This window comes from Vicugna pacos, chromosome 33 (genome assembly GCF_048564905.1).
Source record: "Vicugna pacos chromosome 33, VicPac4, whole genome shotgun sequence".
NCBI lineage: Eukaryota > Metazoa > Chordata > Mammalia > Artiodactyla > Camelidae > Vicugna > Vicugna pacos.
In genome coordinates, this window is record NC_133019.1 from 16,447,511 (window position 1) to 16,519,295 (window position 71,785).

Here is a 71,785-nt window from a genome sequence, read left to right on the forward strand (position 1 = left end):
CTTTACGGAAGAGGACACTCAGGCAGAGAGAGAGAAATAATTTGCCCAAAGTCACTCAGTGAGTAAGTAGTGAAGCTGGGTTTTGAAGAGTGGTCTCTACCACTTCAGGGCCTGCACTTTTAACCAGGACACCCTAGAGGCTCCCTGGGCAGCTCCTGCATCACCTGGGCTCCCCCAGAACAACTGGGTCATACGACAAGGAGAAGGAATGGGGGGTGTCTCGCTGTCACAACAAGCAGGCTGCATGCTCCAGAAGTATTCCTGCAGGCCCCGCTCCCCTGCTGCCGTGTCCAAGACCAACTGCTAGGAGTCCTGACCCAAAAAGCTAGAGCCAAGTTTCATATTTATCCTTCATGGCCCAACCTGGCCCCCCATCTCAGATTCAATGCAGAAGGTATGACAAATATTGGAGCCTCAGCAAAGATGCTAACTGAAGCTGGAAAATTCTTAGACTAAACGAAATCTGAGGAGCTGAATTCAGACAAGCAGTACAGAGGCGTCTGAGCAAGAGCATGGGATTTGGGGGCAGGACACCTGTTAAATTCTAGTTCTATTAAGCAGAAAGATAATCTTAAACAAATCGTTTTACCTTCTGTTTCAGTTGGTATCTCCTGGATAAAAGGTTGGCTTCTGGTGGTATCTCATCCCTCTTCCAAGTCTCAATTTTGATTTTTCTGTCACACCCAGACCTAGTTCTAAGGATCTAGTCAGAGATGGTCAATCCCTTATGCCATGTTTGATTGACTGACAGAAGCTGCTGGGAACACTGTTGAGAAGGATTCTGAAGCAAAAATCCAGGCTCAAAAGTAACTCATATTCAACTAGTGACATGAACTATCTTCCTTGGGCACAGGAGGCAGGAACTGCAGCAGTGCCGGCTCCCGGGACTGTCATTCTTGTCACTTCTTACGTGAATCCTGTGGGAGGCAAGCACGATGGGTAGCAGAGGAAGAGAAGAGGGTTAAAGGAAAAGCTTGTCCTGATCCTCACATTTATAATCCACCTCCTGATTCCCACTAGTGGGAAAGTGATACACCAAAAGGGAAAAAAACAAAGGCATCCAGGCAACAGCAAGGGAGCCACAGGCTGCAGCGCATGCGCAGCCAGGAGAGATGAATACCAGTTTATTCCTCCCACGCTCACTTGCCCAACCTTGTTCTTCCACTTGTGTTTTCTGGTTTGTAGCTTCATGTTTTGTAAATTCAATGCATTCCCATTCTGTGATAGAAATAGCAATGATCTACCCATTTAAGGGAAGTGATAATTACATTCTGAGAAAGTAGGAAAGAAAATTGTTTTCCAAATCCCATTACCTCAAAGATCTTCACACACCAGAAAGTGCTCCAAACCCGATCAACAGTCCAACTATAACACCAACCATTCAGAGCAAGGAAAAAATGCAGAACAGGCAGAAAATTTAGACAGTATCTTGTTTTCTACCAAACCCCCACATTATTTTTTAAAGTAAATATTGAAAATATTACTCTAAAAATTATTATTATTTCATAGGAGAGGTATTTTTGGCAAATATCGTAAAGCATAAACTCTGAAGCCAGGCTGTGTGAGTTCAATTTCTTTAGATTTTACCCCTTATGAGTTGTGGGACCTGGTACAAGTTACTTAACTTCTGTGTGCCTTGCTTTCTTCATCTGTGAAATAGGGAGAAAAACAGTAGCTACCATTGGTTGTTGTGGAGATTAAACCAGTTAATGTAAAGCACCCAGAGTAGCACCTGGCACAAAGGAAGGGCTGTATCATTATTTAATGCCTAAAACAGGCATCACAAATGGTACACTGATGTACAAGAAAGCCAAGTATTACAACAATAAAACAGTGATCTAAACAATGCGTAAAGGGGTTAAATTATTCTGCATAATAAAGAGCTGAGTCGAGGGAAAGGGTGAGGAAGAAAAAACAAAAGCAAAGTGTGGGCTGAGTATTGTAGAAGTTGAGATGGAAGCTTTCAAGCCTCTGTGGATTAGAAGGAGAGGCTAGCGGATTTCCTAGGCGCTGCTCTCAGTTATAAACTGGTCCTCTTAAGGTCCCTCAAGAGATACAAGTGAAAATCGGAATTATTTTACTTCTGATTGCTGGACGGTATTTCTTCGAATGTGGCACAGCAGTGAAACCAGGACATGTGGACTGGCTGTGTACATGCGGATCTGTTTTTTGAAATCTTGGAGGAATATATCCCTGACTTGTTTGATGTTCTTTGTTCTAGTAAGTTATAAAACTGCTGAAACAGGTTCTCCGTAGCAGTTCCTCAGAGTTAACTGAGAGGTTGTCTTCTGGACTACAGTCCTCACCACAGTCTGACTCAAATAAAACTCTCCTCTATGTCTATTATAAATTATAAATTGATTACTTTCACTGACACTCTTAAAGTATAAAAGTCAAATTGATATTCAAGGCTCTCTAGGCTGTCCCCATCATGTATTTCCAAGCTAACTTCCCACTACTCTCTCACACTGCATCACCATTCTATTAAGACCAATTTACTCACTATATCCCAAATACACTTTGTACATTCCCACCCTAGAAACCTTACTTACAAAATGTTACCCTTTCAGTATTTTTTCTCTCTTTTCTCCTGAATTCTAAGCCACCATCCTTCCTACCCCATCACTTAAGTACCATTCAGGACTCACCTCCTCCACTAAGCTTTTCCAAACCTCACCACCCCATAATAATTTTTTTCCTTTTCTAAATTAGTATTAATCATTTGGTATTTAAAAGTCATCAGGATATAAAATCTGAGAACAAGCAGAAGCAACTTCAGAAAACCTCTGTCCGAGCATTCATTTTACGGGTAAAGAAACTAAGGTTCTGAGATCAAAGTGACACAATTGAGCAGCAAAGGCCCGAGGACTAGAACTCAAGCCTCAAAACCTTCAGTCATTCAATTCTAAAAATATTTACCAAGTGTCCATTATGTATAAGACACTATAAAAATCTCAGCAGTTTCTACGAATATGCCATCCATTAATTTAATCAATGAAAACTTATTGAGTACTATTCACCAGATACTCTTAGAATAATTTTGACCACAAGATACTGGGGTAGTGAAAAACCAAAACGGTAGAGCAGTAAGCACAATATACCTTGATAAGGTCTCTGAGGGCAGGTTCTGTGGAGACTTAGAACAAATGAGCTATATATCCTGTCTTTGGTCCTTCAGTCACTCATTCATTCCCTAAATGGACAGACAGGTAGGTAGACAGAATTCTCACTTTCCTAAAGAGAGCAAGCAGGAAAAACATGTTCTCTTGAAGCAACTCATGAACACCTGCATGACATTTGTGGGATTTTAAGACATAAAGTAACTTAACAAGTTACAGCTATCCTACCTTTCAGGTAATCAATACAAAACATACATGAATAAGTAACATTAAAGTTGTGTTGATAACTAAAACACATTCACATTTAATCAAGTGGGCATTGTATCATTGTCAAAATTTACCATAAAATTCCTGCAGTTAGTAACTCTCCAAAATATAAGTGTACTTGCTCCTTTGAAAACTGCGTTACTATGGTAATCACGGCACACGTCCTTTTACTATTTTCAGGCAGCAACAGTCTAAGAATCCACTGTGTACTAGCTGCCATGTGGAGAGAAAAATAAAGCCCTATATTTAAGAAGTTTAGAACACAAATCAGAACACGAGAGAACACAGTTCTTTGTGCAAAGAAAGCAAATACAAAAACTACCATATGGCATCACTCATATGTGGAATCTAAAAAAAAAAAGGGAAAAAAAGGACACTATGAACTCACCTACAAAACAGAAATAGACTCACAGACATAGGAAACAGTCTTACGGTTACCGGGGAAAGAGGGTGGGAAGCAATAAATTTGGGAGTTTGAGATTTGCAAATGTTAGCTACAATATATAAAAACAGATTTAAGAAAAAAACATTTTTGTGGATTGGGGCATGAGGAAAAGATATCAGAGATGAATGCCAAACATATAGTTAACTTAGGCAGCTAAGTTTAATAATCAGAACAAAAGGGGATTAATTAGGAAAAACTTTATACAAGAGACACATTACAGAGTTACATAGTCTTTATGTGTTGATTATTTTAACACTGTTTAATACCTGTGATTATTCTTCAGTCTTCTGAGTTTAAATTGTTCAGGTAGCCATAAGGTCTGGAAACAAAGTTTACTGATATTCCACGACACGTTCAACGTGCTATTCCTCATGAGTGGTTCACAGTCCAATTAGCTGTGCAAATTTGTAATGAACAATGTGCACTAAAGCAGCATCTCCATCAATCCTTGTACCTCCATCTACAATGCGATGTCTGTCTAATTTTCACTGAATCTACTTGCACCTTTTGCATATCCTGGAAGAAGTGATCAAGGGAGCTCAATATACTAAGAAATATATATTGTCTATGTTTCCAGACTTCGTGGTCATTTGCACTTTATTTTGTACAAGATTCACCTACTGTTTAAGTCTTATTATATTTTTGCTATTTATATTATACTGAGAAAAAAATGAACACTAAAAAGAAGATAATGGACAAACAAAAGTAGATTTCTTTTGCTTTCAAATAATTCTACACCAAAACATTTTGCTGAAGTGATTTTAATCTATAGATTAAAAAACTCTTTAAATGATACTCAGAATACATCACAAATTTGGTTTTAAAATGGATTTGAATTTAAAACAGATCTTACTCACAATGATTTCAATAAATCAAGTCCCCCAGAATCCAATGTGGAGGCAAAACAATTATCCAAGGGGATGAGGGGGATAAAGATCTTCAAATGTGGAAAGAAATTAAATTTTTCTGTAGTAGTAACCTCTAGGAGCTATTCTCCTTTATAGACTACAATATTATTGTCCGTTTCATATACTTTGACTTTGTAAAGAACTCCCACAGGAAGAAATTTCTGGAGGTTTTCCCAGATATATACAGCTACATTTTCTGTCGTGCTGTAGAAGAGAAGGAAAGAAGGTCAAAAGGCAAATAAACAAAACTTCATGTTTAATATTTACAGAGAAAAGAAACTCGAGTTTTAAAAGATATCATCAGACGCGAACTCAAGAAATTACACAATAATCAGATCAAACGTTAAAACCAATTCTTCTTTCTTTCTATTTATATATGGTAGAAACAGTCACTCACCTTACAACATCTGCAAAGTATGGCACATCCAGATCCAGATTCTTATGGTCAAGGGGCTTCATAATTGCCTCCTACAAAGGAGGAATATCACTGATTCATTTCGTGACTCATATTCCAAAGGGTTCTGCCTTTGTCTCTAAACTTTACCTTATCATTTAGCCACTAAATACTTGGAAGCGCTCTGTGTCTTACAAAGCAATCTCAGAAAGTTTAAAGCTGTGAAACAAAACAAAAAGCAAAACAAAAGTAAGGCCTAGCTCTCATAATGACTAGAGAGCCTCATTACTAAATGCAAAGTGGTAAGAAACCAAAAAAATAGAGAATTCACTGGAGCTTTCTCATAACAAGCCGTGGTGATTCAGAATTCAGTCTAACACTTCTTGAACTCTGTTCAAAATGTTACCAGAAAAACTTCTTCCTAACAGTCTCAGCACAATGCCACAATGTCATTAGGACAAACATCCAGTGAGTGCTACATCTTATAAAGCACTCACTGCTTTATTATAAAGATTAAGACTGAAATTATGTAAGTAGTTCCAAATTTCTGTAAGGAGTAATCTAAGAATGATCTTGGGCTCTTTCAAGAAAAAATATAAACATGCAAAGAGTACTGTGTCCTAATACTTACATACACTAAACAATGTTTTCCTTTGTCAAAGACAAGAACTGTAATTGCCTTGTTCTGCGTATGCATTTACTTTCAGCTATTGCAAAAAAATCTAAGCAATCTGAAGAGTACAATAAACTAGTGAGTTTACAAAAAAGAAAGACTCACAGACATAGAGAACAAACTGCTAACCAGTGGGGAGGGACGGGGAGAGGGCAATACAGGGGTAGGGGGCTAAACAATACAAACAATTATGTATAAAATAAGCTACAAAGATATACTGTATGACACGGGGAATACAGCCAATCTTTTATAATAACTATAAATGGAGTACAAACTTTAAAAACTGTGACTTACTATATCATATACCTGTAACCTATATAATATTGTACATCAACTAAACCTACATTAAAAAAAATCTAAGCATTTGTGAAACAATCTAATTTTCCATGTGGTATGGTTTCAAGAAGCGTACATTAATAATAGCAATCATTTTTGAGCAAAATTAGAAACATACAAAAAGAGTAAGTCCTAAACCCAAACAACTTTTAAAATAGATCAAATGAAAATATACATCAAATATTTTAAAACAGAAAAAGAGTACGTCCTAAACCAAACAACTCTCAAAATAAATCAAATGATATCCATATGGGTACCCGGAAAATAAATCTTGGTTTTATCTTCAATTCCAGTTCAAATCCCAAGTTTTCCATTGCAGTCTCTTCTGCAGGGCTCTCATTCGACTCTGCATGCCATGAGCCTCTTTTACTGAGCGGAGTGTGTAGTGCCCTTCAGGTGTGCAAAGGGGGGAAAGTGCAGAGAGCTCCTCCTGCAGTATTTCACTGTATGCCTTCTTAGGACATCTCTTATTTCTCACACTGTTCTTGTATTATACAACACTCTGTGTATACACAGTTTGTGTCCCTAGTAAATACAAGAACTCTGTCTTCATAGCTTTCCTAACGTACTCTGAGCACAGCACTGTTTGTTCATTCACTCATTCTGTTATTCATTTATTCAACAAACACTTACTGAGCACTTACTGGTCTTTACCTCCTAGAAAAGGTCACGTGCGCACTACGTGGCTAAGAGCTATGTCTCATTCATCGCTGTATTCCTAATAGTTCAAAGACGGGTGCAAAGTAGGCAAACTTGTTGAATATTCGGATGATAAGTAACATGAAAGAAGCGATGATTATTAATAACAGCATCTTTGTGAAACAAATGTCAAATTTTAGAACAAAAGGAAGGAGCAAAGCTGAAGCGAAATAAACAGGCGAAATAATGGCACCATGAAAACTAAATCATATGGAAGGAAACCTAACCCCAGCTTTGTCAAGGACTAACCACATGACCTAGGGCAAGTCGGCTGGCTAACTGTTCAGCATCTCTCAGTCTTAATCTACGGAATGTAGAAGCTGGCTTAGATAGCCTCTGAGCTCTCTTTCAACACAAGAATTCTGAATGGCCCAATCAGTCAGTCCTTTACTGAGCACTTTCTTCTGTGTTATCCCTACGATGAACTGCCCCAGTGAGTTTATATTAAAGCTAGAGTGAGTAAAACAGGGTAGTATTAAAGTCTGCGATCAAAGGCGTCAGGAAAACTCACAGAAGGAATAGAGAGCTTCGAGGAGAAAGCTGTGTCTTGAAAGAAGGGCAGAATTTGTTAAATGGAGGAAACCAGGATATGCCAACAAAGAAGACAAGATGAGAATTCTTCCTTTATTCCCATCATTGAAATACAACCGTGAGTCATTTCCACTAAGTCATCCAAACACCTTTAGGAGAACACTGAGCGTTCTTCCAACTACCACCACACTCCCACACCCAATTCCACTTGCGGGGGCACAGGACCTCTGGTCAGGGAAGCAAAAAGGGGGCAATTAAATATTACATTTAGAAGACAGCACATAATAAGCATTCAACATGCCATTACCTCCATATGCTCTTTGAGGTCAGTCAAATTCATAACCATTCCTGTAACAGGATCAATCTAAAGAATAAACAAAGGTGAGCATTACTATAATATGCTCTTCATACTTAAACCTCTGGTAAATTATTGAAGGCTGCACAATGTGCAGAAATCGTGCCCACATTTGCCTTCATTCCCCGAGACACTCCATCTCAGCATGGAAACACCAAGGACTCTCGGCATCCTTGCCACTGTCCTGCTTTTCTGCCTGTCCACATACAGCACATTAAAGATGACACTTTGGGAGAGAAAAGGCTGAAATGGCAGCAGCTCACCATACACAATGACCAACAATGAAGCCAAACTGATTAGAACAGAATTTTTCAACACAGAATCCATCACGTTGGCTGAAAGAGGGCCCAGCAATCTGCACAAACCACATGGACATTCTCAGCACGTACCTCTCCATGGACTGTCACCACAACTATGGGGAAGAAAACAAAATACCAAAAAACCAACATGACTTTCAACAGATAACATCCAAACACAAGTTAGCAACATAAATTAAGTATTAGATCTCTGCCCCACAAAGCTGTATTTTCCCCCAGAACATCTGTTCTTTTAGCTAAGAATTTTTTTATCAACTAAAGCAAGACTCGACCAAGGCAGAGGAACTTAAGAGGAGCTTAGCCAAGGCCAAAAAGGGTATAAGTTCTGCTTAATGATGCTGATGCACTTGGTCACTGCCTGTAACAGTAAAATATGCACAGGAAGAAATCCAGCTACACAGTGAGCTGGTCCAATGCTGGGCAGTGCCTTTTTGAGCAAGCAAAACTACTCCTGGGTCTAAAATTCTTACCCCTTTTACTCATGTGAACGTAAGCACAGTTTAGAGTCATGCTTTGCAGAAGAACAACTACTTGTATGAAGCTTTTGAAAATGCCTGATGATCAGAGTGCCTTACAAATTAATGACTTTTATATATGTGTATTTTTAGCTCCATACAAACACCATTAGGTACTAACATAAGAGAGCAAACTGAGAGAGGTATCATAGGTCAAGTAAGAGGCAGTAACTAAACCAGAACTCTCAGTCTTCTGACATCTTTTCTGGTCTTTTTACTCCAACATCCCATATGCTGTGATGCCCCATGGCTTACATATCTGTTTTCCGAGATATTATCTCTATCTCGAATGATCAAGTCTCTTGCATAATTTAATTACTGTCTTGGAACACCACTGGCAAAGTTTTAGACCCCACTTATTTTCCTGCCATACAGCATATTCTGAGTCAATATTCCCCTTTTGTCAGTCATTATTACTCAAAGATACAATCTAATGTTAACATTAGCCTCAGCAATACCTAATTAGAAGGAAACACGGTGCCAAAAGAATGTCACTATGTACTCCAAAGCTGTGGAAAAAGTTATTTAAACCATTCACTGTTTTGGACTATCTGTAACAGCAGGCAAATGCAAAGCAAAACTTGATACATCCAACCAAGGTAACAGATCTTTTCATTTTGAACTTCCATTTAATTTCTCATTCAAGGCTCAAAGAATTCATGTTCTGTCCCTAATGTTTCTTATTCACTAAGACTATATTTACTGAACACTTTCATCATCACTCAAAGAGCTAAAATTTCACAAGCTTTTCTCTCACCTTTATAATTGTGGCCATGACCATTTGGATTGTTGCATTTCCCAAACAGTTTCAAGTTTTCTTCCTTACTCAGAGATTTGCTGACCCCCCAAAAAAAAAAAGGAAAAGAAAGAAAAATCAACATGACACATGGTCACTTTCTCTGTTCCCTACACTTGCTTGCTCTAGCCTCTGAAAAACTTCACAATTTATTACTCTTTAGCTCAACAAATGGAGAGTCATAAATGAATTTGATTTCATCACTCAACTTTACGTCAGGAAACAGTGTATGTCCCCTAATTAAACTTCTATATCATACAAATTAGCATATTAACTCAACATCCCTGTTCCACAGCAAGACCCCAACAACTGACCCACTCAAGGCCCTTCCATTTTCAACACAACATTCACTGAGTACCTACACACATTCTAGGCACCGGCTGAATGAATCAAAGGCTCATGGTGATAAAAAGATGCCTGTCCTCAAGCGGCCTAAAAAATCTCATTCCTCCTGAAAAATAATTACAGGACCTAGTATGTCTCTTCTTTAAAATCTTGCTTTAATATCCCTCAACTACTGCCTACTGATAACTTCACCAATCCATTGAGAGGTATTCAAACTAGGTGAAACAGTAAAATTACAATACTGAGCTGCTGTTCCAAGCAGAGAACAATTTTCTTAATAGGTTTTTGCACGTATAGCTGCCCAACCAACTGTGCAACTTCAATGAGGCCTTTCCACCCTCACATATTTGAGCTTCCCATTAAATAACCCCTTTCTTTTTGAGACTCTCTTGATTATTTTCCTCACTTTTTCCTGCTCATCCACTTCTTACGTTTAGAGTGTTAAGTTTGGAAAGCGTTTACACAAAATTATCTCACTGTACCCTCCACAAAACTGGCCAGTCTGTACATTTCAGACGGAAGGCTCTGGCAGACCTTGATCCCTGCATCCCTGTTACCTGTTACCTAGTACAGGACCTGACAAACACCTGCCAGTGAATGAATGGATGAATCTTGCTCGGTGGGAATTAACTTCATTTTACAGACGGGGAAACATGTTCAGAGAGTGGAGCTTGCTAATGAGTGGCAAAACTCTCCTCAATACCAGCTCTTTAATGCGATCAAGCAGTCTGAGTACTCCGAGTTCAAATCCCAGCTGTGCTGCCTGCTCTCTGGAAAATGAACACCTGGGCTCATTTTCTCCTGGGTAGAAAGTGGACAAACCTCGCCTTGCTGAGACTGTATCAGTCACGGTGGCTAACGCTCCTGACATGTAACAGTATTTACGTGTACCGAGTGTTTACCATGTGCCTGGCACTGCGTAACCGGGGCGAGCTAAGGCTCCGCGGCCGAGCCCCCTCCTCGGCAGGCACCCCCGCCCCGGCCGCACCCGGGCCCCGCCCCGCGGCTCGAAGGTCCCGCCCCCACCACTGTCACGTGGGCACAACCCACCTGTGGAGCCGATGGCTCGCGCTGAAGGAGACCAGGCGGGACACCCGCGCCCGGCGGCGAGGCCCCGAGCCCGCCGCGCTCATTGCTTCGCAGGCCGCGAGCCCAGTCAGCGCCTCCTCCATCCGCCCGCGGCTCCTCCTCGGCTGCGCAGTGCGGGCAGCGCCGGCCGGAAGCGCTCCCCGCTTCACTCTATGGCCGAGCTCCCTCTGCCGGCCGGAGGCCGTAACAGGCGTCCCTTCTACCGCAGTCTCTTCGGAGAGCAAGATCTCAGAGAGCTGTGCATGCCTCAGAGCGGCCAGGTAAGGTGGGTGGGGTCTTTGTATGTCCGCTAAACCTGAGGCCATGTCACGCGGTTAGGGTGAGCCTGGTTGGGCCTGCTTTGGGTCCGAGAGGAACCTCGTTGAGCCGCCTCTCCCTCTCTCTTCTAGAAAACCCTGGGTTACAATAGAAACCTCCAGTAACTTCCCTGATTACTCCCGGGGCCCAGTCTACTTACAGCTTAAAGGGAGCAGAAATTTGAGGGCACGTGTAGGACCACGTGACTTTCACAGACGCTACCACCTTTGGACTGTCCACAATGAAATTCTCAAGCTGTTTTTAGCCACATGCATGCAAGGGCCCGTTTATCACTTTGTGTTGCCACAGGGTAAACACATGCACCCGTAAACACACACACACACACACACACACACACACACACACACACACACGTTTCCAGTGCACCGTGTCGCCTCCTGCAATATTCTCCTCCCCCCACCCCGGGCTGTAAAAAAAGAACTTCGAATAATTATAAACCAGAAATTTCTGAAATAGAGACTCTAAATCTAGTTCAGTCCTCTCACTTTAAAGAAAACACAGGCCCAGATAAGTGAATTTACCCAAGATCACTTACAATATAAACAATGTTTCCCAGGCATTGACTGCATCAGAGATGAATACTCTAGTGTTTACACAAATACTTCATTTGTTCCTAAAACAGTTTAAACAATCAAAATAAAGGGTAAAAAGTGGAAAGAAATTTCTGAGAAATTGATTTACTTCTTTGCTTCAATAAAATACGTAATTGCATTTGCAGAGTTCTTGTTCTATTTTGTTGAAGCTAATTCTGTATAAAGGTACTCACCAAATTCACTCTCGGTCATCCTGTTATGGATTGAATTGAGTCCCCCCAAAGTTAAATGGTTGAAGTCCCGACTCCCAGTACTTCAGAATATGGCTTTATTTGGAAATTGTGTCTTTGCAGATGTAATTAAGGTCACTAGGGTGCACCCTAATTCCTTTTCCCCTCACTTGTGCACTTTATACACCCTTTCCTTGAGTATCTGGACACTGTCCAGTGATGAGTTGGAGTTAGGGAGAGGAAGAGGCCCTGCCTAGGCTTTGAGTTCATTCAATTTCCAGAACTTTCTACACTGGATTACCAGCCATATTCACCTAGATTATAAAATATCTGTGTACCTCTCAGATGTCAACTGGAGTTTCCTTCACCCACCAGAAAAGATCTGAATCAAACTTTCATGTCTCATCTCAGGGAGGGAGGAGAGGGCGCAAGTGCAATGCCTTTTCGAAGCCTTCTGTGAAGTAACGGGAGATTTATGGTCTGTGGTTGTCTCAGCCTCTGAGCTCCCACATCCACTGTATTCATTCCATTTAGACATCTTCCTGCCATTCCGTATCTATTGCTGTTGTTCTGTGACTCACCAACCCAGCCACAAAACTCAGAGCTTTTACTTTATGGCCACAAGGTAAACCCCAGCATGTGGCATCTGTATGTATGGGACACTTCACTAAAGAGAACAGGGTCTGCGTCATTTATAAAACTCTGAAGGAAAACTGAGAAGTCATTGTGTTGCTCTACAACTGTGCAGTGAGCCTAATGCGTTCACATTGCCCCAAACTACACGTCTGGGGCGCCCCTCCAGCCACACTCAACAGGCACATAGAGATGCACAGTTTAACTGGCCCCGGGTGGGAGTTCAGCAGAAGAAAGGAGTGTAACTGAAGGAAAAGGGGACAAGGGATCTTATCATGTGGCTTAAGTGACAGATCTTGGCTGGTCTGGACTGTTGGTAAAAATGATGGGGATGTAGAGATGTGGAGATTAGAAGGTCTAGATGCCACCTGCTGCCCAACTAGATGAAGAACTATCAACTGCTCCTCAATCTCTGAAGAACTCTAAGGCTGGAGATTTGAAGAAATGCCTGATGTTAAACAACGCCCCTCCAGACAGCACCCTCCCAAGGCTAATCTGGGGTGGAAAGGGATGTGGTAGCGGGTGGTTCAACTGCAGTGGCACCTGCTGTGGAAGCAGAGGAACAGCCAGTTTAGAAGAAGCCTCCAAGCATGACATAGCTGGCTTCCTGTTCTCTGTGATACCTTAGGACCACTGCCAACAGGCAGGCTGTCATGGAATAAACAAAGGGTTTTTCAGACAATGTTCTACCACCTATGGTTGTGTGTATTTCTTCTCCCAAGTATGGGAACCTCTGTCACCACCTATCTGGTGGTGATAATGACCTAGTTCTAGTTTTTCTTTCATGTGTTCTTATTACCTAGAGGAAGATATATCCAGTAAATATATATTTAAAATTCTCTTCAAAGGTTGTATCAACACTTGCTTAATGTTTTCAAGGAAGATCTCTAAGAAAATATAAAGCCATAATGATTTCATGAATCCCGTTTTTAATAGAAATTTTAAAACTAGATGTCTAAGGTTGGGATGGTAAGGTGCACCTTTTGCTTTCGCTTTTGTACAGAGCACATTTATTTCAAACCTAGTTCCCAGACCTTGTGGTGGTTCCATCAGATGGTTACGAAGGAGCCATGGAACCCATAAGGCATTTGCACAGGCACCTCCGCTCGGCCCAGTTCTTCAAAGTTCTTGGCATCCAAGACTAAGAGGAAATTACTTTCATTCTAGAGAAGGAAAGACAATAGAAGATAATTTTTTTCCCATCAAAAATCTTTCTCCCCCACGGGGCTGTAAAACTCCTAAGGAAGAGACCATGTCTTATTGATCTTCATATCTATACCCAGCACCTAGCACAGTGCCATGCCTAGTCATTCACTGAACGTCTGCAGAATGATAAACTGGAATGAAAAGGAAATTATGGCTGAAGAAGTTCCTATCTAGAGTGAAGAAACTAAGTTGTTTATATCAATCACCTTCATAGTATCTCTTTGGGTTTAAGGATCCATGCCCCTTTTCAATCTCCTAAGAGACCTAAAAATTCTTTCTTTCAAAATAGAAATGCCTCTATTTTGTGTTAATCTGGATCTATTCAAAAAGAAGCAGTGAAAAGCAGACTGAGATTTGCCCTGGTCTAATTACAGGAGTGGCACATACATGGTATGAGGACTAAGTCCTCCTAAGTCCATGGCAGACATTACTAATTGATAACAGCACTTTTCTCCCCCACACCTTAAAAAGCCTCAGAATCCTACACCCCAGGCAGCCACTATTAATTGATCAGAGCTGGTACTCAAAGTGAACCTATTTGTTCTAGATGAGAAGTTAGATTGATCCACATTATTGACGCACTAGGTCAGGGTCTACCACATTCGATTTTTGGGTCACTCAGTTAAAATCAGCAGCACAGATGGTGAAATGAAATATTAGACCAGAATTCAGGAGATTGAGATTTAAATACTGGCTTTACCACTATGAGGTCTAATGCAAGTCTCTTTCAACTTCCTTAAGCTACAGATTTCACATGTGTAAAATGGTATCTCAGAAATCTATTTTGATGACTAAATAAGATAATTTGTGTGAAAGTAGTTTGTAAATAAATTCCTATGCAAATGTAAATTATTATTATGGTTCTACAAATACAACTTTAAAACAGTATTACAGTATGAATTATGATAAAAGGGTATATAAATAATAAGGAGAGGAAGAAAAGGGAAAAGGTGCCATATTGGAATCAAAATAAACTATCAACAGCATCACTACATATAACCCTCAAAGGCTCTTTTCTTTTTGACTAGTGACAGAAATATGTTTACCTGGTTGGGGGTGATCACCACAGAAAGAATAACCCCACCATCTTCTTCGCTCGTTCCTGGTACTGGAACAAAAACAGGTTCTGAGGGATAAAAGCCAACTTCTCTCCAAACCTGTAAGTCACCAAAAAAAAAAAAAAAGATTTGATAAAAGACTAGTTATGAGCTGGAAATTTTCTACAGCTTTTGTCACTCCCAGCGTGAATCTGACTGTCAGCCTAACAGTCCAGCAGTAGAAGAATCAGGCTTACTGACTTGAATACAGGAGAGGGAGCTCTTGCAGCTGCATCACCAAGCACAACTGGTGTAATTATAATTTCCCATCAACCTTAAATAGATGTGTCCCATGATTTCTCTCAAAGTACCATCAAGCATAGAATTATTCTTCTGGGCTTGTGGTTCATTTAGATTCCCTACAGGGAATAAACCCTAACCTACGTGACTCTGTGGTTCTTAAACTTAATAAAAGTAAGTGGCTGAGCTGCTTAAATATTAAAGAATCTCAATACCTACCTTAAACAAAACAAATTAATTCTACAGGCAGAGCAGGTTTTGTACAAGTTCAGAAAAGAAAGAGATTTTCATTACCTTCAGTGTCTTGTTCACCACATCAACCTTGATCAGAGAATCCCCCACCAAATGCCGAAAGCCACATCCATAGAAGAAATGATACTTTTTGCCACTAAACTGGCCATAGTTGATCTGGGGAAATTCAACACCTCCTTCCTCTTCTAGGTCCTCGGGATACAGATTTTCATAAGAGCACCAAATCTAAAAGAGGTCACAAAAGGATTTGCAGTGATCGCTTAATTCTTACTTTTTTCAGCATAGGTCAGTGAGGAGGCTAACACCCTGTAAGAGTTTGTGATAGGGCTTGAAACTGAGGTTCTATGTCACTTTTTATATTGTTCCTCTTTTCATCATGTGTATGAATGCATAAAAGATTATGGGGGTTTGTGACTAAGCTGTCAGATGGCATAGGAGGTGGAAGTGGAAGTGGACTTTTATTCTACTAAAGCTAAAACACTGATAGCTACACAATGATGTGTAAATGCAAATATCTAAAAGTTGGGGATGGTCAACACCAATCTCAAATACTTAGATATTCCACAACCATTAGAAAGTTGCATATACCTGTTTCAAAACACAAAAGGGTTAGATAAATACAATGCTCGCCCCCAGGCAGAATTCTGCAACTCTTTTGCAGGCCATGCTCCATGACCTTACCCTGCTCAGCTCAATGCTATGAAACTTACTGGGCACCAAACATTGTGGAGAACAGCCAATGAATAAAGTAACACCACTAAAGTTCAAAGTCTTAGTCTAATGTCCATTCATAGCATACCTTTCCATCAGCCTGTTTCACAGCACTGGCTGAAGAATAAGACAACGGACTGAGGTTCTCGCTCTCAGGGGCATTCAGACTGACATGTAAGGGCAAAACAAATCTTCGAGGGAAAGATCTAGCTACTGAATTATAGACCTGTTCACGAGAGAGAAATAAAGAAATAAAGAAAATTGTCATTAATAGGATAACAGCATGTCCCAATAAGTTAGATTCAGTCAACATTATTGGCATTTCTAAGTAACTGCATAAATGATCATTTTCATTTATTCATTTACTCAACAAATATCTGTTGAGTACTGATCATAGGCCAAGCACTGTTTTAGACACTGGGAATACAGCAGTGAACAAAGCAGTCTCTGGCCTCAGTGAACTTATGTTCCAGTGGAGAAAGAATGGTAATAGATAAGAACTAAAATATATGTTACTTAAGTAGTGTCAAAGGAACAAATGATTACATAGCCCAAAGTCTGACAGTGATAAGTGCCATCAAGAACATACTGCAGGGTAAGTGACTAGAAATTAAGACTGTTATCAAAACAAACTAACAAAAAAAAAAACCCAGAAAACAACAAGTGTTAGAATGTGAAGAAACTGGAACCCTTGTGCATTGGTGGTGGAAATGTAAAATTGCACATCTGCTGTTGAAACAGTTTGGCAGTTCCTCAAACAGTTAGATATTGAATTAACATACAACCCAGTAATTCCATTTCTAGGTATATACCAAAAAAGAATCAAAAACAAAGAGTCAAATATATATTTGTACACCAATGTTCATAACAGCATTATTCATAATAGCCAAAAGGTGAAAACAACCCAAATGTCCACCAACAGATTAATAAACAAAATGTAGTGTATATATATGTATATACATACGTATACAAGGAATATTATTCAATCTTTAAAAGGAATGAGACTCTGATACACATTACAACATGGATGACTTATGAAAAGATTATGATAAATATAATAAGCCAGACACAAAAGAACAAATCTTGTATGATTCCACTTACATGAGGTACCTAGAATAGGCAAAATCATAGAAAAAGCAGAATAAAGTCTACCAAGGGCTGGGGAGGCGGGGAATAGGAAGTCGATATTTAATGGGTATAGAGTTTCTGTTAGGGATGATGAAAAAGTTCTGGAAATGAATAGTGATAAAGGTTGCAAAACATTGTTCATGTATTTAATGTCACTGACTTATACACATAAAGATGATTAAAATGGTAAAATATACATAATGTAAATTTCAACAAAATGCCCCAATTAAAAGTCAAGAAGTCAGCATAATAGATTTTTAAAATATATGTTCCTTACATGGTACACATTAAGTAAAAGGATGGGAAAGTTCCAGCATGCAAATATTAAGCAAAAAAGTAAACTTTATGGCAAAAAGCATTACTCAGAGATAAATATTCAAAAAACCAGGAAGAGAAAACAATTCTAAATTTGTATGCACACAGAGCACTAAAATGTATAAATTTAAATTAGCATAACTATAAGAAGAAACAGAAAAATGTGTATTCTAAGCGAAAGACTTTAATATACCTTTCATGTTATATGATAACTAATATAATAGAGATCAATAAGAACAAAGAAGATTTGAATAATATTATTAACAAATGTAACCTAATTGACATATAAAACACTACATCCAAAATTCAAAATTCGTTATTTTAAACGCACATGAAATATTTTTTAAATAATCTTATGCTAGGCCATAAAGCAAATCTCAATAAATCTCATAAATTTTCAAATCATACAGTAAAATTAAGCTAAAGATCAATGGCAGAAAAATAACTAGAAAAATCTCCATTTGTTTGAAAATTTTTTTAAAAATTCAAAGAACAAATCTGAATGAAAGTTAGAAAATACTTTGAAAAGTAATAAAAGTAATAAAAATAAAATATTTCAAAACTTGGGGAATGCTCTGCTAAAAAGAAATGTATCATCCCAAAGGTATATGTTGAGGAGGGAAAGGATAAAAAAATAACAAACTAAGTTTCTATATCCTTAGTCAGAAAAGGAACACATTAAGCACAAAGAAAATAGAAAAAGGAAATAAAAATAATAGCAAAAATTGATGACACTGAAAACAAACACATTAAAGATCAACTAACTCAAAAAGATGATCTTTTGAAAAGACTCATTAAATCGATAAGATCCTGGCAAGACTAAACAAACAAAAAAGACAGTCAGCAAAAACAACCATATGAGAGATAAAAACAGGGGCTATTAATTAACCCTACATACATTTTTTTAAACACAGAATATCATGAATAATGTTAGGTCAACAAATTTGAAATTTTAGATAACATGAATAAATTTCTTAGAAAAACACTAACAAATCTGATACAATAAGAAATAAGAGAATCAGAATAACACTATACTATTAAAGAAACATACTTCGTAATTTAAGATCTACCTATAAAGAAATTTACAGGCCCATATGGCTTTACTGTTAAATTTAAGAAATAAGAAATAATGTCAATCTTACACATTCTCATGCAGAGAATAGAAAAGAAAACAATTTCCTACTCACTGTATGAGATCAGCAAAACCCTAATACCAAAATCTAACAAAAATATTATAAGAAAGAAAAATTACAGCTCAATCTTATTAATGAAATAGATGCCAAAAATCCTAAACAAATATTAATAAAGCAAATTTAGGAATATATTAAAATAAAAATACACTGCAGCCAATTGGAATTTGGTCCAGGAGTGGAAGGCTAGCTTAATATTAAAAAATCAATCAATGGCTGTTATAAATATTTTCTAATCAATCAATGTATTTCCAATAGTGCAGAAAAAAATTGATAAAATCCAGCATCCATCCATCAGAAAAATTATTAGTAAACAAGTAGGTGTACATCAGCCTCACAGCAGCATGAGATGCTCAGTTTGTCTCTCCCTTTCAATCTACACCAATAAAACAATCATAACTCAACAAAGGTTCTCTACCCAACACATTGGGATGCCAGAGAGTTCCACACATCTGTACACCTAGAGGTGGGTGCACTGGAACACACAGAAGAGGCAGAACTGAGGGAAAAGCAGAGACGGTGCCAGTAATCCCGACTCCTCACTCACAGCAGCTAAACCCAAAGCCCCAGAGAACCCATAACAGCAGAGGAGGCAGCCCACATGACTCTAGCCTCCAGACTGCAGCAGTAGCCACAGTCACAGGGAACCGAGCAGCAGCACCAGCAGGGCCGGGACCCTGGTCCCTCCAGCCACAGAGGCGGCCACACTCCAGCCCCCATCCACAGTGGTGGTGCCTGGGAACCCAACAATCCCAGACACTGCAGAGGCTCCTCAACCCTGGCTACCCCCACCACCTCCCTCTCCCAACAGCATCAATACCTGCAACATAAACAACCTCAAATGCGGCAGAGACACCTGTCATCCTGGTGCCCCAGGCAGCAGCATCAGTGACACCAGCAGCAGCAAGGCACCAGTGACCCTGGAGGCACAAGCAATGACAAGGACACCAGACAACAACGCTCACAGAGGCGGTACAGAATGGAAAACTGCTGATTCTCAAATACGACCAGAGGCAGCTCAAGTAAGAGAATCCAAAAACTTGTGCTATAGTGCCACCTACCTATTAACAAAAGGAAGGCCTCCTCCCATAAGTTAATCTGTTGAATTGCTAAAATCAAGTTAAAAAAGAAAAGAAAAGCTTTACCTGAGGAAGAAAGGTGTTTGCTATTTCAAATATGCTAGCTATTGCAACTCATCAAGCACCATAAAAAACCATGATAACACGGTATCACAAAAAGAAAATAACAAATCTCCAAAAATGAAACTTAAAGTCATAGAATATTACAATTTAACGGACAAGGAATTCAAAATAGCTGTTCTGAAGAAACTCAGTAAGCAATAAGAAAACTCAGAAAAGCAGTTCAATAAGCTCAGAAATAAAATTAATGTACAGAAGAAATGCTTTACCAAGGAGATTGAAACTATAAAAAAAAAAGAAGCAACCAGAAATTCTGGAGCTGAAGAATTCAATAAATAAGATACAGACTACATTAGGAAGCACTGGAAATAGAGCAGACCACACAGAAAAGAGAATTAGCAAGCCTGAAGACAGAAATCTATAAATAATACAGATAGAAAAAGAAAGGGAACTAAAATCTTTAAAAAATGGAAGAATTCTGCAAGAACTATCCAACTTCATTAGAAAAGGTAACATAAGGATAATGGGTTTCCCAGAAGGAGAAGAGTAAGAGAAAGGATCAAAGAATTTAAAGAAATAATAGCTGAGAACTTCCCAAACCTGGACAACTGGAGATACAAGTCCATGAAGTAAAGATAACACCTAAGCAAAAAGACCTTCTCCAGGATACACTGTATTAACACTCTTAAAAGTCAATGCCCACCCCCCCAAATTTTTTAAGGTAGCCAGGGAAAAAGGAGAGTAACCTACAACAGAACTAGGCTACCCAGCAGATTTCTCAGCAGAAACCCTACAGTCAAAAGAGAGTAGAATGACATACTAAAGATAGCAAAAGATAAAAACTGTCACCCAAGAATATTCTATCCAGCAAAGATATCCTTCAGATATGAAGGAGAAACAAAGGCATTTCCAAATAAACAAAAGCTGAGAGAGTTCAGCCACACTAAACCTGCCTTACAATAATTGTTGAAAGGAGCTCTTCTATCTGAAACAAAAAGGCAAAAGTACATAAAACTTTAAAGTCATAAACAGACAGAATCATAAAATTGCAACTCTATATCAGAATAGGTTGTTAAACACTTACTTACAGCATAAAGTTTAAGAAGAAAAAAGCAGTAAATTTAACTAGAACTACTTCAATTTGGTAATAAACTCACAACATGAAATGAGATAACTTGAGACAAAACATAAATGGTGAAGAGGAAAAGGACAGAACCCATTTAGGAAAATGAAGATGCCATCAGGAGAAAAAGAACCATTTTTATCCATCAAGTGTTTTATACAAATCTTATGGTAACCACAAACCATAGATCTAGAGCAGAGACATGAAACATAAAAAAAAGAGAGAGAGAGAGAGAAAACTGGGAAAAACATCATAGAAAACCACCGAACTAAAATAGCTGACATAATCACAAGGAAAAAGAAACAATGGAGATACAGAGCAACCAGAAAACAACAGATAAAATGGAAGTACTAAGTCTTCATTCATCAGTAATCACCCTAAAAGTAAATGGATTGAATTCACCAGCCAAAAGACACAGAGTAGCTGGCTGGATTTTTTTTCCCAAAGACCCAACTATATGCTGCCTCTAGGATGTCTCAGCTGTAAAGACAAACATAGGTTCAGAGTAAAGAGATGAAAGATGATTTTCAAAAAACAACAAATGGCGGCCAAAGAAAGTGGGTGTAGTCACACTCATGTCAGACAAAAATAGACTTCAAACCAAAAAAGGTAGTGAAAGACAAAGATAGACATTATATAATGACCAAGGGAGATAACTCACTAAGAAGCTATTAATATATATGCACCTAACATAGGAGCACCAAAATATATAGATCAGTTATTAACAGACCTAAAGAGAGAAGTTGACAGCAACACAATAATAGTAGGGAACTTAATAGTGACATCAAAACAGAAAGTCAGCCCGGAAACAGTGGCCTTAAATGAAACATTAGACCAGATGGATTTAACAAGTCTATATAGAACATTCCATCCAAATGGAGCAGAATACACTTTCTTCTCAAGTTAACATGGAACATTGTCAAGGATAGGCCACATATTAGGACATAAAACAGGTCTTACTACATTTAAGAAGACTGAATTCATATTAAGTATTTTCTCCAAACACAATAGTATGAAGCTAGAAATCAACTACAGGAAGAAAGCTGGAAAAAAAAATCACAAATATATGGTGACTAAACATGCTGCTACAACAATTGGGTCAAGGGAGAAACCAAGAGAGAAATCAAAAAGTACCTGAAGACAAATGAAAATGAAAACATGACATACCAAAGTCTGTCAGATGCAGCAAACACAGTACTAAGAAAATTTACAGCAATAGAGGGCTACCTCAAGAAATGAGAAAATTTTCAAATAAACAATATAAATTACACCTAAAGAAACTAGAAAAACAAGATTACACTGTATAGCACAGGGAAATATACACAAAATGTTATGATAAATCACAGAGAAAAAAAATGTGACAATGAGTGTGTGTATGTCCATGAATGACTGAAAAATTGTGCTGAACACTGGAAATTGACACAACATTGTAAAATGAATATAAATCAATAAAAAATGTTAAAAAAATAAAAAATAAAAACATAATACCTCAATTTAAAAAAAAAAAAGAAGGACAAATGAACTCCAAAGTCAGTAGAAGGAAGAAAGTAATAAAGACCAGAGTAGAAATAAATGAAATTGAGACTAAAAGAACAATAGAAAAGATCACTGAAACTAAGAGCTGGTTCTTTGAAAAGGTAAACAAAACTGACATATCTTTAGCTAGATTAAGAAAAAAAGAAGTTTCAAATAAGATCAGAAATGAAAGAGAAGAAATTACAATGTAATCTACAATTACAGAAATAAAAAGATTATGAGAACACTATAAATGCCAAAAAAAATTGGACAACCTAGAAAATGCATAAATTCTTAGAATCATACAACCTCCCATGACTGAATCATGAATAGAAAATCTGAACAGACCAATCATTAGTAAGGAGATGGAAACAGTAGTCAAAAACTTGCCAAAAAACAAAAACCCAGGACCACACAGCTTCACAAGTGAATTCTACCAACATTCAAGATTTAATACCTATTTTTCTCAAACTCTTCCAAAAAACTGAAGAGGAGGGACTATGTTCTAACTCATGTTTACAAGGCCAACACCACCCTGATACCAAAACCAGGCAAAGACAACACACAAAAAAAGAAAATTACAGGCCAATATCTCTGATGAACACAGATGCAAAAATTCTCGATAAAATATTAGAAACTGAATACAACAATACATTAAAAGGACTATACACAATAGTCAAATGGGATTTATTTCAAGGATGCAAGATTGGTTCAACAACCACAAATCAATCAATGTAATATATCACATTAATAAAATGAAGTATAAATATCATATGATCATCTCAATAAATGCAGAAAAAAATGACAAGATTCAACACCCATTTATGATCAAAAACTCCAAATAAAACAGGTACAGAAGAAATATACCTCAACATTATAAAGGCAATATATGACAAAATTACAGCTAACATCACACTCAATGGTGAAAAACTGAAAGTTATTCCTCTATGATCAGAAACAAGAAAAGGATGCCCACTCTCATCACTCTTATTAACAAAGTATTGGAAGTCCTAGCCACAGCAATTAGGCAAGATAAAGAAATAAAATACATTCAAGTTGGAAAGGAATAAGTAAAACTGTTACTACTTGCAGATGAATCCTAAAGACCCCATAGGAAAACACACATACACACACACACACACACACACACAAACACACAAAATCTGTTAGAAATAATAAATCCAGTAAAGTTGCAAGGTACAATATTAGTATACAAAACTCTGTTGCATGTCTATATACTAACAATGAACTAGCAGTAGGAGAAATTAAGAAAACAATCCCATTTACACTTGCAACTAAAAGAATAAAATTCCTAGAAATAAATTTAAGCAAGGCGGTGAAAGATTATACACTAAAAAGCTGTAAGACATTGCTGAAAGAAACTGAGGAAGACATAAAGAAATGGAAATATATTCTTTGGTTATGGATAGGAAGAATTAACATTGTTTAAATGTCCATACCACCTAAAGCTATATAGAGATTCAATGCAATCCTTATCAAAATTCCAATGATATATTTCACAGAAATAAAACCAAAAAATCCTAAAATTTGTATAGAACCATAAAAGACCCTGAATAGCCAAAACAATCCTGAGAAAAATGAACAAAGCTCCCTATTTCAAATCATATTACCAAGTTATAGTAATCAAAACAGTGTGGCGTTGGCAGAAAAACAGACACACAGATAAATGGAAAAGAACTGAGAGCCCAGAAATAAAGCTATACATATGTGGACAATTAATTTGTGACAAAGGAGCAAAGAACATATAATGGAAAAGGGCCAGTCTCTTTAATAAATGATGCTGGGAAAACTGTAGATATTCAAAATCTAAAAGAATCTATAAATTATTAGAATTTATAAGTGTAATTACAGCATTACTGAATATAAGATCATTAAATAAATGCCACAATTATAACTTCAATGCTTTAAAACACTTCTCCCTCCTAATTTGCCAAAGAGGTAAGAGAAACAGCTAATTCCGAACCCAAACCAGAACTTGACAAGATCAAAAGTATTCTGACAGCCCCTGACAAATAAGAGGTTTTTACCTGATCAAGCCCTTTCCCAGCTTTTCTAAGATTCTGTAGCTGGTAAACTTCTAGGTTTCTTCCATCATCTTGACAGCACAAATCAATTACAACACAGCCTTGGTCCTCAAAGGCATTGATTTGGTGAAAAGTAACAAAAGGTTTACTGTAGTACATCCCTGGAAGAAGCTGCAGGGGGAAACACAAACAATGAAAAAGAGACATTTTCTTTTATTTCCTTTAGGGTACAGATCCACAAAGCTCAAATTAAGAATATTTCTCCCCCTTTAAGTGACAGGCCTAGTAGATGTAAAAAGTAGAATTTGGAATGTAAAAGCCAATATGCTTTGATTTAGTCATCTCATCTTACACTAATCAATGAACTGGGACTATCTGATCAATCAACTGTCACAACCAACTTGAAAGTTCTCATGAAACATTGTTGTGAAGGCTCAGTGTTGTAAAGGATAAATAAATCCTGGACTCTTAACCACACGGTTCAATAGAAAATACTTCTATTACGAGCTTATGATAAATTAAGTGACTAATTCTTTGAAATGTGTACTCATTACTAAAATGGGAATTTTTTGGTAATGGAATTAGGGTCCAGTAAATTTAGGACACTTTTTCTTTAGAGACGTAACAAGTAGACAAATATAATAGTACTATTAATCAGGAGTACATAGAAAGATATTTAACCAATGTACTTTGAACTTTGGTAGGATTATCATATTTACATGTCAAGAAGTCAATGGAAACAACTAATAAAAATATCACTGCAAAAGTTACAGAAGACCTCTGCATGAAGAGCATTGTCTTTAGTAAATAGTATTATATGGGAAAAATACACGCTAAGATGCTAAGAGGGTTTTCTAGATGTCATTTTAATTGAATCAGATAATGTAAAGCATAAAACCATTACTTACAATTTTCTAATATGCAAAATCCACTGTATTAATTAATAAATAACCAGCTCTACCTATGGAAGAAGGTAATATCCTTGATTAAGAGTGTCATGCAACTAATGCCTGGCGAAGGTAGAAAAAATCAATCATGTGGAAATTTGCTTTCATGTACAATTATTTTCATGATAAATACACTCAAAATTCTCCACCTGACCAGTGTGCTTATCCACCACATGAAACCGTGTATTATACTGGGGTTCCCAGCTTATTCCATCTGAAAAGGCCTTTCCCCGGATTTTAGAAGTGATGATTTTCCACAGATTCATCTTTAGAGGCTGTTCAATGAAGATTATGTAGTTCTTTGTCATTCCTAAAAGATTCGGGCAAACAATAAAATGTTATTTAGCAAACTAGAGTTGTCTGAAGTGTGACAGTTATGGTGACCTGTCTGAATGCTTGGACGTATCAGTGCTGACCTAAACAAACACTGGTCAGAAATAATTCCTCATCATTTCCCAGCTTTGCTGTACATATTTTCTGTTCCTATATAAAAAAGGGAACTGCTTAGAATGGCTTGAGTTGAATGCCCTCAACTTGCTCTTTATCTTTTTTTTCTGTCTTTCTCTTCAAATTGTTCTGGTTTAGGAACAAAGTAAAGGCGTATTATATTAAAGTGTCATTTATGATCTGGACCTACACTGACGCTGACACATCATGATCACCCAAAGTCCACAGTTTCCTTTATGGAAACATACATGAATGCATTTCTTTCCTTTGTATTTAAATCTTCTATGATGTACGACATAATACAAAACAAACCAAACAGACTGATCTCTATGACGAGGGGTTATTCATTGTATCATCCTAGAGCAGAAGACTGCAGGGAGAGACTGTTCTCCAAAGAGAACTGAAGTGGAGTTGGTGCTGCGTGGCTAAATCTCAGCCTGTTTCTTCCCTACCCAATGTGCTGTGAAGCAGCCAGTGATTTCTTAAACTGACAACTGTTTCCTAGAGCAGTCAGTATTTTTAACATAAATTCAATTTAAAAATTAATTGGTGTTGTCAATTTTTTAGAAATTGCTTGTACTAAAATAACTGTATCTTTTCAAGTAGTCAGTTGGCTAGGGTAAGAAGTACATGAGTAAACAGAATAAACTTAACTGGTGTTAAAATGCAACCCTAGTCTTTCATCACCATACTCTGATAAACTGTATTAACATAGTACTTGCCAAAACTAGTCCCTCTGCTACAGTGACATTAATGCAGGCCCCATCACAATGTGCCTTATTCTGGGGCTCACCAAAGCTGTGGTAGTAAGAAGGTTTCATCCTCTCTGTAGAAACAATAGAACATATCACGTGGGCTCCATGCATTGTCTCCCCAAGCTCCTCTTTCTCTGGAGGAACCCGAATAACATTATAGCAAGAACCTGGAAAATAGAAAGTCCTGTCTTAACTGTTTTATATACATTTTAAGAATAAAAGATAACCCTTGCACTTACGAATCAGGCAAAAGTAGATAAGAGAGTTATGCAATGTGCATGACACCCATATTTCATAAAGACCTGAATATATAAAATATATTAACTTTATAAACGGCATTAGCTAAAGTTCTGAAACATCATGCACAAAGTAATCAATCAACTCCTTATTGTATTTTAGTGTTCACAAATGGTTCCTCTTTATCTCTCTGAAGATGAACTCATTCCATACTTCATAGGAAAACATACGGTAACAGCCAGGAATACCTCAAATTCTATTTGTTCCTCTCCCCACTCCCCAGTCCCAACAATTGGAATCTCCATTTGTACCTATGTCTAACTCCTTTTCTTCGGTCTTCTGGTCACTTTGGGTCCCATATCATCCTGTCTCATCAACATTCACTCACACAGTCAGTCACCGGACTATCACTACTTCCTCAAGAATCAACTCAGGCACCCACTCCTCAAGTAGCCTTTCCTGACTCTTCCCCACCAAAGGCATTTGGTGACCCTCCTCTATGCTCTGATGATATCTTGTACTGTCACGGCACTTATCTCATTGTACTGTAATTTTCCACTTGTTTATCTACTTCCCAGTAGACTGAACTCTTCATTGTGTCTGATACAAATCTGCATCCTCAGTATCAAACAATGACTTAGCTGTTAGTAGGTTCACTATAAATAGCTATTGATGGATTAACTAACAACATATGTTTGTCAAATTATTCAATGAATGAACAAATATTGAGGTCATATTGAATTATCTTCCTGGTGTTAGAATTGCCAATGTAAGTCCTGAAGAACTTAGGTAACTTACAGAATTTCACAATCACTAAGTTTCTTTTGGAACAAAATAACCATATGGTTCTCTACTCACTTATTTAGCAACTACTTACTGGATGTCAACTATATTCCAGGTGTCTTCTAAGAGTCCTAAGTACCATATTCCAGACACTTGCATACAGCAGTATCCAAAATAGACAAAAGGCTCTTTTATAAAGCTTAAATTCTAAAAAAAAATTATACAATATGTATGTTTTACTTTTCATACAATTCAGCTTACAAGTAAAAACAAAATGCATCAGATGATGAGAAGAACTGTAATGAAAAATTAACCAGGGAATGGGGATTAGGAGTGAGTATATAAGGATGGGGGCTACTGTTTGCAGCTTTAATTATAGTGGTCTGGGAAGACTTCACTAAGAAGGTGACACTTGAGCAAAGACATGAAGAAAGTGAGGACGAGTGCCTTGAGGATACCTGGGAGAAATGCATTTCAGGTGGAAAGAAGAGCAAATGCAAAGACTCTCAGCCAAGAGTAAGTTTGGAGTGTTCAAGTAACAGCAATGAGGCAGGGTGGCCCTGTCATAGAAAGCAAAGAGAAAACTCTAGGAGATGAGGTGGAGTGGGTTAAAAGGACAAACTGGCTTATGTGCTGAGAAAAAACTGAAGTGGGACAAGGGTAGAAGTAAGGAGACTAGTTAAGAAGCTATTGCAATGATTCAAATGAGAAAGAATGGTAGCCCAAACCAGAGTGGTGGCAGTGGAGGTGACAAGAAGGGTCGAATTTTGGATATATTTTGAAGGCATTGCTGGAATTACTTTTGACCAGTTAAACATGGATGTGAGAGATAGGTATAAAAAAGGATTCCAAAGTTATCACCTCGACAGCTGGAAGGATAGCGCTACCATCAACTGAGATGGGGAACAATTTGAGCAGAGAAAGTTTAGGGGGAAAGATCAAGAGTTTGGTTTTAAACAAATTAATTTTGTAATGTCTATTAGACATCCAAGTAAAATGCTAGGTAAGCAATTGGATATAAATATTGGGGAGATCTAGGTTGGGAATATAGGTATGTTTTGAGAATCCATTATAAATGTGAGTTTTGCTCATGCTCATGCCAGACACCCAGAGAACACTCAGCAGAAGACTAAACACCCAGGGGAGTGACTTGCACAATACTGTGAGTCTAACTCTGGGAGACTCTTCAAGACTTTGTGTAAACATCAAATTGAGGCAAAATAATAAGCACAGCCTCTGATAATTGGTGGCAGGGTTTCTCAGAGATCCATGGGCCACTCGCACCAAAATCACCTGGGGACCTTGTTAAAATGCACCAAGATAAGGAGAGAACGGGTAGTTAAAATGTAGGTTCTTGGCCACTTTCCCAGTCTCTGAAGATGAAGCTCAATGATCTGCATTGCTAGGAAGCGTCCCAGGTGATTCTCAGGCACACTAAAGGCTGAGAATCACTGATTTAATGATCAATTTCTTTTAGAAAGATAATTCAGAATGGTTAAACAGTATTTCTCATATAATGAACTAGTTACAAAGTTATATACTTGGTTAACACGGTTCATTTATGAAGAAATGGATTTTTTAACGATCAAAAAAAATGAATGGACAAAAGACTACTGAGTCAGTCTACCCATCTGCCAAAACATTTTACCTAAAAAAGAAAGTTTGCTGTTTCCTGTAACAGCTTTGAAGAATACATCCCTATCTGAGATCAGGTAACAAAGAAGAGGAGAGAGGGCTGAGCGATGATGCTTCCAGGGTACCCTATCTCTTCTTGAGCCAGTTAAAAAAAAAAAAACATGCAGTATTCATTTTCATATACACTCGTATGTGTAAACATGAAGATGTAGAGATGAACAATGCACAAAGTCAGCTACTCACCAAAAGGTACACTAACCATCCAAAAGTTAACCCTATACAAAAACCTCACAGGCTATGGATGATAGACTGACAGCTAACACAGTCAGAAATAACTGATATTTACACTTACAGAATTCTTTTCAAACAGAGAGAGACAATGTGTACTTGGGTATAGGAACATGAATTTGCAGGTCCTGAGAGAGTCTTCTGTACTCAGTGATAAATAATTATTAAGATGGTCTTGGGGGAATGGCATAGCTCAAGCGGTAGAGCGCATGCTCAGTATGCAGGAAGTCCTGGGTTCAATCCTCGGTACCTCCTCTAAAAATAAATAAATAAGTAAATGAACCTAATTCTCCCTGCCAAAAAAAATTAAAAAAAAAAAGATGATCTAACAGAGTGACTAATAGCAAGCTTTTGGGTGTTATTCAGGGTTGATGCCAAGTTGGTATTAGACACTTAGCAGCTTGCCTAGGCAAGTATTCTAAATGTTTTCAAGGTTCACTGCCCTTCTCTGTAAAATGGAGGATAATAATAAAATGTTTCTCAGAGAGTTGTTATAAGGAGTAAATGAGAAAATGTATGGGGAAAAAATGGTTAACACCAGCACTTACTAGGCACTCAATAAATGTTAGCTATCATTATTAGCCATTAGAACTTCCTGGAACAGATTGGTAGGTAGCTGGGGAAGTATGTGGATGACAAGGAAAGAGATGTGATATCAGTGATTGTGAATGCAACCAAACTATAACCTTAACTTCCTTTGTGGTGTATTACTCCCATGATAAAAATAAATTCCTTCCCATGTACTAGACAGTGTAACTTCTCTATATCCTTTGCTGTAGCTTTCCAAATTTCTTATACTTACAATATGGTACTTCCTAAAAATTCACATTTTAGAAATTCATGCTGAAAATTCCTACAATGCTTGTCAATCAAAAAGCACAATGGAACATGCAAATATGAGTTACACTGAAAAGGTCAAATAGAAAATCAGCTGCTAGACATATGTGCAAAAAGACTACAGAACTTAAGGATAATTTATTTTAAGTTCAGTAAGGCTACTCTGGAGATTTCTTTCTGAACCTTTCAAATGAACTTACATATGTTAATATCTTGACTGTAATAGAACTCTGGGAAGACAGTTAATGCCCTTTTATTTTTCAAAAGACGTCCATCCCAAATTTACCATGTGGCCCATAGGAGTTCCCCATGTTGTATGCTGTTCCATCTGGGTCATAATGAGGATGTGCAGTTGCTCCATTCACAGCAATAAATTTGCTCCAGTCTACCTGCAAATTGAAGATTGTCAGAGACTTAAATGTTACATGGGCAGATCTCTATTTAGATGCAAAGACAATAGGAATGTGTCAAATATTAAAATAAGATATAAAAACTACAGTTTTAGCCCTAGTGTCTCATCTCTGAGAAATCAAAGTTATTTTTCCTACTAATGAAAAAGAAATTGAGACCGAACAACAACAATAACAAAACCAAACAAAACCTTACCAACAGCACAAAAAAAAATGGACAAAAATGATTATCCAGTAAGGATTTTTTTTTTTTGCCCAAGATCACAAGATGAGAACAAAGTTCAAAAGAATAAGAATTAAAGTTAAAATTCTCATCCAAAATTTTACTTTATTTGTTTTTTAAAACAATTTTACTGAGTTATAGTCATTTTACAATGTTGCGTCAATTACTTTACTTTTAATTAATGTGTTAAGTGAAGGCAGTGTGGGCTAAGGAAGAAGTCGTCTAGAATTATCTTAAAGGAAAACCAACCCCACAGGCCATTCTAACCAGGACAGAGGGTGCACAATGACCCAAATCAGTGGGTAACTTCGTTTTTCTTTAAGGCTCCAATTTCTTCTTCAGATATCTACTACCCTAAAAGGTATGTTCAATGGAAAGTAATTTTAGGGTCCATTATATTAATTTTAATCCTGTATTTTACCTTTTCTGTTTTTTCCAGGGTTTCAATGTCCACTTTATTCATAAAGTTGGTTTCTGTACTAATGTAGTAATCACCCTTGTACCGCACATAGTTGACGTTGGTGTTGTCAGTCATTGCTGAAACCAAACCCAAGTTATTTAAGCGCCACAATTTAGTGTAGCAGGCCCTAAGCACACAATCAGGGGGAGAAAACAGTTTAAACATCCTCTCATACCAAGAAATATATATTTCAAGATTTATATTTATAAAGATTGTCATATACCAGAATAATTTAAAGAATCATCACTATCACCTGTAAATTATGGGCATGTTAAGGGCTGCTTACCAGGCAGCTCAAATTTTGACATGAAACGTTCAAAAACATTCTTGCATGGATCAGGGAAAGCCAGTGTGCCAAATTCTGAGATCACAATTCGGTCACGAGCACTGTTGGCCTTATATGTATCGCTCTGTAGAAACTTGCTCCTATATGTCACTGTGCCCTTCTCCATCTTGAACTGGTGAAGTAAAGCCATTCCATCAAACCAGTGGTTGTACCTTTAAACGGGAGCAAAAAAAGAAAATATTAGTAAGAAAAACATGGGGTCAAAATGAGAGACTTCAAATGTAGAGATAAGCAAATGGCATGGGTTCCTGGCACAACCTGATTAGGGAAAGAACTTGAAATTAAGGAATGATAGCTTTTGAGGATATCCTGGAGTACAACAATGAAAGAGCAACTTACATTCCCCTGACCCTTACCCCTTGTCGAAAAGCTCACTTCAGAGGGCTAAAGAAAAACCCTAAGCTGGTGACTCCTAAGATAATTCTATCTTTACCCTATAACCAAGAGAACAGCATGAGAGGATATGGAATGCTTGACATTTCCCAAATTAAAATGGGTCCCAAAACTTTTAGAAATACTTATCTTCATATCTTTTACATATTACATTTCTACTTTAAAAATTTTCAAATTTATCAAAACTATTAAAGTAAGCAAACAAGATAACTGTCCTTACTGGATAATCATTTTTGTCCATTTAATTACACTGGAATTGATGTATTTAAATGATGGAATATCAAAACCTTGTAAGGAAACATTTGTAGCTTTGCTTTTAAAAGGGTTTAACATTACATAGTCTTTTCTCTCATATGTTTGACAGATTGAATGTTTAATATCTTTAGCATGACTAAGGTGGGGAGGATATAGGTCAGTGGCAGAGTGCGTGCTTAGCATGCACAAGGTCCAGGGTTCAATCCCCAGTATCTCTGTGAAAAAAAAAAAAGTTATTTAGCATGACTAAGCAAGACTAACATCATTGTCTTAAAAGGCTACGGTCCTGAAAGCAAGGGTTCAAAGATACATTTGTACACCCATGTTATAGCAGCATTATTTACAATAACCAAAATGTAGAAGCAACCCAAGTGTCAATCAGTGGATGAATGGATAAACAAAATTTAACATACAATGGAAAATTATTCAGCCTTAAGAAGGGAAGAAATCCTGACACATGCTATAACATGGATGAACCTTAAGGACACCACACTTAAATTAAACAAGCCAGTCACAAAGACAAATACTGTTATGATAGCACTAACATGAGGTATCAAAATAGTCAAATTCACAGAAACGGGAAGCAGAATGGTGGTTACCAGGGGCTGAGAGGATGGGAAAACGGAAAGCTATTGTTTAATAGGTATAGAGTTTCAGTTTTGCAAGATGAAAAAGTTCTGAAGATTTGTTTCACAGCACTAACCTGGACACTTAAAAAATGGTTGAGATGGTAAATATTGTGGTTTTTTATGACAATTTTTTAAACAAACCACAGGAAATAAGAAAGTTTCTTTTTTTAAGGCCCTTTTTACCCAGTGATTTGAGATGCCATCTTTATCATAAACTAAATTTCCGTAAGTTCTTGGGTCTATTTCCGGGCTTTCTATTCTATATCACTTACCTATTTATCTATTTATGCACTGATATCACAATGTTTTAATTATAAAGGACTTGTATTTTAACATCTGATACAGCTAGTTACCCTCTACACTGAGAATTTTCTTTTTTAGTGTTTTCTTGACTATTCTTGCGTATTTATTTTTCCATATGAACTTTAGATTTCATTTGTCTAGCTTCCTTTTAAGTCTTTGGAATTTTTATTAAGATTGTATTAAATTTAAAAATTAACTTAGAACTGACATCTTTGTGATGCTATATCATCCATCCTGTTCAAGAACAAAGGATCTTTCCATTTAATTGTGTCTTTCAGGCGTGTCTGAAAGTTTGCACATTTCTTGTTAAGTTCATTTCTAAGTATTTAATCTTCTTTGTTGCTATTGTAAATAATGTTTTTTTCTACCGTTATGTCCCCTAACTGGTTATTCTTTGTGTATATGAAGGCTAGTGATTCAGCATGTTAATTTTACATCCTGTTACTACACCTTTTATTCTTTGTGCTATTTTGCCATTAATTTTCTGTGGTTTTCCAGGTTTACTGTGATGTCATCTGCAAAAAGAGACAGTTTTACTTTACTAATCATTGTGCCTCTAATCAATTTCTTTAGTCAAATTGTATTAGTTATATCTGGTTAAGTAGTAGTAGAGATAGTAGCCATCCTTTCCTTGTTCCTGCTTTAGAAAAAATACTAGTAGTGTATCCCAATTTAGTATTACTGGTTTTAGGACTGAGATTAAAATATACTAATTTACATATGTGTGTGTGTATATACACACATATATACTCACATATGTGTGTATATATGTATATACACATATTTTTCTTCTAATATATGTATATGTAAAATATGTATGTATATATACATGTATATGTATATGTGTATATACATACATATATACAAAATCATATTGAGAAAATATCCATGAAGTCCTATTTTCCTGATTACTTTTATGAGGAATGGATGTTGAGTTTCAACAAATGTTTTGTTAGTATTTATAGAGAAGATTATGATTATGACTATGATTATTTTTCCTGAGATCTTTTAATATGGTATATGACATTAATGGATTTCCAAATAATGAAACTACCTTGCATTCTTGGAATTAATCTTATCTGATAATAGTGAATTATATTTTTCATGTAGTGTTGGATTCTGTTTGCTAATGAAATATTTATTAGTATTATATTAGTACTATATATTTTGTACTTTTTCATGGGTATTCATAAATAATATGAATAAATGATAGTTTTCTTTTTGTAACAACTTTATCATGTGTAGCTATCAATATTACACCTGCTTCATAAGAAAAGCAGGAAATTTCCTTTCACTTTTAATCCTCTGAAATAATCTATGCAGCATTGGAACTATAAAATATTTGAAGGTTTGGTAGAATTTCCCTGTGAAGCAATCGGGGCCTAGAGCTTTTTTAAAGAAGTAGTTTCTCAATAAGTTTCTTGTTTTCCTCTACAGAAATTGGTCTGTTTAAATTTTCTACCTCTATCAATTTGGATAATCTGTATTTCCCCAGGAAATTATCCATTTCTTTGAGATTTTCAAATGTATTTACACAGAGGCCCATAAAGTCTCTTGTAATTTTTTGTCTGTTTCAGTAAATCTTCTTTCACATCATCATTTCTTATTTTGTACATTTGTGCTTTCTTTTCCTTCTTGATAATGTTAGCCAGTGGTTTCTCTCTCTATTTTGGTAATTTTTTTCAATAATACTGAAAACAAAATACTTTCAATAATTATTGCTATTCTGGTCTAAAGCCCAATAGAACCATGATACATAGAGCCAAATACAATACTCTGGGTGTAAACTCAGATACTCAGCTTCCTCATTTAAGATATTTCATATTCTTTTCTTTCCTTCTTATTTTTTCTGTTATCACCTCATATTGTTGACTTACACTGAGCTGTCAAGAAAAACCTCTAATTTTTTAACACATTCTGCTGTTAAGCCAATCACTTCCATTTTCATTCTTGGGTAACTAGCTTTCTTGATCCATATTTATCTTTAATAAATTTCAACTTGTTAGATTCCATCTCACAAGATACTTCTAGACACTGTCATTCAATGCATTCATTTATTCAAATCAATCAATATTACTTGAGTCCCTACTATGTGCAAGGCACTGTGCCAAGCTCAGCAATTATAGGCATATAAATACCTATAATACAAAGTGATTACTGCGACAACGGAGAAGTGTTGGGGGAAAATAACACTATCTATGCAAAGAGGGAGCAACAGCACGGAAGGATGTGGACATCATGGAAGGGCCAGAGGGAAGACGACATTTGTCTGGTTCTTTAAGAATATCTGCCAGTCGGAAAAGGGTAGAAGGGCATTCTAGGGAGAGGTAATTTTTAAAAAAGGAAGAGCCTGAAGGTACATGGCATCTTGGAGAAATAGGCAGTTATGAAATGAGTGTGTAGGCAGAGCCGTCAGTGGCAGGAGATGATGATGGAGAAACAGGTCAGCACAAGGCCCAACAGTACTTAGACTTAAGGCTTAAAGTCCTTCAACAGGCAAGTGCAGAGTTTTGAAACAGGAGAGTGAAACTGTGAGATCTGTATTTTAGAAAGGTCACTCTGGACACAGAGTAGAACATGGGACAAAAAGGAAAGCATCCAGATGTAGAGAAACCAAAAAACGGCCAGTCAATAATTCAAGTGAGAGAAGATGAGAGTCTAAATTGAAGCAGCACAGTTAGAAAAGGACAAACTGCAGGAATGAGTCAGAGGTCACTGACAGGAGTGACAAAAAGAGAGAATCCAGAAAGTCACACCTGAATGGATGGTGATGCTTTAACTAAGATGGAGAACACGTGAAGAGCAAGTCCTAGGGCAAAGCAAATAGTTCAGTTTTGAACAAGAGCCTGAGCCAACTGCAAAACATCGGGGTAGAGATGTTCTGCAGCCAGTGGCAAGAATCAGATCTAGAGCACAGGAGATGGGTGCGGGGTCGGAGGGTGGATGCTTGAGAGTATCTGTGTGTGATAGGCATAGCCACAGGTGCAAATGAGACAGTAACACCACCTACTGAGCATTCACAGCATGCCAGGTAGCATGCGAGGCACTTCACCACATCTTTTATATATGTATAATGTGCGTGTGTGTGTACACAGTTGACCCTTCAATAACATGTGTTTGAACTGCAAGGGTCCAATTACACCAGATTTTTTTTCAGTAGCAACTGCTACAGCACCACACGATCCGCAGCTGGTTGAATCCACTGATGCAGAACCACAGGTGGAGGCACGTGGCACAGGGGGCCGACCATAAGTTAGACACAGTTTTTCCACTATGCAGAGGGCTGGCACCCCTAACCCTCCTGTTGTTCAAGGCTGAAATATGTAAATATATTACTTCCCCCCATCACATTGATTAGCGATGGGGAACTACTATTCCCATATTACAGATGTGGAAACCAAGGTTCAGAGCAACAACATGCCCAGGGTCACAGGGCTGGTAAGTGGCAGAACAAGGATTCCAACTCAGTGCTGACTCCAAATCCTGGGACCCACAACATCCCCAAAAGGCAGGTGAACTGTAAGAAGTTATTTGACAGGACAGGGAGTGGGGAGAGAGGGCACTGAAGGGAAAGAAGAGAATGAAAATGCAGAGTGCAGTCCTTGGCAGCCACTGAATGAAGCACTTTATATGCATCATCTCCTTTAATCCTCATACCCATTCATTAAAATGGGTATTATTAGCCTCATTTTTCATACAAGAAATCTTGCTCAAGATCATAGCACTGATAAGTGATGAAATTGGGATCTGAACCAACTCCATCTTACAATGAAGAATGCATCATTCCTACTACACCAAAGAAAGCATACAATGAGAGAAAAGGAAGGAATACTCAGGGCAGAGGCTGGGATATATCAACATTAAAGTGACAGATGAAGTGAGGTGAGCAACAACAACAAAAAGTGATTTCAGAACATGCAATCAGAGGGACAGAGAAGTATCAGGAGAAAGTGTTATGTGGGAATCCAGGAACCAGAGAATGTTAAGACAGGTGGTCAAGAAGGTCAAATGCTGTAGAAAAGTCAGGCTGAGGACTGGAAAGCCCATTTCATCTACCATTTAACAGGCTTTGGTGATCTTTTTGAGAGCTGACACTGTAGCACAGTGGGGTGAAAAGTCAGATGGCAGTGAACTGAGAAGACCCCAGGAAGTAGGAAGACAGAAGCAGTGAGGGGAAGAGAAAGGGTCTTAGCTGGAGAGGAAGGTGGGAAGGAATCAGGGCTCTTTAGGATGAGAGGTCATTTGCAGGCTGAGTTGAGGGGCTGGTGAAGGAGAAACAGACACAAGGGGAGGGGTGTGAATGATGCAGCAAGGTTTCAGAGGCGGGGAAGAGGGCCACCTCCTCCTCTGATCAGGACGAGGAAGGAACAGGTACCTCTGTGGGGAAACACGGAGGTAGGGAAGAGGGCAGTTGAAGGAGCTCAAATACAATCACCCTTCTATTCGTTATACCTGGTTCATCTGTTGGCAGTGAAAGGGACAGGGAGAGTGAAGGAGGTTTCAGGAAAAAATGCCCTGTAGGAAGCTAGAAAAAACAGTGACTGCTAAAGATTTCCTGGCAGCACCAAGGACTCGGCTAGGACTGGAAATCATAACTCTGTAATTGAATCAATCAGCAAGGTTATATGATTTCCTCTAAATGTGCCCAGCAGGCTTGGACCATGAATGGAGGGAACTAGAAATAGGTTAACGGAGGACTGGAAATGGTCGGAGACGCAGCGATCAGCAGGGCCGAGGAAGTGAGGGTGGTGGTGAGAGTGTGTTTGAAGGGACTGACCACCGACTTGGAACTGGGGAGAAGAAATCAAAGAAAACTGATAAAGGAAAGCTGATAAACTGAGGAAATGGAGAAGAGTAAGGAGAATTCGATGCGACTGAAAACAAGTTTAATGGGAATGGAGGAGTGTGGAAAGTGGGGCTTTGAGCGCACAGTCTGAGTTCAAGATCCCAGGGGAAGGGCAGTTCTGTGGAATACGTTCCAGGATGTGGCCTCAGTATGGCCTTACTGAAGCACAGAGGGGACAATCATTGCAGTGGGGACGGCCATGGAACTGGGAGGCTGGACTGTCTTCATCGTGGACCCTGAAGTCATTCCAGGAGAGTGGTTGATGTTCAAATGCTCAGGATAGTTAGTACTCTGCCCAGATTCATCTGATTTTCAAAACTGATAAGCACGCCTCCAATGAAACCATTCATTAAAACCTTTTTAATTGAAGAAAGGCCTTTGTCATGTCACTACCATGTCTGCACGTTCTATTAAGTGGCATCTAACAAGAGATCAGACATGCACAACTGAGTGGGGCTATTCTTGTCCACAGGTTAAGGGTCACACTGACTTCGGGTCTCTGCCCTTTAAATCTAAGTTGGGAGCCAACCACTAAACTAAGCCTCCGTTTGTCTCCTCTTTGACCTAAAAATACCTACCTACCAAGGGGTGGGAAATACCTTGTTCTTGCTATAAATGCCTACTGCTGGCTCTGGAAAGAAGTGACTTGAAAGACCAAGTAGATGCTTATGAGGACCAGCCACCCTACCCGCTCCCCTTTCCCCACGAAGATGTTTATCTTAAAAGAGGCCTATGGTGCAAGCCCAGGCCCTGAGCAGCTCTGCTACTTCGTTTTACAATTTGCTAGAGCTGCTCCTGCAGCAGATGAAATAAACACAGTGCTTTCTGCAAGAGGCTGGTACTCTCTGGGGGTTGGACTAGAAGTTTTCTTTTTCTTTTCCTTCTCCTCCTCCTTTTTGCTTTATAATCTTTTTGCGAATTGTAACTTCTGTGAAATCCAGATGTGTAAAATAGGGAAAAGTAGAGCTTCTCTGTTAGGCCTGGTGGGTGGGGTTCATAAGCCGGTTTGCTCCTTTTCTTTTTCCCTACCTCCAAATCACACCCCCACCCTCCCAGCCCCACAAACACCACCCTGAGCATTTAAAGTAACTCCTTCAGGGCTTTTTGCAGCAGTTGGTTGGGGAAGGAAGGGGTGGTGGAAGCACACTGCATTTTGTTTCCTTCTAGTCTTATCATTTTGTATGTCTAATATTCAGTGAAGACAAGATGCAAGAGGTCCAGCAAATTAAAATATCTGAGTTACTAAGAAATATCTCTTGAACATGCTCCTAATTCTTGATCTGTTTCCAACAACAGTTGGAGAAACACAGCAGGACCACGATCAGATTCCCATCAGGCCCACAGGAATGGTACAGCTAGTAGAAAGTAGAAGAGGTGGTTGCCTGGAGATTGGGGAAGAAGAAAATGGGAGTTACAGTTTAATGGGTACAGAGTTCCAGTTTTGCAAGATGAAAAGCGGATGGATGCTGGTGATGACAGCACATCAATGTGAATATACTTAATGCTACTGAACTGTACACTGAAAATCAGTTGTCAAACTTTAGATGGTAAATTTTATGTTATGTGTATTTTCACCACATTTTTTTTAAAAAAGGCAATGGTTTCTGGAATATCATCCAGCCATTAAAAATAATGGTCATTCAGATTTCATAACACAGATGAAAAGGCTTATGATGGTGTGAAATTTTTAGGGCAAAAAAATTCAGTTGATATCTAAACTATATAAAGAGCTCATATAACTCAATAGCAAAAAAACGAACAACCTGATTTAAAAATGGGCAGAAGACCTGAACTGACATTTTCCAAAAAAAGACATACAGATGGTCAACAGGTACATGAAAAGATGTCCAAAATCACTAATCATTGGGGAAACGCAAATCAAAACCACAATGGCATACCAACCCACACCTGTTAGAATAACTATTATCAAAAAGACAAGAAATAACAAGTGCTGGGGAAGATATGGAGAAATGAGAATTCTTGCACACTGCTGGTGAAAATGTAAATTAGTACAGCTACTATGGAAACCTGTATGGAGGGTCCTCAAAAAAGTTAAAAATAGAACTATCATATGATCCAGCAGCTCCACTCACTTCTAGATATTTACCCAAAGAAACTAAAAACACTAACTCGAAAAGATATATGCACCCCTACGTTTATTGCAGCATTATTTACAAGAGCCAAGCTATGGAAACAAGTGCCCATGGACACATGAATGGATAAAGAAGATGTGTTGTATACACACACACAAACACACACACACACACACACACACAGAGAGAGAGAGAGAGAGAGAGAGAGAGAGAGAGAGAGAGAGAGAGAGAGAGAGGAATACTACTCAGCCATAAAAAAGGAAATAAATCTTGCCATTTGTGACATGGATACAGCTTGAAAGCATTATGCTACGTGAAATAAGTCAGACAGAGAAAGACAAATACTATATGATCTCAGTTATATGTGGAATCTTTGGGAAAAAAACAGAAGTTCAAAGATACAGAGAATAGATTGGTGGTTGCAAGAGACTAGTAGTTGCAAGAGGTGAAGGAGGTGAAAAGGTAAAAACTTCCAGTTATAAAATAAGTAAGGGATATAATGTATAGCATGGAGACTACAGTAAATAATACTATATTGCATATTTGAAAGTTGCTAAGAGAGTAAATCTTAACAATCTTCAACACAAGAAAAAAATTTTGTAACCATGATGATGTATGATAATTAAACAATATACAGAAATACTGAATCATTATGTTGTATGTCTGAAACTAATATAATGTTACATGTCAATTATACCTCACTAAAAATATTTTATATATAACTGTAATTATTTAAAACAAATCTGCAGAAATGGGGGAAGGACTAACAGGAAATACACCAAAGTGCTAACAGAAGATGTGGTACACAATTTTCTCCCCACTCCATTCTACATTTCAAAAAGTTCTACTCAGGTAAAAACTTTCATAATGAAAAAAAAGTTTCTAATATTTTTAAATGTTTAAAGCAAAGTAGATTCCTTCCTGACTATAGTGGTTTCTTCACATCACTTCATGTCCCTAGTAGACACACAGAGAAATGATATACTAAAGAGTTACTGGGATTTTTTTTCATTCTTTACATATATTTATTGAGTGCTATTTAAGGACAGGGCACTGTCCTAGATACTGGGGGTATGGGGTGAATAAGAAAAAGTCCCAGCCCTCACAGAACTGATATCTAGTGAGGGAACACAGCTAATAAATAAAAAACAAATAAAATATGCTAAATACCGATAGCGCTGAGAATTAAAATAGGTAATACGATAAACAATAGCATTTTTAGATTGGGAGATCATGAAAGGCTCAAAGGATATGAAATTTGAGCTGATATCTGACTGACAAGAATCAGACTTGGGAAGAAAGATGAGTGAGCCAATGCCAAGACCTTGAGCAAAAATAAATGTGCCTGGTTTGAGGAACTGAAAGAGCCATTGTGTCTGGGGGGTACTGGGTAAGGGAGTGGTATGAGGTGAAGACATTGCCCCTTCCTTCAGGAACTTGTGATGAAATAGAGCGCGGTAGTCATGGAGATAGTTCCTGACACTTCTCTTTTGGTATAAACCTTCAGACAACTTAAAACTTACAATATTCTGCAAAGCAAAAAAAGTCAGGACTTTTAAAAAAGAATTTAAGTATCCATTTTTTTTCTACAGACTAGTTTCCTCATCTGTAATCAAAGGGATTGCATGGCAACGTTTAGCCTCAGAGAGGAAGCAGACATTAGTGCATATTCCAAAGAACGAGCCCATGCTAAGAAACCGAAATTGTTCTCCAAAATCAAGGCTTACCTATCCTTCCCAAACTCAAATTTCCCAGGTCCAATTCGAAGTAGATAGCCATTGAGCCACTTAGGAAAACGTCCCTGGACTCGAGCAGAGATGATCTGCGGAGTCTCCTCTACCGTGGTTAGAAGTGGTGCAATACATGGAAGATTCTTCTGCTTACTGAAGACCACTTCTTTCTGATGAGAATTTCTGACATACTTTTTCAAAACTGAAGAGGAAATCAAAAGCACAAAAATGTTACCAATCTTCTGTAAACATGCTGGTTCTTTATAGACAATAATCTCATCTACCGATAAGGGAAATGTAAACCTAACACCAAACATGGTCTCCAAACTCCTCTCCTTCCTCATTCTCAGACCATCAACTCTTTGGTTCTCCATTTCTGAACCACCACAATATTTTTTATATTCTTGAGGTACAAGTCTGCCTAAGATTTAATTACCATTACCATCATTTCCCAGAGTTAAACAATGCTGGTCTTTTCACAAGACTGAATCTACATGCTAATAGCAACCTCGTTGCTATAATAAAAAATGCCCACCATTCAATATTGTCATAATTACCTTGTCCTCAGGACTTTAGATACACCAGAATGTGATCCCAAAGATTTCACAGTGCTTTATCAGATTCAGTAGGATCTGCAACTTAATTTTTTCTATTTTAATGGTATACATATTAATGTACACAGTATTTCTAGGAAAAAGGCGTCATAAAGTAAATTATACAGTGATACCTGGTCTGAAATTACCTGAAGTTGAAAAGTCACACACAAAAAAATCATTATTTTATAATAAAGAGATGAAAATTGTGCCTATAATTTCATACTTAGTGTTCATTCATGGGGCATTACTGCCTAACACAGAGGGATGGTCAAATATATAATTAATTAGGTACTATAAAATACAGTCCTTTATTTCATTTCATAAAACTTTAACAGTGATATAGAAGTCTAAACTAGGGAACGGGGGGAGAGTATAGCTCGAGTGGTAGAGTGCATACTTAACATACACAAGGTCCTTGGTTCAATCCTCAGTACCTCCTCTAAAAATAAGTCAATTTGATTACCTCCCCTCTAAAAAAATTAAAAATAAAAAATTTAAACTAGGAAATGAACAAACTAACACTTAGGACACTATTCCTCTAAAAAAGTAAGATTTGTGTTCTTTTAGCAAAATATTTTACAATATTATATCCTATTCCATTTCCTCAAAATCTTTCAAAAATTCAGTTTGGAGCACAGGAGACTTTCTACTTTCTTGTAAGCAACATTTCAGTCAAACTCAGCTATTTCCTAATTCCCCAAAGAAAATCATTTTCACCCTGAATGCCATCCCACTAATCTATCCCTGAAGAAATGTTATCTATTGTTCAAAGTCTATCTCAAATGCTACTTCCTTTAAGGGGCAGTACAGTGTAACACTTACAAGTGTAGGCTCAGGCTCTGACTGGCTCTAGAATACATGGGTTTAAATCTCTGTACAGTTTCCTCCCAAGCAGGGGATAACAATAATTCTTATTGCTCTTAAGGTTATAAATAACAAATGAGTTAGGTTATATAAAATTTTCAGAACATAGTAAATACTCAAAATGTTAGCTATTATTATTTATGGAGCTTTTAATGATCAATCCAACAAAATGTAGTATCTTCTTTCTTTGAGTTATTTATTCATTCAATAAAGTGGTATGCACTGCTGCAGGGTAAAAGGCATTAAAACTGATAAAGAAATTCACTGCCTAGGAAACAGACATACAAGTAGATCATTTATACAGTAGTCAGTGTTTTGGTTGAGCGCTGTTTCTCAAAGTATGGTCTAAGGGCTACTTGTAACAGAAATACCTGGCATTATTGCTAATGTGCAGATTCACGGATCCCACTCCAGACCTAATAAAACAGAACCTCTGAGATAAGGCGAGCAGGTATTCTAAGGCATACTAAAATCTGAGAATCACAAAATCAGAGGTATACAGAGGATGCTTTGAAAACTCAGAAGAGGAAACCATCAGGCACTCATCTTACTACTGCTATCATGATGCATATTTATCCTATTCTCCTAGATTAAAATAAACTCCCTGAGTCAGGCATTTTACTCCCCTTACTTAAGCAGAATTAAACTGAATACTCTGGGCATTTGTCTTAATAGAGATTTATGAATTTAAAACATTTTGTATTTGTGAAAATATTTGCACGTTTGTTTTATAGCCCATAGCATGCTGCTGGCAGTTTGTTACATACTCTTCCTATTTTCCACAGCACTTGACACTGCAGTCAACACCTCCTTAAACCCCCTTCTACTCTTGCCTTCTGAGATACTGCACTTTTCTAACTTTCCTGCCCTCTCTTTGTTTGCTTTATGCCAGCTGACAACCTTGGGCAAGTTACTAATCACTCTGAGCCTTAGGGTTTTCAATGATAAAATAGGGATAGTGAGGATAAAAGGAGGATGAAACTTCCTGTTCCGTCTACCATCATAATTAAATACAACAGTAAATAACTTTCAAATATTAATTCCCTTTATTGGCTCCTCTTCTTATCACCTCATGAATATGTTCCTGAAGTCTGACCTTGGACCTTTACTCTTTAATCTCAGCACTCTCCCTGGTAATCTCATCTAGTTCCTCAATTTTACTGATTACTTCTCAACATACCACCATGACTCTCAACATGTCAAGAGAATTTTTCACTTTCCCCCTTCCAAATTAATTTTCTCACCTGCTAAACAACCTAGCTTCAAAATCGCTCTGTGCCTTGAATTTATCTCCTTCACTGTCCTCCTAATGTTCACTAAGTGGTTAAACCCTGCTGACTATCCTCACACAGGCCAGGAAGAGGATGCTAAGGGGATGATACAGGGTAGCCAGTATAAATTACCAGGGTGCAGAAGTTTGCAGCGGTGCCTAGGGTAAATCCCTTGTAAAGATTTTCCCAGTCCGCCCCTCCTGGGTAGTCCCCTCAGTTTTTCTTCCAGCGTGAACCTGTCCTCATCAGCACTGATGCTTCATCTTCTCTTACCTAGCAGTAACTTCCTTTCTTCTGTCCTAATTTAGGCCCTTACAACCTCTTAGATGGCTAGTATCACAGCCTCTTAGTTGAAACTAGAGAGGGTAGCCTTCATCTATGCTAGAACTTGCTAACTGACGGGCCTGTTGATTCCCTTAGCTTTGGGGATGGCCCGAGGCCCCAAGTCAATCACCTCCAGCCCTAAGTAGCTCATGGGGCTCCAGATTCCATCCAATTTACTCCAGTGTGATGCAAAAATACTATTTTCTATGTGAGCTATAATGTGAAAACAGTTAGGAAGCAATGCTACTAAATAAATCTTCCCATCTGACTGTATCATGCATTCCTCCACAAAACCTTTACAAATGAGTCTTCACTGTCTACCAAGTAAAATCTAAACTACTTGACCAAGCACTGGAGGTACGTACAGTCTCACACCAACCCGCCTGTCCAGGTCTGTCTCACTAATACCTTTCCCTCCAGCCAAACTGGATCACTCCTCATCCTCTTCTCCTCATAACTGCACCCTTTTGCTTACCTAGGATATTTCTTACCTCCTTGAGGTGATGCATCCTTCAAGATGCAGTGCCCATGTCACCTGCTTTATAAACACCACATTCCCATTTCACATAGCAAGAACTGATTCTGTCTGAAATCACACAGCATGTTTTAGTACCCTTTAGGCATTTACTTATTCTGTCTAGTGTGATAAAGAAGAATATACTTTGTAACCTTTACTACCGATACTCCTTCAGTACATGGTCTTGTTTTTGTCCCCACCCCAGTATTTAACACATTGCCCTGCATCCGCAAGCATTACATTATTGAATTAAATAATTTTAAGGGCTTTAGCGCACATTAGCATTTCTAATTGCTCTGTATCAGCCAATTTCAAGAAATAAAATCATGTAACAGTTGCTGTGATAGAAAGCTCCAAAACAATAAACAGAGGTTTTAAGGCAGTCACCCAGAATGCAAATAGAGGCAGCAAACATTTACATTAGAACATGTAGCAGTGATTTTCAATTGAGAAAGTTCTAAATAGTGAATATTCTTCCTATTGCAGATCCAAGAGAATTCTTAAACCCCAAATCCAGTCCCTATATGTTGCATAAAATACACAAATGGAAAGGCTGTTTTCCTGACAAGAAAACAAACCCTGACTCAATTTTCTTTAATTCCCAGCTCTGCAGTGTTGCTGCCTGGATGTGCGCCACAGAGAATGGAAATTTCAGAAGCTCCTAGTATTCTTCAGGAAAGAGGCACGCAGTTCTAAGTTCAGGCTAGTAGGAAAAGGAAAAAGAGGAGGAGGAAGGGGCAAATCCCCTACCTGGGATCCGGTGTACTATCACAGAAAGGATATCACCTGCAATGGCAGAAAGATTGCTGAAAAAACGTAAAAAGTTTTGAAAAAACATTTTTGTTTTTGAGTTTAGTAGCAGCAGATTCCGTGATTCCCAGATCCTCACACTGACTGGCAGTGAAGTGAAACACTCACTTCCTGGGCTGTCCTTGGCTCACTGGCAAAACAGAAGGGAAAGGAGACGGGTGGAGGGGGCAGGGGTGTTAAAAAGGGCGGGGTTTCAAAAATGCCTGCAGTCTCTTAGTCTCACTTCCCGGACTGGTATCCCAGCAACCTATCTATAGTTAAGTTGCTGTTTGAAATACTGACATTGGACCACCAATAGTGGTCTCCCTCCCGAAACTTTGCTCTTTGAAATCTGTCTTCACACTACAATTAAGTCAGCTGATGAATGGGATCAATTTCATTATCCCACTCCTCTCCTCTGAATGAGTCAGATCTCTTTACTCACAGAATAAAGTCCAAATTTAATCTGTCAACAAAGGACTCTTTAATCTGGCTACAACCTACCTTTCAATCTTTGTCTCACTGCCTTTCTAACATTTCGTCTTTCCTTTTCTTTTCTATTCATTTAATTTGCTAAACATTTCTAACAATCTAGTATGAATAAAGCCCTGTGAAGGTATGTCCTTAAAAAATTTATATATAGTTTTATTAATTTAACAAACATTTCTGAGCAACACTACTGGGCTACAAATTGAAACTAGATTCTGTGCTGTTCTCTAAGCCGGTTTAGATGATACACTGTTCCCCTTTGTGAATTGTCAGCTCAGTAAAGTGACTTATCACATGTTTTTTGTTCTTCTGTGCCTTTGAACAAACTTTTCCCTCCTGAAATATCTTTCGACTTTGCTTTCCAAAAACTCATTTCAAAACCTACCTCTCTGACCCCCTTGCCAAAGCCTTCTAGTAACTCCCACTAGAAGGAGTTAATAGCACTGTCACGGAAATACTTTTAACACTTACATGGCTTCCTAGCAAAGATGTATAACTGTATTTCAAGAAAGGAGTGGTTAAAATTGTCAGAAGGGAGAACCAAGTATCTTAAACTATTCTGTATCCCCCACAGTGCCTAGCAGATCATGAAATACAATTTGTAACTAGTGAAAAATAATTCATAAACTTGTGAAATTTTACTGAAATGAGTGAGAAGTATAAATTAAAGGGCAAATATATTCCTGCAATAATATACATCCAGTTGTGCGATAATTATTCTTATTTATGTGAATGGTACCAAAGACATCAAATTTGAGGGGAAAAAACCCTTAATTAGGCTTTCAGAAACTTTTTCCCCAGGAGGTAGCTGTTTTAACCAGTAAGTACATTGTGACTAAAAATCAGTTCCCTAGTCTTACACACATTAAATGAAATGATCAATTCTCTAAACTACACAGAGAAGAACCAGATATTGAACGACAGTGACACTATCGAGACATAACAAATATGAAATCCACTCTGAAATAATTAGCCTTATCTTTCACATTAATAATAAATGCTTAGAAAAAAAATAAGTCGAGAATATTTCTTAATGATGATAAGCTAGCAGAGTCACCTTCATATTTAAACAGTAAAGAACTCTGTAAGGTAACAGAATAACTCAAAATCCAGCTGATAAATCGTATCAACTCAAATATAGTCATCCTGTTGCATTCAGTATTTAAAATCCCATTTCTAATAGTTACTTTACTGACCTTCAGCCTATCCTGAACCATCAACATATCCCTCTACAAACCTAATAATTTTTCCCACTTAATAACAACATTTTTAGTAAATATTTACTTTACTGTTTTCAGTCTTTTCTTGTATGAGTAGTTCTTTTATGTGGTATATATGCCTTAAAATAGTAATTTGATGGAATGAGATTTTAACATTAGGAAGGCAGCATGACAAACATACGGTCCACCTGAAGAATACCAAATTCCCTATGGTATTGTCTATAAATATGTCCAAGTTTGTGACTGCTTGTATCAGCAAAATATACATATAACAGATTAAATTATCTACATGACTGAACAATGAGTGCTGTGATTTTTTTTAAAAATCTGATGAATAGTTATCACATATAACTATAAATCATATTGAAGGTTTTCAGTAAAATCACAGCAGTAGCTTCTGTCAAAGGGAGGACTTTTTTCTGGATAAGCATTAGATCTTCTAGTCCAAATTCAACTTCTGAATTATAACAAGATTGAAATGACTCACCAAGATTGCCTTGTTGTTTAGCCAGTCTCTACTTTTGCATCACTAACCTTTACCCGACCCTGCACAGCTGCTAAGGCTTCAAAGTAAACTTCATTAACTGCACCGTTGATATGGTTGATGTGTAAAAAAATCAACTCATAAAGTTCTGGTTAGTAATTTCTGGTTTTAACTTTACCACTTTTATCACAAGACAATTAATTTTAAACCAAATTTTTATTAGCGATGTATAATAATAATAGTGAAAATAATCAAATGGTAATATTGAATAGCAATGGCACAGTTTAATTACATATTGAGACGCTGGAAAAATTACTTTTGGGCTTTAATTTTTTTTCAATACCAACCATGAAAAACATCTTAAAACTATCTTGAAAGCTATCCATCTGCTTTCTAAATATTCTAAAATAAAAAGTACAATATTATTAAATATTATCGAATTAACTCAGTGAGTCTTCTAGAAAGTTAAGAAAGGTTGGGAGGATTGAAAAAATTGAATTCATACATAATTTAAATAATATAGACGTTTATAAAATATGCCAAATAGTTGACCCTCAAAAGAAAAACTACATATTTCATATTTATGTCCAGCTTAAAGCCTCTTTTAATTCTAGAGAAGAAATTTATTTAAGATACACATTTTTCTTAACAACTAGCAAGCATTCAGAGCACAGATGTCATTCTTTCATTACAACAATGGGTTTAAATTCTCAGCTAATTTTAAGTACACAATTTTATCTGTGTAGTGTGTTTGCAATTACTGTAAGCCTCTGTCTCAGGAGCTCTCTCTTCTGTATTAGGAAGTTTTCAATGGTATTGGCTTCTTTGAAGAGTCCATCTATCTCATCAATGTAAGATGCATCTACCGCTGCTCTCTCACTAGTGGGGAAGAAAGTTTTACAATAAACTAGTTATAACATCTAAACCCACTATCATAGTGATGTTCTTTATTATGCTATATTTGTCAGCTATTTCATTTTAAATGGCTTTGTATATCAGAAAGCTCCATTAATTTACACACATCAGTAAAAATTCAGTCAGTCCCACAAATATTTTTGACTACTGCTCTTGATACAGCAGAATACATATCTTATATATAATTAATTCTAATTTAAACTATGTACATTATTTTAATTGCCACAGAAACCATTATTCAACTATAGTGACTGTCCAGTAGTTTAAAAAATAATCTTACAAATCATCTCAGGCCAATAGAATATTTAAATTCAGCCTTCAAATATATATTGAAAATACTTAAAACATTTCATAAGCATAAATATCTATTTTATCTTTAATATCCCTCTATTATCATAACCTTCACCAAATGATATTTTTATACCCTCCCCTCAATGATATTTTTCTGAAATAAGTTTTTTCATAAAATTTTAAGTGTTATATCATCTAATTAGAGACCAAAATATATCTAGCCTGATATCAGCTCTGGGAGAATCAAACCAAAGGATATTTAGTAGAAAAGTTAGTCTTTGAAAATAACCAACTAATCTATTATAAGAAACTGAGGTAGAATAAAAAATTTCCAAAATTACTGGACAGGTTTTGCAGCCACTGAACTAAAATTCCCATTATGGCGTTTCCAAAAGAAAACTTCTATGTCTAAGTTAAAGACTCAAGAGAATATACTATAAGTACTTGCCTTAAGATCTTTGCATATGCAGACAACATGAGATTAATTTCTTTGCCCATATCTGTTCAAAAAAAATCACTAAGTTATGAACTACAATATATCTTCCATATTATAAAATCAATGTATATAAATATAAGCACTTTATACACCACCATTTAAATCTTTCTCCAGGGCTTCATCTTTATAAAACAGTCCAGAGCTTTCAGAGGAAGAGGAATCTGATTTTCCAAGAGAGGACAGTTGTGGACTATCTGGCATTTGAGGCTAATAGGAGAAAGCAAAGAAAATAAGTAAACAGTTAATAAGATCCTTAAGGTATATCATTCCATCAAAAAAAAAGCAAATAAAATACCTTTCAAAAAAAAGTAAACATGCTAGAAATTATATGCTCTATTGTCCTAACCAGTCATTTGTAATTTTACTATCAAGGAAACTTTTATACCCAACAAGCACTGTTCAACATAATAATTTTATTGTGGGTTTACACTAGACTTTAAAAATGGTATTAATCCCCTGATGAAACATTTCCTGTATCTTGAACCAGCAGATGTTTCCATAGTAAAACAACAAAACTTTAATTTGGGTAACAGCCAGATGCTTGCAAATTTTTCCAAGATAACATAATCTTTAAGGGAACAACTAATGTCCCAAATGTAATCAAATCAATTGGTGGGGTAGTAGTAAAGAAGAGTAGGATATAGTGCTCTTCTTTAAAAATATCTGCAAGTACAATAGCTAGGTATCTTACTTATCTATCAGAATAATTATTTAAAGTCCAATGTATCATAAAGGCATGAACCCACTTCTGTCTCTAGATCACAAATTTATCACAAAGAAATCTCCCAATAGTTTCATGGAGGCCTGTACTTAGTGAAAAAGAAGCTGAAATCAACATAGGTCCTGCTGGGTCAATCCCAGCTCTGGAAATATGAAGACATTAAATTCCACTTATCAACAGAATTATCTTAGATGGAACAAACTTTAGCTGTATATAAAATAAAAGATTAAGGCTCCACAAGCATATAGATTACCTCCAACTCTCTTGGTCTTTTGCAATTTCTATTATCAGGTTTTACAAGGTGACTTGCCATATTCTGGAGGCAAGAGCTGGAACGTTTAGAGCAATGCCAAATTTAGGTACAAACTTCATGCTGCAGCTCCCCTGAATCCTTCCCTTTCTTTCCATTCCTACTACCACTGTTAGTTTAGGCTTTCATTATTTGTCATTTACCTAACCCACTCAAATTCTCCCTTCTATGTTTCATCCTACCAACTGCTGGTTGGGTAATCTCTCAAAACTCTGATTACTGCATCCCCTTAAGTCAAAAAACCCTCCCTTGATAATTCATTGCTTCAGGATAAGTTCAAATTCTTCGGTGTGGAATCCAAAGTCCTACATCACCTGGCGCCAACCTATCATTCCCATGATTTTCTTCTGCTCTCTGTTATATTCCATCAGCCAAAGTAGTCTCTTTTGAACTTCTTCCTTGTTTCAGGATTCATTTAAGATTTTTCTGCCATCACAATATCTTAGTATTAAAATAAATCTTATAGTCATCTAATTCAATCTCATTTTTCACAGATGTGAAAACAAATAGAGGTAGCTGACCAAATTCAAACATAAAAAGCTGGGCCAGACTAGAACAAGACTGCTTCTGAGATTTTTTTCCCCACTGTCCTATCTTACTTTTTTCATATAGCATCAATTTTTACTTTCACTTTTAAATTACTTTCCCCTAAACTGTGAAGATAATTTCCCAGGGAGTCTGGAAAACTAAGTTTAAACTTAAAGAAAAACTGTTAAAACATATAATGGTATGGTCTCTACATCTTAGTAGATGAAGATCGCTCGGTACACTCAAGTTTTCCATTGACTCTGCTTGCTTTTTGAGAAACTCTGCTGACCTGGACAACTGTAACAAATCTGTTTGATTAGCCACATGTAATATTCATATGTATGACAGAAAGACTGCAACAACAAGTAACAGAGATGTCTGTTTAGTAAATTCCTTATAAGGCTCCTACTATCATGTCAGTACCTTTCTAGTACATTAAGTGTAAGCACTATAATATCAACATGTAGAAAACTACTACATGCGCACGGGGGCGCTCACTTTGCCTTGGGAAGTTCGAGAATGTTTCAGAGAAGCCAACATGAGAACTGTTCTCGTCTCCCTTCCCCTTTTTCTCTTCCCTTTTCCTTTAACACCTCTTCTTGCCTCTCTCAAAGCAATAGAACGTGCGTTTAAGTCAAACCAAAACTTTTCTAACTAGGTAACTCTGCCTCTGTAAAAAGATTAATTTCTCTGTCATGACTTAGGGCCTCAGCCAAATCCAGGCCTCGTCAAGACACCAGGCCCCTGCCTGCGACAGACCCGTCACAGCCACTGACCCCGGCTGTGCAATCTGAGGCGCTGGTGCACAGTCATCACCAAGCACTACCCCTGGACCTCGTGCAACTGTTTGCTACTCGCCTTCTTTCTTCTCACCGTCACCTCCGCCCCTCAGGCCGCCCCACCCACCTTGGTCCTCACTTTCCGCCCCGCTCCCCGCCTTTCTCCCCACGAGGGTTTCAGCCTCACTAGAGACCCTACAAGGAAGCGTCCACCCTTTCTCATTGCCTTGCTTCACACCCAGTCACGCTCTCCCGGGCGCTCATCCCAGCATCCCCACCCCAAGCCCGCTCGACTGCTAGGCCTCGGGACCTCGTCAGCGAACGCGCAGGAATGAAGAGGCCGGATGCACTCCAGTGCGCAGGCGCAGGGGCGGTGGCGGCCTTCCCGGCAGGCAATGCGCATGTCACGTGACGTGCCCGCCCCGCCCCCCGAGCCGCGCCTGCGCCGCCTGTCTCGCCACCCCTGAGAGGCGTCTCCTGTTCATCTTCTCCGGTTGGAGTCCTTGTGAGTCAAGGCGTTTCCCTGCCTTCCAGTGCGCTTCTGCAAGAAGCGGGAACCTGAGACCCGTTCCTCAAGAAAAACCAAGCAAGAACTGCCTGCGGAAGGCCGGGGTGTGCCCCAGCCCCTTGGAACCTCAGAAAACAGAATAGCAGCACACCACCACCACTTGCCAAGTGAAAGTTACATCATGTCCCAGATGGTTTGTTTGCAGGAAGGGTTTAAACCTGAGTTCTCCTGGCCGGCTTGCCGAGGCTTCGAGATCCAGAGCCTCCGTTCCTTCACCTATTTTTTTTTTTTTTTGATCCAGACTAGCTTTTGGAATCACACCGTTTTAGAAAATTTCTTCTTTAATGTGTCAGTAACTTCATTCAGTAGTCGACTTCATTGACTGCTTTCAAAAAAATACTTCATAACATGCGAGGCTCACATACTTGAAGTTTAGCCTCACTGGATGCTTTCACATGGCAATTTTGACCTGCAGTTTCAAAGACAGATATTGTACACTCATGCCCAGTTAGTTGTGGGAGAAAATTGAAAGCCCATCACCTCATAAAACAAAGGTCAGTAACATTTCCCATAAATTCCAGATTCACAATCTTACAACTTAGCAAATTATATTTAACACATGTTATTAATGTCTTTTTCCCTTTGGCTTATTTAGATGTTAGCTGTCATAAAGACTTGTAAGTATTGTGTGTATATGTTTATTTATTGTCTGTTTGTGAAAAAGGTGCTCATTTTAACTTGAGTTGCTATTATTGTGAAATGTAAGTCATCCAGTAAAAGTAGACTACATTATGGTGCGGTTATTGGTAGTCTTTAAAGGATCCCAGTCACTTTCTGATGACTGATAGAAATCTGTATTGAAATTTTCCCTATTTGTGATAAAATGAGGAAAAAAATAATGAGTTTTTCCTAAAGCTAATGCATTCGCTTTAAAGGATTGTCTTAATCTGATGCTGTGTCCTTCCTATAGGTTGTGGTGTTAAAGTGTCTTCTCAAGAAATGAAAATACTGGGGAGGGTATAGCTCAGTGGTAGAGTGCATGCTTAGCATGCCCAAGGCCCTGGGTTCAATCCCCAGTACCTCCATTAAATAAATATAAATAATCCTAATTACTCTCTTCCCCCCAAAAAAGAAAACAAAAAATTTAAAATTTTTTTAAATAAAAATATAAAAATTTTTTTAGATTTTTTAAAAAGTCCTTGGTAAAATGTAAAGCTATCTACTCAGTGTTTATCTCTTCTTCATTATTATCATTATTGTTGTTATTCTTCTTAATGGTCCATTAAACCCCAAAGTCTGGGAAGTACTGATCTAATTCCTCTCCCAGCCTTCATATGGTATGATATCTAAACAGGTAGTTACCTAGTTGTTAAAATAGTTTCAGGAAAAATGACTCCACCTAATACATAAATATTTGCATCAGATTAAGAGAACACCATGGACATTTTGTTTTTGTTTTTTTAAATCTTATCTCCATTGTGTAAGCTATATGAGTAAGAATAAGTGAGAGTATGGGAGGAGAGGTATTGTCTGGTGCTTTAAAATATTCAAATACTCAATATCATCATCTCATTTAATCTTCACAAACAATCCTATGAAATGGGACATAGAGACATTTGGGTTGCTCTATGACAAAGGAAAAAATGTCTCCAAAGTAAGAAATGGACAAATTATTCATTTTGTATCTTTGCAGCTGGAGAAAAAAAATTGACGATGGGCCACTTAAAATTAACTTGCTTGGTGCTTTGCTTGTTGAAATCACTGTTTGACTCTACTTCATGCTTTCACGGTAATTGGCCTGATTGGACAACACATAGGATAAAAACTTGTTATTTCAGTTTCAGTTGTGTGTGTATTATCAAACACGTCTTAAATGTGCTATTTCTTTTTCTTCTGATTGTCACTGCATCAGGTACCTTCAACCATCCTACCTTACTTAGACTTCCTTTGTAATCACTGCTGTGAACATGTTTTTATGACCTTATGAAATGAAAACTCTATATTGTTAAAACAACAACAGAAAAACACCTGAACTAGCTGCTGATGTAAACAGTTTATTTCTAAGTCTAGAACCCCTCTGTTCAGTCTCTCGCTGTAATGGCAAAAAAACCAAAACAAAAAGTCACCGTACTAATTCCCTTTCTAAGAAGGTAATACAATTTAGCACATGTTCAAGAGAAAATTGAGAAACTTTGTTTCTGCTAATCATTTTCAAGGCTGTGACAGTCACACTCTGCTCTTTAAAGTTCCATTTTGGGTGCTATGATTACATTATAGGAATTATTCTTGTAGGATTATTCAGCACTGTTAGATAAAAAAAATTTTTTCATATTAAAGTGTAAGTAGAAATTCTAAAAAGAGAGATTAATGTGAGAAAAGATGCTTCTAATTGACAAAGAAGGTGCTTTTCTTTAAAGTGCTTGGATGTCCTTCTGAAAGAGGTACAGGCTTTGGAAAAGCCAGAACTGCAACAAATGAAATGATTTCATTAAAGTTATATATGATTTTTACATGAAAAGAAATGCCCGTATTCTCTGTCACTTTATTTCAAGTTTCACTGCCCTAAGAAAGAGCCCACATTTGAAGGCGGGTCCAAGGCGTGCCAGAACAGTCTCCTCCCTCCACCCTCTTCCTCCTTTCTCCCAAGTGCTTGGCACACACACCCCTCCCCAGACGGCTGTTGGATTCAAGCAGCGAGAAGTTGTGTTTTCCAATTCTTTCTGCATTCCTGGCTGCTTGCTTCTGCTGCTGAAGGGGGAAGGGGCTGCCTCCTTTTACCAGGACAAGAAAGGGACGTCAAACCTTCCAGACCACTTCCTCTCCCAGGAAACTGTTGAGCACAGGTAAGAAATATGATTCCTCTTTATTTGGAAACCTAGATATGGCGATTACAAGTAAATAATCTAAAAAAGCGACTGAGAGGAATTTAAGTCTTCTGACATCACTATGATGGGCGACTAGTCAGTTACAACATAAGGAACACAGCAAAGTCAGAGTAAAATCTTTTTCTTTCTTTTACCCAACCTTGGAGAACATCAGTTCAGGGCAAATATTCTCAAGCTTTTTAGTCTTGTGACCTCTTTCTACTCTTAAAAATTATAGAGTGTCCTGAAGAATTTTTGTTTCTCTAGATTATTTACTGTATTCTGTCATTTACTGTGTTAAAAATTAAAACCGAGAAACATAAAAAACTGACTTATTAATTGATTTTAAAATAATAAAAAGCACATAACATGTCAGTATAAATAGCATTTTAAATTATGGGTAACTATATATTTTTTCCCAAAAACTCTACTTAGAAAAGTGGTGGTGGTTTTCATTTTTCAAATCTCTTTAATGTCTGGCGTAATAGAACAGAGCTGCATTCTCATCTGCTTCTGCATTCAGTCTATGCAATATCAAGCACAGAATATAACCCCTTGTAAGCTCTATTGTACACTCGTGAGAAAATGAGTGAAAGATGAATTACATCTTAGAGGTATTATGAAAATAGCTTTGACCTCATGAACCCCCAAGAATTGCTGCTTTAGAATGATGAGATAAATGTTTCTCTTTAAAGAGCTTCTCAATTCTGAATCAACTGTTTTTAAAAGCAAACAAAAAAATTGCCAGAGGTTGAGAAGCTTTATAGAATCTGCCTCAGCATCCTTAGGCTGAGCCAAATTGGACAATATTATAGCATTTCCCAGGAGAATTTTATTTCACAAGGAAAGGGTTGAATGAATATCTCTGTTTTGATGTATAAATAACAAAAATTAGGACATTCTTAAAGTCGTCTTTTTACCTATATCTAGCTATCATATGTTCTATTAAATCTTCCTTCAAAATATCTTTAAAATCTGGATATTACATCCTTACATGAATATTATGAATTCCTACCTGAATTCTTATAGTTTCAGAGCCTGTCTCTAATCTTTTCCATAATGCCCTTGCAAACTCAGTAACCTGCATTCTTATTGCCTGTGAAATTAAATACAAACTTTTACGTGACTTTCAAAGCACTACGTAATCTAACCCCACCCTACCTTGTGTTCACTGCAGGATAGCAGGATTGTTCCTCTACGGTCAAAAAATATATCCATCCAGTCTACCCCCCCACTACAGCATTGTGTTAAGTATCACATAAATGCTCTTCCATGTTCTTATCCATATATTCAAATTGTAAGCATTCAAGATTAAGTTCAGTTCTCCTTTTCACACAAGGCCATTCCATCAGTTTCACTTTGGCTTTTTGCTTTGAGTCTGTATTTAGCAGTTAATTGTATACATCTTTGATCTTTAACTATTTACCTAAAATTTTACCTGAGCCTTCTTCCACCCTAACCTCCTCCATGCCCACATACTTTCATTCATAAGATGGCAGAATTTAGAAGGAAAAGATGACTATTAGAACTGAAAAGTTAGATTTTGATCTTGTTACTGTCAAGATTTTAGGGAATTAGATAATATGCTTCCTTGTTTCCCCCCACACCTATTCTACAGAATTGGAATTTCATAGCAAGGATAAACATAATCATAATTGCCTTTCAAGTTCAAAACACTTTTACTTTTAAGCTATTAATTAGTATGTCTTTAAACTTCTAATGGCTTAACAAAGTTGACTAGATGATAAATATTTAATCAATGTATGTTGTTTTACAATTATGAAGAAGTGGTTACTGGGGCATTTGCCACATATAAATGATTCTCTCTTTGCAGCCTTAACTAGAATTTAGAATTACAGAATGCTGGAGCTAGGGAAAAAAACCTTAAATATTGACCATTCAACTCCCTCCTTGTCCAAATGAGGAAACTGACCCTCAAAATTAAATGATTTGCCCCAGCACAGATTGGAACACATGTGGTTTAATTTTCATCATGATTTTATACCTTTCACTAGCCTCTGGCTAGTTTCCAAGGCTTGTGTAACTAAAATTTTTTTATTGCAAAGAACCAATTATCACTGCATACTCCTTGGAGGATCTATCTGGGGTAGTTTATAACTCTTTTTTTTTTTTTTTTGAAAAAAGCCAGTAATCTCAGAATCTTAGGTGAAATATTCAAAGCATTTTTATCCAATGGGAACTATAATTTTCATAGATTACAGTTAAGAAACCAAAGGAGCGTGGATGAGAAAGAAAAAGAAGAAAATTGGGGAGAGGAAGAGGACCACAATACTTGTGATCATAGATGTACTGAGATCTAACAAAAAGAGTGGTAAGAAAATAAAGAATTCAAAATAAAGAGTCACATGAAATAAAAGAGAAACTAAAGAAACTACCAGGAAAAAAAAAAGAAAGAAGAGGAAGACTATTAGAGAAATTATTCTATTTTTTTAAATCTGTTTTCAGACTTCCCTCATTTTCATACTGTTTCTCATAGGCTTTCAGATGGAGTGAAAGTTTTAAGACAGAAAAAAATTTGTGCTACTCCCTTTATTCATGGTTGTCATGGCGACAAGATTTATCATAGCAAACATTTACTTACTTAACATTTATTCAGCTCCTATTGTATATAAGGTGTTGAAGATTCAAAAACAAAGGACAACTCATTGTCTTAAAGAAACTCAGATTGAAGCTGGGCAAACCTATTTGTAATCAAAATAATCTTAATTCAGTGTAATAAGAGCTATTTCAGGAGGATAAATGGTGAGCACTGAGGGGAAATGATTAGCTAGGAATGAAGGAGTGAGGGAAGTTTTCCTAGAGGAAATGTTTGAGCTATGACACAAAGGATAAAGGATTAAGAAGGATTTGGCAGGCAAAAAAAAAGGAGAGGACGTTCCAGGAAATATCTGACCACAGTGTGGAGTGAGGGAGAATTCAAAAGCAAGAGGACCAAATAAAGAAATATTAAAATAGAAGATACCAGAAGTGACAGGGGCTAGATTTAAAAGATTGCTGGTAGAGATAGAGAGGAGATACCGAATTCTAGAAACATTTCTGAGTTACAATCTACAGTATTTTTGAGACAGGAAAAGTTAGGCAAGGTTGTTGAGAAGGACTCCCAGTTTTCATTTTGGGATAGGTTATTTGGTCATATGTGTTAAAAAAGAATTCATTAGTGTATCTTACACTTGAATCTGTGGATCTGAAGCCAGAAATGGAAACTTGCAAGTTTTATATCCCCCAGTAATGGCCAACCTCTCTCTTCACCTTGTATCTAAACTTCCTAAAAGAATAGTTTACATTCACTGTCTTTACTTTTTTTTCACTTCATTCTCCCACCTGCCTTCCACTATCTCCACTTTCCCTAAACCATTCTGCTGATAATAATTGCCAAATTCACTGAACAAGTTGAAGCTTGTATCTAAATTATGGGCTTTGCAGCTTCTGATTTCAAGAAGCTCCTCCTCAAAGTTCCTTTGTTTTTTGACTTCTGTGATATTTATCTCTTAGATTTACAACTGAGGTATTTTCCACTCAAGCCTGTCTTTCATTCTCTTCTTTCTTAATGAAGTAACCACTCAACAAATTGCCCAAGCCAGAAACTTTGAGGTCATCCTCAGTTCCTCCTTCTTCCATTTGACCCACAACCAATCAGCTGAAAAATGCTGCTGTTTAATCTCTCTTGACTCCATCCTCTCCCTTTCACCGCCACAGCTATTACCTTGGTTTGTGGCATCATCAAGTCTTAACGGTTAAAATTGGTTCTGAGGTTGTTTTCTGGCCTGTGTCCAACTTCATGCCATCAAATCCACTCTCTACACTGCTGCCAAAGTGAGCTTTTTGAAACATAAATTGTACCGTGTCTTTTTCCTACTGAAAGTAGGTCAGTACTTTTTCAGGAAAAAAAAAAAAGTTCAACCCCTTTAGCCTAGTTAAACAGGGACTTTATAATCTGAATCTCTCCTTTACAAGCTTTTGTCATACTTAACCACCCTGCAAGTTGCATTTTATGTGGGTTGAACTAGGCAGAATCAAACTAATGTATTATAAAAAAAATTGTCTCACTTTATAGGCAAAATGAAAATTTATAAACTCCAAATTAAATAGTTTATCTAGAGTGACAATGTCAAAGCCGGTACGCAAGGTGACTTGTGAACTGTTGACACTATTGCCACATGGATGTGTCTCTTATACCTGGTGGAATTATTTCCTTTTATGTCACTATAGTACAAACTAGGCTATTCTTTAAGTATCTCAGAAACTCTTGAGACATACAGGTTATTGTTGTTCTATTATTTTTTAACATTTACTACTATTATAATTTTAAATTTGTTTTCATTTATTCATTTATTCAGCAAACATTTGTCAGATGTCTGCTATATACCAGGCACCATTCTAGGCACTTGGAGTACTAAACTGAACCTAACAGAGGTTCTTTACCTTATGGAACTTACATTCTTGTAAGGGGAAAATTAATAAAATAATAAAGACTATGCTAACAAACTGTGTTAAATATTTAAGGCCAAATTTTTATGAAATTGTCAAGAAGGTATAATTTATCTTTGAGAATCTCAGCCATTTATTTTCAACATCCTCCCCCCTCCACCCTGCCATGATGCCCTTTTTTCAAGACACTTAGATATTCCAAAAGTTCATTCTTTTTCTCTTTTGCTTTTTTATCTAAACAGTACTTATAGAGAACCATATATATAATTAAAAATATTATGTGTCTATGTGTGTATACATATATATATATACTCATATATTATATATAAACTGAATCTAGATAAAACTGTTAAATGACCACCAAATGGAGGGGCAGTTCAAGATGGCCTGGGAAGATCCTAAACTCACCTCCTCCCACAGACACAACAGATCTACAGCTACATATGGCTCAGTTCCCTCTGAAAAAGACCTGAAAACTAGCTGGAAGCTCCTCCACAACGAAAGATTTAAAAGTCCCTCCCAGATGGGTAGGAGAGGTAGTGACAGGGTCTCACTAAAAGCCCCACCTACAGTGCAGCCACCCATAATCAGGAGGGACATCACCAATACAGAGCTACTCCCTGAGGACTGAGAGGTCAGTGCCCAGCATCATGCACCCCAACCCTCGGAAACTGCACCAAAGAGATGAGCTCCCAAAACATCTAGCTTTGAAGACCAATGGAGTTTACATCCAGGAGGACCATAGGGCTGTAGGCAACAGACTCCACACTCAAAGGGCTTGACTCACTCACCCCAGGACCCAGCACGAAAATAGTTTGAAAAGCACCCAGACAATATGTGAAGAAGGCTCATTTGTTAATCTTAAAGCATCTGAGGGAGGTGCAGGAGCTTTTAGGACTCCATGGACGGAGCCCTGGCAGCTGCCATTTTTGCATTCTCCATCTGTCTCACTAGCACTGGCACTGGCAGCTGGCATCTTTGCACTCCTCCTCTGACCTACTAATACCAGTGGGCACACCACACCCCCCACAGTGCTCTCATGGCAATCCCGTGAAGTCTGTGCACCCCTACTCAGAACTACGCTTTTACAGGCAGAAAATTAAATGTATAGGATCAGAAAAGAAACCCATTATATCAAAATAGGGTTATCAAAAAGTTTTTTTTTTACAAATTTTGGTGTAATATATATGTGTTCCTTTATTAACACATGAAATAGCAATTATACTCTTGGGTCTAATAAATTCCATATATTTCAAAGTAGTAATGAGTTTAAACCATATTTCAAGAGCTCTGCAGCAATTAGAATAAGAAATATGTTTTTCTATTAATGACAGTCGCAGGTACTATGAATACTACTGTGGTTTGCTTCCTACACCATAATGCAAGGAACTGCTAAATTTTAGTTAGAAGTTGGTGAAAATAAATATGCAATTGTTTTTCCCATCCAAGTTCGTAGATTTCCCAGATTTACAACCCCTGCTCCATAGACAAAAGTCTGGAAGGATGTATACTCTATTGGAGGGCTGGGGGTAGGGGGACAGAGGAGAAGAGGAAAAAGAATTTTTAACATTTTCTAATCCTGTGTTATTTGACTTTTTTACAGAAAGATTGTATTTGTGTATTACTTGTGTAAAAAGCATAGTGTGATCCAGACTCCAGATCAAAAGCTGCTGCTGCTCAGTGAGAAAGAGGGACATCAGATGCCAGAGCCCTTCAGCCACCTCCTACCCTGCCCCCACTCCCAGACAGAAACACTATTTTTAATCATTGCCCCAACTTTAGCACTTTGACAATGAAGTCACAAACCTTCAATCTCACACACACTGGGACCCCACCAGTTATAAGACAGAGATAGAAGTAGTTCCTAGTTAAAGGACAGGATTAGGTGTGTGTCTGGTGTCCTATATGTTGGTAATATATGTATATTTCCCCCAAAATACTAGAACAATAATTCACTTCAATAGTGGGCCACTTATCCACCCTTAATAACATTGTTTAATGAGAGACTGCTTTCTGGATTCCAAGTATCTAATGGTTTGCAAGAGAAGATTTGAACATGTCTGTTCATAAACTGAAGACTCTTGCCATTTACTAAATGTCCAGAGTGTTCGTCAGCATGCTGGGTGGTACACTGACTTCTGAAATTGGTGGTAGAACAAGGGAGTAAGTGGTAAAAGATTCCGTTTGTGTTAAGGGAACAATCACCACCTTATAACAGATGCCTCTTTGCTTTCATTAGGGATAAAGATGGCTGTTCAACCAATAGAAGACAATTGCATGAGCTTTGTGGAAATGAGATTTATTAACAATACACTTTACTTTGTAGGTAAGTCTAAAACAACAGCCCAAATACAGCGTTCAGATCAATGTATTCAAGTAGAAAGGATCTAAGGTGAACTAGTAAGGACTCTTTCTTGCCACCAACTTCCACTGTAATACTAATAACACTCTTCTCTGGGAAATATATTTATATATTGGGCCTCTAAAAATTAACCACAGTGTGTCCAAGGTCCCAGCACCTTGTCTCACGACATGTCCTGGCGCTTTAGTTAGTAGTAGCCCACTCACAAGGTGGCTGCAGGTGCACATTATGAAAATCCTACAAAATTGGATACGTTCAGGTAATACAATTTCCCAAAGCAAACTGGCAAATTACAAAAGAGATACATTTCTTAAATCTAGAGCTCTGTGAATTACACCATTTTCTGTAAATATATTTAACAAATAAAAATAAATGTTTACAGTTAATCTTCCTTGGACAGTTTGGCTTTATTTGAAAGCTTCATAGAAAGTCCTTAGATGACTTCCCATTGAAGTAATACATTTAAGAATAAAATCTATCACTTTATAGAATTTCTTTTGAGCTACAAATTTGAATTTCTGAACCCTAGATTTAAGCTTTATATCTAACATACCTGAGAACACACTAAGTCTAACTGGCTTCATTTGATGGAACCTTTCAGATGATTATATAATATTTTTATGGAAGCCAACAGAGGCCTTCGCTGGCAAGATAGGGGGTTAAAGAATGCAGAGTGGCAGAAAAAAGTAATAAAAGGGTAGAGTGAGAGGAAATTCTGAGCTGAAATACAGAATTTAACATATTTTGTTTCTCTCTTTCCCTTTTAGCTGAAAGTGATGGTAAAGTATACATTTATTTCCTTTTCTTTGCAAAATAAATAGCTACTTGAGTAAGCATCCCACAGGCATATCCATATCACCATCCTCAGCTGAGAGAATTTATTTGAGAAGCCGATAGGCCCTCAAAGGAACGTGGACTCAATAGCACTGCTTTGGAAAAAAGATGACTAAAAGGGATGCAAAAAAGAGTTTCCAACAAAATATGCCTCTCTACACCTTAGGAAATTCTCCAGCTCTTAGAATCTACAAAATAGATCTTGCCTGTTACATATATCCGAGATGAGCAGAAAGTCAGGGATTCTCTGGAGTACATAGTAAAAGGGGATTGAAGCATGAGAATTGTCCAAAATCAAGAACACCCTTTCTCTTATAAATGCTTTGGGAAGAAGCCTGGGAGGCTCCCAGGGTGCAGGAAATTCTGAAGCAGAGGGGATGGAGAAAGGTAGAGAAAACAGATCTCTGAGGCTGAGTCATTAAGTCTTGCTAAGAAGTGGATGTATCTATCCCTTGTACTTCCGACATTCAAGGAGAATCATACCCATACATAGCCTATGATCCTCTAACAGACCCCCAGATTATTAAAGGTCATTAGTTTCTCATACTTTTCCTTAAAAATAGCAGTTTCCTCATTCTTAAGTTGATCCTTACTACAATGGAAATAGAGAACAGCAACTTTTTTTTAATACTATTCCTTCATGTCTCTTTTCCAAAATTTACTGCGATATTATTGACATATTTTGCTTCTTAAAGATTGCCCTACTCCCATTTATTTAATTCAATAAATATTAGCATCTGTATCTCAGGCACTATGTTAGGCACTATGATATAACAGTGAGCAAAACACAGGTCCTATAGGAAGAAGCAGGCACACTAGGAAGGCAATTGGAACATGATACGTTAAGTGTTACAAAGGCACAGGATGCTATGGGAGCATGTAGCCGGGCACCTAAGTTAGTCCAGTAGATTCTGGGAGGGCATTTTGAAGAAGGAAGAGAACTAAAAAGTAAATAGAGGTTGGCCAAGAGAAGATGTTCTGGGCCTAAACAAGAACACATGCAAAGGCTAAGATATGAAAGAAAGTGCGGCGCGTATGAGAAATTAAGAGTAATTCAGAATAGGAGTAGAGTGGGACCAGGAAAATGGTGAGAGAAGAATGATAAATAGGGTGCAGATCAAGAAGATCCTCTTATTCCAAGATACTGAATTTGGACTTTATCTTTAGGATAATGAGGATTCATTAAGCACAATATGCATGATCTAGGATACAGATTAGTCTGCTATAACAAAGAGATCCAAAAATATAGCAACTGAATAAGATAGGAAATATTTCTATTGAATACAAATCCAAGTAGTCAGTTCAGGACTAGTATGGCTGGATGTAGCCTGATGATGCTGGCAACTCAAGTTTCTTCTGTTTTCTATTTCATCATCCCCCAGTTGTTGAACTCATTCACATCCTTGAAAATCTTCACCACACTTTTGGGCCTATATCCCAGCTAGCAAGAAAGTGGTCAAAAAGGAAGACACTCCTTTTAAAGGCTCTGCTTAGATGTTGTAAACATCAAGTCCACTCATACTGTATTGAGAATTTAGTCATATGGCACCAGCTGTAAGGAATCTGGAAAATGACTTTATTTTGGGTGGTCATATGATTCGTTAAAATTCAGAGATAACATGATCATATCTCTGAATGTTAACTTTAACTAAAATTGAATTTTAATTTATTCTGGCTTCAGTAGAAAGAATTGCTGGGGGGGGCTAAAATGGGAGGATGCCAATTAAGAGGCCATTATTGTAGTCCCTATAAGAAATGATGGTGACATGAATTAAGGTAGGAACAGTGGGGTGCCAATGAGGGTTGTGAAGAGACTTTAGAAATACGTGGAAGAATCAACAGGACATGGTTTAGAGTTGGATTTGGAAGGGGATGGAAAGAAAGACAGTAAAGATGATGCTTACATTTTTTCATGTGGACAATTTGTACCATGCAGTGAAATAGAAAATAAGAGGAAAAGCAGCGTAAAGAGGATTGCAGGGCAAAGAGGAAAATAGATGATGGGCATGGTTTTGGGCCATCCTAGTGGGGATGTCCGCTAGATTCTTGGACATATGGTTCTGAACACAGGATAAAAATTTGGGCTGGATATATAGATGTAAGAGACATGCATAGAAATGGCATCTGAAGCTATAGGAATAAAATGACAAATCAGAGGAAATATGTAGAGTGAAAAAGTAAAAGCCATGGACTAAACTCTGACAAATACCTACAATTAAAGGATGCAGTAGAAAGAGAAGCTAATAAAACAGAATCGAGCAACCAAAGAGGAAGAAGTAAAACAAAGAAAGCCGCAGTCCCACGAGAGCATCTCAAGTTGGAGATAATAGGCACTGTGTTGAATTTTGCAGCCTTGAAAATCAAGAGCCAGAAAGCATGTATTACATTTAGCAACAGGGAGTTTTGTGATCTCGGTGGAAGCAATTTGGTGGAGAAATGGAGGCAGAGGCAGATTGCAGTGAGTAGAAGAAGGGTGAATGGAAAGTAAGGAAATGATACATCCAATTCTTGCCAGAAGCTCGGCTAAAGGCGGAGAGAAACAAGTCTAGCTACAGAGTGGGATACGGTGGATGGAGGTGTTTTAAGTCTCAAAATGAAAAGAGCCTTATGCTTTTATGATTACAAAAGTAATGTGTTTATTGTAAAAAATTCAGGCAATGAAGGTAAGAAAATGAAGAAAAATAAAAACATAACAATAACAACAAAATATTCATTGGTATCATTTTGGTGTTTATACATAAAATACTACAGTTAAGCCTCTTTTTTCTGGTTTAATACATGGACATCTTTCTGTCTTTCCATGGCAATGAATAATTACTATTATATTAAATTTATGATAATCCATAGTAAGAACATACCAGAATTTATCTGATAAATTCTCAAATGATGGACATTTAAGTTGTTTCCAGTTTGTTGTTATTATCAAAATACTCCCGTAAGCCTTCTTCTAGAGACATATTTACACATTTGTGTACTGTTTTTTTAGGGCAAAATCCAGGAAGGAGAATTGCTGAGTTGTTGGAAGGAAGGATGATGGTAGATCAAAGCTTCATTGAAAGTGCATGCAAAGCACAGATGGGGTTAGCGTGAGATGCTGGGAGGGGCACCATTCACACATTTCCCTTAGGACAAGACAGGTAGAGGAAATAACAACTGATGAGACAGTTTAAGTGTGTAAGTGACCAGCAGGAAATCATTTGCTGAAAGTGAAGGCAGAGGTGACAATGCCGAGATCCCGAGGGGAGTGAAGAGGGTTTGAAATTGCAGCCATGGACTATGGAAGACGTGCTGAACTATAAAAGGAAAGTATTGACAATGGATGTGTTTGTTATAGCACTAATTTGCATATTTGTATGATTGTTTACCAGCAGCACACTCAGTGGCCAAGTTTAGAGTTTTGTAGTAGAAAGGCAAATGAGTTCGGGATTTAAGATACTGGCCAAAGGGTAGATGAAAGGATGAACCACGAGATCCAGGCTGCATAGAGAAGGAAGTGAAGATCAGAAGAGCTTAGATAGAAAATGTAAGAGTCAGGAGGACTCAGGAAAGTGGAAGAAACATGTAAGGAAACTACAAGGATAGGAGACTGGTCAGAAAGTAGGATATTTGAATTGAAGAGTTCAGAAATAGAGTAGTTCTAAGTGATAACAAGATCAGGGTGTGACCTTAGAAGTGGATTAAAAAACACTGTGCAGCTTTACCTCAGCTTCCATAACAGAAGGTAGTGATTGTTACTGAAAACTGGAATATATAGTATGCCTATTTGTAAATTTAGAGGGGGAAAAACTTTTTTTTAATGAAATTTAATGTGCATTGTAGAAGGCCTGGAAGCAGATTACTTTGGCAAGCTTGAACCTAAACTCTCAGTCATACGAAATTTGAACGACCAAGTTCTCTTCATAAACCAAGGAAATCTACCCGTGTTTGAGGATATGCCTGATTCTGACTGTTCAGGTATTTTTTTTTAATTATATTTGTAAATGTGGAAATGGCCAGCAACTTCTTCCAACTCCATTTAACTGCCTATACTTTTCTATAATAGACCTAACCCTTATATGAAAAGCCATAGTAATAATTTCACTTACAAGAAACTTTATAGAGAATCTATATTTTTTTTAGCTGGGCTGAAAAACTGATACAATAAAGATAGTACAGGGGTCATGCTACTTTGACCCTACATTTGGATCACCAATCCCTTGACTATAATTGCATTCACTGTGTAGGAGTGCCATTGCGTTGGATCCTTAATACCTGCTGTTTACAGCTGAAACTGCTGATAGCATTTTCAAAAGCCAGAATTAAATATAAATATACAAGCATTTCAGATAGGTCTGCCCTCAGAAATTTAGCGTGTCTTGGAAAATGAGTAAGTTTACTGTGCCTTCCAAGGGATGAATTCCAAACATGAGAGTTCAGGCAGAGTTGACAGAGTGAATGTACACTGTTGAAAAATCCTGAATTTTTAACCCTTAACAGACAGATCTTTAACATTCTATTTAGCATTTAAAAGTTAAAGACAATCTTCTAGAATTCATAAAATCCCTTTAGCACTCAAAAAGTTGCTGCATTTGTTATAATACATATTTAAGTGTGTTTTAAAGAATGCATGAACAATTGTACAGTCTTCTGCTAACTGGCTGAATCTCAGTGTGAGATTGGTGATGAGCTTATTAAGGATTATCCTTTGGTTAATTTGCATAAATGCCTATTTGCAAAAAAAAAAATTCTTCTAACTAGCGTTCTCATTTATTAATCTTTATTTCAGATAATGCACCTCAGACTCTGTTTATCATTAATGTGTACAGAGACAGCCTCATTAGAGGTGTGGCAGTAACCATCTCTGTGAGGTGTAGGAAAACTTACACTCTCTCCTGTAAGGACAAAATTGTTTCCTTTAAGGTAAGGCTGAACTTTAATTTGTTTTAGTAATATTTATGTGCAAAGTTAGAAAACCCAGATATACCAGTACAACTTTTTGCCTAAAACAAGAATAGCAAGATGTAGATTAAAATGGATACTTACTAAAAATTGTCATACTCTTTTTAACTTACTGTAGTAACATTGTTTTTCTGAGCGGCCATCGGGAGAAAGGGGCACAGCCCCTGTTACATAACCTAGGCCTTCTGAATAATCAAGCTGTAGATAAATAATAACACAGAATACATATATGAATTATCATATTTAATAATTGCATGTGACTTTCCAGAATAAGTCCTGCTACACAGAATGAAGCTAATTGTTCTTCCGTAAATCCTCTACTTTGTAAATTATGATGATAATATTTTAATCCCTAATTGTTTTGTTCCTGCTTCTTCACCTAAGTCTTGGCTACAACCCTTAGCATTCAGCTGATGTATGTTATTTTTAATGTTAATCTAGGTGAATTAAATTAATAAAATCAGTTGTAAAAGCAACAGTATAATATATCTCAAAGCCAAGTATAAATTATTTATGGCCATTGCTTTTTCCTCTGTTCTCCATTTTCTTCTCCATTGCCATTTTTCTCTATTTTTTTCTACTATTATTGGATTAAAAAATCATTAACTATCATTATGGGTTGACCCAGAAAACTTCCCTCCTAGTGAGAGCAGCCAGGGGATGCTCACAAACAGGCAGTGTTTCGGAGGTGAATCTCGTGTCGTGAAGACTTTCTGAGTGGAGATTTGCCAATAAAGAACTGCTGTCAGGATCACTCGGTTCCCACCAAAAATTAGAGTATGACCTTAGTAGATGTGCCAAGGGGCAAATCGGGAGGGAGGAAAAAGCCACTCTAAAGCACAAGTAAGATCGGTGTCTGCAACAAATAGAGCCTCCAAACAAGTCTCTTAGCCATCCCCCTCCAACCAGAGTGCCACCCTTTCAGGTGACAATTTGGAGTCCCTGCTCTCTGACCTGACAGGAGGGAAGCTTAGTAATTGTAATGGCTTTAGAGGCCTGGGGGTGGACAAACAGGGTCGACAGAATTAAGCATGGTGTCACTTGGCAACAAAATCAGAAGGGAAGGAGGAAGGTGACCAAGCTCAAGCCATGTGGGCTAGAGAAAAACTAACTCAGCTGTGGAAGCTGGGGGAAAGCCTGATCTATAAGTGGATTCCTGCTGAGAGACCAGGGAGAGTGTTAAGAAGATGGAAATGATGCTTGGCATATAGTAGACATTGGGGCAAATCCAGGTTTAGGGGAGCCTGAAAATTATGCAATTTGGGCAGCCCTTTGAAGGAAATAGACTATATAATTATCAAAAGCATAAAGTTGACAATTTATTTAGAACAAGAAAAGAAGAGGCCTTAGAAGAGACTTGGGCAAGTGAGGGGATCTTCTAAGCTTCATTAGCTTCACAGTAAGTTTGCTTCTGGTAGGAACTCAGTAAGTAGTTGGAAGGAGGGAAGAAGAGGAAGGGAGGAGAAGAGGGAAGGAGGGAGGGAGGAAGGGGTACGCTAGGACCAGTTTTAGCTTGGGCTTTTTAATCCCTTTTTCTCCCACTAATATGAATCTTAGCAATGATTATAAATCTAGACTAGGTTCTAGATCATAAGACACAACTAACTGCCATTATGTGCTCACCTTTCTGTGTTGGTTACTTTTTATAAAGTCCTGGAGCTTACGGTTACCCCCGTTATTCTTTGGGCAAGAACCTTCATGGTATCAACAGGGATGTGCTTCAAGAGGTGATTGTCATTGTCTATTCCTTGTATATCCATCCAAGTATGGTCAGGACTCTCTCAAACTTGCTGATGCACTTGGGAGACGACCAAGAGGACAGATGTTAGGCCAAGCTTAACTGTCCTTGAGATCAAAATCAGCCCCTCCTGCTGTGAAGAATCCTTTAAATCCTTGCTTGGAGCACTCAGGTTCCACCAGGTAGGACTTTCCAAGTTGGGGGTTCCCCAAGGTCACCAGATTGTTTCTACGTTCACTTGCTGTGCACCTTCCTTATGACGGCTGTGAATAGTCAACACTAAAGCCAAGGAGAGCTGCTGCCCCAGGATTTCCTTGCCTCTGTTCTGAAATGTGACACTGAACTGTGATTAGACAGCCTGTTCTACTTATCCACACCTGCCACCTTCAACTCTAAACTTTCCATGCTAGGTTTGAACTAGCAGGTTCGTCTCCTGCTAATACTTCCAGAGCTTTTGAAGTTTTGACTAAGGATTATTTCCCATTAGACTTCAGCTTAGTCCCAAAGTGGCTCCCCAGTTTAGAGTCTCTTCCTAAATTCTGCTTTCCTGTAGACAGCTGCAGAAATAGGTGTCAGTGGGAAAACTAGTTTGTACTGTCATTATTTCAAGACTGAACATTTGTTGCTAGAGGACAAAGTTCAAGAGTTATGACTGTAAATTCCATAACTGATTGAGAAGTTTAGAAATAACCCCCAGGTTCTTTCAGGCATCTTAGGAGGACGCTGGAATGCTATTGGGGGTTGGGGCAGTGGTGAGGGGCTCTCTGTCCATCCTTAATTAGGATCGTGAGGATCTTTGCTATCAGAGGGTCAAAATTAAGTTCAAAATGTCTCCTGGTTCCAGGATTAACATGGAAAGAACCTGAGGTGATCCTCACATTTTCTAGTCCATCCTGAAAAGTCGGCGTGATACAATAATTGGCACAGTGCAGGCAGTACTGTCAGTTAGGTGACCAGCAGGATTATAGTCTCAAGTGATCTATTCATTCTTGGGAATACCTTATTCTGCAGCTAAAATATATAAGAATCAGCATTTGGCCTTCTAGGGCAGTGCCCAATCAAAAGACAGACTACCTGCAGGGCAGAAATTCAGGACTACTATGGAACTAGAGAGCTTGGCAGGGAAGCAACAAAGGGAACTAAGCCAAGACATCAGAGCTATACAGGAACCCAGGACGTGGCCCTAGAACAAGCAGCGAGTTAGAGCCAGTTTCAGTTCTAGGCTCCACTGAAGGAGGCAGCTGAGAATCTGGCCACTTCCTGCCTTTCTCACAGTTAGTTCTCAAACTGGAGCTACCCTAGGCCTATGGGTGGAGCCATCAATGTCTTTGGCTATGAATGGTTGGAGAAGACAGGAACTGGTATTAGCCTAAAAAAGTTGTGGTCTTTGCTGGAACTGTACTTCATCTTGAGCAGA

At 37.6% G+C, this 71,785-nt stretch overlaps 4 protein-coding genes and 1 long non-coding RNA gene across 11 annotated transcripts in view; 2 read left to right on the forward strand and 3 right to left on the reverse strand.

Moving 5' to 3' along the window:
- Positions 1-4,576: 4,576 nt before the first annotated feature.
- PTS (6-pyruvoyltetrahydropterin synthase) lies at positions 4,577-10,997 on the reverse strand. Its single transcript, XM_031675515.2, has 6 exons — positions 10,751-10,997; positions 9,317-9,396; positions 8,117-8,139; positions 7,680-7,736; positions 5,137-5,207; positions 4,577-4,943 (listed from the first exon to the last, which is right to left on the reverse strand). The coding sequence occupies exons 1-6, from the start codon at positions 10,870-10,872 to the stop codon at positions 4,820-4,822; spliced, it is 477 nt and encodes a 158-aa protein (XP_031531375.2). The 5' UTR covers positions 10,873-10,997; the 3' UTR covers positions 4,577-4,819.
- Positions 10,971-46,490, forward strand: LOC140691071 (uncharacterized). Its single transcript, XR_012066520.1, has 2 exons — positions 10,971-11,049; positions 46,259-46,490. It is a non-coding gene; the product is annotated as an uncharacterized lncRNA (long non-coding RNA).
- BCO2 (beta-carotene oxygenase 2) lies at positions 13,387-46,536 on the reverse strand. The gene is made up of 12 exons (XM_072953780.1): positions 46,404-46,536; positions 42,079-42,283; positions 31,773-31,984; positions 31,448-31,563; positions 30,680-30,782; positions 26,652-26,780; positions 25,561-25,721; positions 24,468-24,635; positions 16,098-16,235; positions 15,341-15,523; positions 14,756-14,866; positions 13,387-13,666 (listed from the first exon to the last, which is right to left on the reverse strand). The coding sequence occupies exons 1-12, from the start codon at positions 46,489-46,491 to the stop codon at positions 13,553-13,555; spliced, it is 1,728 nt and encodes a 575-aa protein (XP_072809881.1). The 5' UTR covers positions 46,492-46,536; the 3' UTR covers positions 13,387-13,552.
- A 2,296-nt stretch (positions 46,537-48,832) lies between these two features.
- Positions 48,833-53,052, reverse strand: TEX12 (testis expressed 12). Of its 7 annotated transcripts, none has more exons than XM_015250869.3 (5): positions 52,986-53,052; positions 51,312-51,387; positions 50,433-50,544; positions 50,290-50,341; positions 48,833-49,514 (listed from the first exon to the last, which is right to left on the reverse strand). In XM_015250869.3, exons 2-5 carry the CDS (start codon positions 51,369-51,371, stop codon positions 49,370-49,372), a joined length of 369 nt encoding a protein of 122 aa, XP_015106355.1. In that variant the 5' UTR covers positions 51,372-51,387; positions 52,986-53,052; the 3' UTR covers positions 48,833-49,369. The 7 variants fall into 7 exon arrangements, with proteins under 7 accessions (XP_015106355.1, XP_015106354.3, XP_006217920.2 ...); XM_015250868.3 differs by having other exon boundaries at positions 52,954-53,013; XM_006217858.4 differs by having other exon boundaries at positions 52,914-53,003.
- Positions 53,053-55,830: 2,778 nt separating this feature from the next.
- IL18 (interleukin 18) overlaps positions 55,831-71,785 on the forward strand; it is a 17,222-nt gene continuing 1,267 nt past the window's right edge. The window contains exons 1-6 of the mRNA XM_015250866.3: positions 55,831-56,026; positions 58,263-58,379; positions 62,736-62,822; positions 63,626-63,637; positions 67,512-67,646; positions 68,458-68,591. Of these exons, the coding sequence (XP_015106352.1) occupies positions 58,292-58,379; positions 62,736-62,822; positions 63,626-63,637; positions 67,512-67,646; positions 68,458-68,591 (456 nt within the window). The 5' untranslated portion in view covers positions 55,831-56,026; positions 58,263-58,291. The remainder of the gene's footprint in view (positions 56,027-58,262; positions 58,380-62,735; positions 62,823-63,625; positions 63,638-67,511; positions 67,647-68,457; positions 68,592-71,785) is intronic.

What these genes read in the sequence shown, in the direction of transcription:
- TEX12 (XM_031675538.2), bottom strand. Translation starts at nt 52,939, where the DNA reads ATGAGCGCCCGGGAGAGCGTGACTGGGTGTGAAGCAAG. An exon ending in GTGACTGGGTGTGAAGCAAG is followed by an intron (nt 51,388 to 52,901) that starts GCAATGAGAAAG and finishes TAAACGTTCCAG; the next exon opens with CTCTTGCCTCCAGAATATGG. An exon ending in AAAGACCAAGAGAGTTGGAG is followed by an intron (nt 50,545 to 51,311) that starts GTAATCTATATG and finishes TTCTCCTATTAG; the next exon opens with CCTCAAATGCCAGATAGTCC.
- PTS (XM_031675515.2), bottom strand. Translation starts at nt 10,872, where the DNA reads ATGGAGGAGGCGCTGACTGGGCTCGCGGCCTGCGAAGCAATGAGCGCG. An exon ending in TCATGGCCACAATTATAAAG is followed by an intron (nt 8,140 to 9,316) that starts GTGAGAGAAAAG and finishes TCTTCCCCATAG; the next exon opens with TTGTGGTGACAGTCCATGGA. An exon ending in TGGTGACAGTCCATGGAGAG is followed by an intron (nt 7,737 to 8,116) that starts GTACGTGCTGAG and finishes TTTATTCTTTAG; the next exon opens with ATTGATCCTGTTACAGGAAT.
- BCO2 (XM_072953780.1), bottom strand. Translation starts at nt 46,491, where the DNA reads ATGTTTTTTCAAAACTTTTTACGTTTTTTCAGCAATCTTTCTGCCATT. An exon ending in CTGGGAAAGGGCTTGATCAG is followed by an intron (nt 16,236 to 24,467) that starts GTAAAAACCTCT and finishes TCTCGTGAACAG; the next exon opens with GTCTATAATTCAGTAGCTAG. An exon ending in TGAAACAGGCTGATGGAAAG is followed by an intron (nt 15,524 to 16,097) that starts GTATGCTATGAA and finishes GACCTCTTTTAG; the next exon opens with ATTTGGTGCTCTTATGAAAA.